Consider the following 66,286-nt stretch of genomic DNA (forward strand, 5'->3'; position numbering starts at 1 on the left):
TATATATATATATATATATATATATATATATATATATATATATATATATATATATATATATATATATATGTAGGTGTTTACTTTGACTCAGACCTATAAAATAATAAAACTAGCCTAATTTGATCTACAAATGGATGGAATGCCAATATGCCATATATATGTAATATGTTACTTTGCCTCAGAACTATAAAATAATAAGGATGAGATGCCATAAACTAAGAGAGATTTTTTCATACCTTTGTTTTTGGAAACTTTCTCACGGAGGTCAGGAGAATATATGTGCATCAAACTGGCGACGCCGCTAATCGGCCAAAACAACACAACCGGAATACCCAGCTCCTGGGAAGCCCCAACAGCGAACGCCATAACAGCATCAGAAACAACACAAGAAACTGGAGGAACATCCTTCACTCTGTTCAGCCTATCAATCAGCTCCATAAACGGAGCATAGCAATTCTTGGCAGTCGAAAAGCAAAGCTCGGCGATGTCTAGAGCGGTGTCGTGGTTTTCTCGTGAAGGAAGCCCGTCGGGGATTGTTTCAAAACGGAAAGTGGGCGATTGACTGAGAGGGATGAAGTTTCTGGCTTTCATGATGTGGGTATAGTTGAGTTGAGTGAGAACATAGGTAATGTGAAAGCCTTTGTGATGAAGAAGCTTGGCTAGCTTGAGCATGGCGTGTATGTGGCCTTGAGCTGGATAGGGAATGCAAACGGCATGTGGCCTTTGGACCTCCATTATCTATCTTTCCCTCTCTAAGCTTTCTTTAATTTCTTCTATATGCATATATATGTTCCCTTCAAGCATAGTTATATACTAGCGGGCTGGTATACCTAACATTCATACTTTGACTCATCTTACAAAACAAATTTATCACAAGTTTTGTTTATTTATTTTTCGTCCAATACAGATCAACACTTGTGAGGGGAGATTTAAGCTAAGCGTCAAGTTTTTTTTTTTTTTTTTTTCAAAACAAGCAATCAATTATCAAATTGACGCTTACATCTTTAGATCATATCAGATTTTTTTTTTCAAAACAAGCAATCAATTATCAAATTGACGCTTACATCTTTAGATCATATCAGATTTTTTTTTTCAAAATATAGTGATATTTTTGTAATTTTTATTAACTTCACTATGCATTTTAGAACACTATATTATGCAATATGCATTACTTCACTATGATGTAATTGAGTTGGTTTTGTAGAAGTTTAAAACGATAGTCCAACTACTAGAATTATAATACAGTGCTCTTTTAGTTTTATTTATTACTACGTATTTATTAACATACAGTATTTAGGGTACGGTAATGAATTTTTTTCTTTCATTTTTATCTAAACACTAGTATTTTTTATACACGATATAAAAAAACAAATGCTTAATAAAATCATTGTTATATTGAAATATTTTTTAAAAATAATAGTATATGATTTTTTTTAAAAGTAATAAAATTCATAGTTTTAAAATTCATAATATATTAAAAATTATAATTAATAATTCGGGAAATAATTATAATATTTTTTAAGTTGAGAAAAATAGTTATGAACAGATACTACAGTGTAACAGAGTCAATAGAACTCAAAAAATAGGTTTTGAAGTTGATTGGAGCACGTACCGCCTCTTTGATGCTCGACCCCAAGGGTGTATACTAGTCTTCCAGATCACTGAAGTTTTGGAGTTTTCTGAACATCAGTGGATTGCCTCTTGAACGCTCGTCTGTGTCCACCATTAGCCAAGAAAGTTGAGCTTCAAAGCTAGTGTTCTGGAACAGGTTAGACTAATCCTTGAATAGTTGTCCCTCAGGACGTCTTTGGACGTGATTTTCGCTATTAAAATTTTGGATTGGATGGGTTGTGGCTAGGAGTGGGCAATTCACCGAATCGAATCGTACCAAACCGAACTAGTAATATACTGAAAAACCAAATTGAACCGAATATCATTTGATTTTAATAATAATAATAATAATAATAATAAAGTAAATCTAAGTCTTTGATGCTTGCTTCGTGGTTCAGTTACTATTCTCACTGGTATCTTTCTTAAATTTTTTATTTGATTTATTTGTAGTTTATTTTCTACTTTACACTTTTGTTATTTGTTGCAATTGTTCTTTACCTCACAATTAATATTTAGTAGTATGTTTGAACTTTGAATTGCTATTTTGTTATATAATGTTTAGATTTTGGATATGTATTATGTGATCATGTGAATATGTATTGTTTGGTAGTACATTCGGAAAATTAGGAAATGTTGAAATTTGAATATCTTAAACTTGAACCGAATTAAATCCGAACTTAAACCGAACCATTTCAAACTGAATCGAAATCTAATGTTAAAGTGAATAATTTAATTTTTTGAAACAAACAAATCGAAACTGAAAAAAATTGAACCGAAACTTGAAATGCCCGCCCCTACCTGTTGTTTCATTTATAAGCATGTTTTGTGGGTATTTTAGAGTGTTAAACGTAGACACTGTTGGAAAAAATAAAACTTTGTAAAAATTCAGGCATACAGTTAGTATTTTAACAACAGACTGCCCATTATAAGCAATCGTTATACCCTGCACCACGGTGCACATAGCAATGTGCACCACGTACGTAAAACGACGTCGTTTCGGTGTTAGTAGACGCGGACGCGAATGACTCAGGGAATTCATTATCTATAATACACAGAACGTTTGCCTAGAATACACATAATGTTTGCCCAGAATACACAGAATATTGACGCAAAATACACAGATGTTAGTGGACGCGAATGACTCCAGGGAATTCATTATCTATAATACACATAATCATTATATAGAATACACAGAACGTTTGCCTAGAATACACAGAATGTTTGCCCATAATACACAGAATATTGACGCAAAATACACAGAACTCATCCTCCTAACATTCGAATGCACAAACGCATCACAACTTGTGTTAATAACATGAATACACATAATATTTACACAAAATACACAGAACTCATCATCCTAAACATTCAAATGCACAAACACATCACAACATGTGTTACTAACATGAAATCACAACATGTGTTACTAACATGAATACACATAACGGTTGCCTATAATACACAGAATGGTTGCCTAGAATACACAGAATGATTGCCTGGAATACACAGAATATTAACATAAATACAGAAACCGGCCGAAACGGGGAACGTGATTTCCAAAAAAAACGGACGATTAGTTTACAATGCTCAAAACGACGTCGTTTAGGTACGTGGTGCACAGTATAATTTGCCCATTATAAGTTGACAATATTCATGTGATATATTTTGGAATTGTTTAAGCTTTGAAATCTTTTTGGGTTGCATACTTAAGCCCACAGCAAATAATGGAGGCCCATCTAGGCTGAGTTTACACATTTCTACAGCCCATGCCCAACATAATTCATTTTAATTTTCAAGAGCACACTATTACAATTATAGGCAAATTATTGTGTGGACCGTGTGGACTACGGTTCAAATATTATTGTGAATATTATGAGTGAAAATAATATACATTATGTGTTAGCATAATATGCATTATGTGTTAGAAGACATAATGTACAATACGTGTTAGGATAATGTACATTATGTGTTAAAATAATGTACATTACGTGTTAGAATAACAAAATAACTGGAGAAATATAATGGCTCTGTTTGGCAAGCTTATTTTAAGCTACTAATAAGCTATAAGCTTTGTTTGGTAATGTTCTCAAAATAAGCTAGTAGCTTAAAATAAGAGCTTATTTTGAAACGCTACTTGGGGTAGCTTTTCAAAAATAAGCTAGTAGCTTTTTAACTTTTTTCCATCTTTATCCTTATTATTTTAAATAAATGACATCTTTTACCCCTCTCAATTAAAACCCTTTTGACATTTTCTTTTCATTATATTTGGTTATAATTTCAGTTTGATATTTGTGTTTGAACATTAATTTTTGTATGAACTAATCATTTGAATTATAAATTTTTTTTTTTACTTTATATATTTTCAAATATATGTTCTTACTTTATATTTTATTTAAATATATTGATTTCATTATTTTATATTTTAATATATAAACAAACCTATTTAAATTTAAAATTATTTAAATTGTATGAAGATGTCCTTTTTAGTCTTTTTACATTTATCAGCTTATCAAAAAGCTAATTTTACCAAACACTTTTAAGTATAACAGCTAGCTTAACAACTCTTCAGATTTCAGCTTCGAGCTTATAGCTTTTTAGTTTTCAGCTACTTTTCAGCTTTCAGCTACCTTTTCAGCTAGGTTTGCCAAACATAGCCAATGTACATTATGAGTTATTGTTGCAGTTGGGCACAAAAAAATAAAATTAAGCAAAACGACGTCGTTTTGACGGTCACGCAATAACCATTGACAGTTATGGGGATTGATAAATAAAAACAACTATATTTTCACATGACTAAAAAAAATCCAAAATCCAGACGGTTATGACTCTATTTGGTAATATAGTTAACTTATAAATCAATTTTGATTTATTTGACCACTATTAGCTGTTTGACTTTAATTTGTCAAACAGTCAATATAAGTGTTTGATTAATTAGCTTTTTGTAATTAACTTTTTGAGAAAATCATTTTGCATGTAATAAGCTATCAGTTAACATATTTTCATAGTATAAGTTGTATTAAATGTTTGTGCTTTACGTTATTTGTGTTGCTCATTTACATTTTCTTTTCAATTTTACCCATCACATTTTTCTCTTTATCAGTTATTTTAACATGAGTTCTTAACTGAAATTAAACATATGTTACTGGTATATATGAGTAGCATTAAATGTTTTTGTTTGTGTTGTATAGTTATAATTTCTTACTGAATTTATCCTTACTTTTTTTTTTTTTTTTTTTTTGCTAGATCTACATTAGCCATGTAAAATACAAACACATGCATACATGTGTATATATGCAATAAATTTAGTTTAATTTAATAATGATATTTAATTAATAAATAATACGGAATATGTATCTATTTTAATATGATTTCTTATTTGAAAATTTAACTTATATTTATTTTAACTTTTTAAAATTAAGAATTCACATTTAAAAAAAAAAAAAAAGAGTTCTATTTTTCATGTTTATCTTATTTGATATGAAATATATGTATTATTGACTTATTGTCAACAAATCATTTCCATTATATTAGTTATGGTGTCGATATTAAAATATAATTATAATAGAAGAAATTATAAGAAAAACTAATAGGATTTGCTAAAAGTTTTATATACTTAAAAAAAAAAAAAATACTATGTCCAATGCATTTTTAGACAAATTTATGTTACATAATATTATTTGTTATCACCAAAAACTAAAATTTCATCCTCTAATATTTATAAGATTTATGTGTTTCTTTATTTAATTTGATTATTTAATTTTACTAATTTTTTTGTTCATTGGACATTATTCAGCCGCGCATAGTGCATATTTATAACTAATAGTTTTATAAAATTGAGACAACAATTAACAAATTTAAATTCTAAACTTCTCGTTCAATAAATCATAAGATATGACTCAAAAGAAAATTATTATGTGAACTTTCAAGTTTTACTCTTATATTCCATTTCATTATCAAATTTTTGATGTAGACATTTTTAAGGATCTAAATGATGACAATGAGGTGTTCTGAGCAGATCTTAACTCATAGAGGACACCTTTAAACTCGTACTTTCTAACACAGATTCAAAGAGGGTACTTGCACACAGCAAGGACAATTGATAAGGTTGACACGATGAATATTCGTTGGTCACATAAACTTGGAGTTGAACATACGAATTTGATTCTTTCTTTGCCAATAAGGATAAAAATTCCGTGAGAAAAACGCTGCAGAGTGGGCCCACTTTCCAACCTAACTCCCCTTGCCCGCCAGCCACGCCCGCCAGGTTCTTTACAGTTCTGCTCTGTGAATCTTCTCCTCCTCATTTCCTGCAATAGTTGCTAAGGTTTTAGGATATGTTTGTTTTTTGGTTTCCAATAATACTAACTTCATTTTTACAGTCAATTCGCATAAAGAAGTGCCCTTTTTGGAATTTGTTCATCTCGTTTTTACTGGTAAGACTTTCACTTGACTTCTTCTTCTTCATATTCATACTTTGATGCTAACTGCATTCCGTCTTCTTCCCCAAAATTCGGTCTTGGGTTAATATTTTTCTGACCCGAAAGGCTGTTTTTTTTTTTTTTTTTACCCCTACTGTATCTCATGGTTCATGTATGAGTTTAGGGATGGGAATTTGTGATTGAAAGTGGTTTAAAGACTTGATTTTTACTGAGACTATGAACTAAGCTGAGTTTGCTTAAGTGTTTGCTTTTTCAATGCATTATAAGTGTGTTTTCTTGGAAGAACTGAGTAGAATTGTGAAGGCAGGAGTATGGTTATTAATGCAAACTTAATTAATATCTAATTATCTATACTAGTTCTGTATTGAAGATTTGTTCAAGACCTTTCCAGTTTGGGAAAGTAGTTAGAAGTAACAACTCTGTAGCTATTTTAAAGCTCTGTACTGTTTGGTTTCTCTTGCTTCTTGCTGCTTATCCTCTATGGAGTTTGACAAATCGAACGTGTATATGCTGCATCTATATGTTGATTATCGATTTCTGTTTTGTATATACTCTGTATGTAAAGTTGCTGGATTGGCATTGACATAGCTTTTCTTTTTATCCTTTCGCCCATGTAAGATGAATATTGACAAAATCCTGGCTTGTGCTTTTCTTGGGTGGCATCGGGCTTCCTTTGTTCATAATTGTGCATCTGACTAATAACTTTTCTTCGTAGCAAATTTTGTTGTCATTTACATATTTATGGTAATTGCTGTCTATTCATGCACTAATAACTTGGAATTTGTTATTTATTTAAAGCTTTAAAATGTGATCTTTGGAGATGGAGCTGTTCTTTGCAATACTAATATCAGTGTGCCTGTGGTCCTTTGTGTCGCCCGATCCCCAAGGTACTCTACTACTTGCATTTTTTTTTAGTTATTGAAGCAGTAAATACAGCATATGATAAATTTAAGCAGGGTTCAGCTTTTTTTTGTCTATCCTGGCATCCTGTTAGCTCAATTTGTATAGGACATTGCTGGTTCTACGGTTCTAGCAATAGAGGATATTATAATCTTTTCCCAATTTGAGCGGTTGAGCCTCTTAGACAGATATTGCTGCCTTCAATTCTCTTATACACCTTACGTGGAGCTTGTAACAGCAAAGCGAGTCAGTTGCTCAGTTTTAGATTTTGTTCCTTTTATAGTATACTTTCAATGTGATTTTTCTCTGTGCAAGTGAGTATAATATGATCAAATTCAAATTTTTTCCATGACTCGTGCATTATAATTTGGAATGAATTATGAAGTTCTTTAACTGTTGTCATATGGCATACTAATTATATTCATAAATCCATCCATTCAATTGCTCACACTAATTCTTTAATAAATTTTTTCTGTTAACTTTATGATATTAAATTTCTACTTCTAAACAATTATGCAATGAATTAGGAGAAGCACTGTATGCATTGAAGATATCGCTAAATGCATCAAATAATCAGCTTCCTAATTGGGACCGAAATCAAGTTGACCCATGCACTTGGTTCAAAATTAGATGTGATGAAAATAAAGATGTCACCATGGTGTAAGTAACATTTTTATGTAATACCTACATCTCCTCTTTTTTTTTTTTGGGTGACGAGGGAAACTTGCAACCACTACCCAAGGGTGTGCACTGGGTAAACCCATCCTTGTGACCCTAGCCGGGAAAGGACCACAAAGAGGTAAACCAGCCTAGGTTGCCCATAGCTGACCGGCTCAAACCAAAAAGGCTGAGATTCGAACTCGTCACCTTGGGGTTACACATCTATATCCTTAACCAACTTGGTTGGGGTTACCCGCACCTACATCTCCTCTTTCTTCATGAGCACATTGTGATGGTATATAAATTTCTCTATTTGTAAACTGCTGTGCTCCGTACTCATTAATGTTATGATTCACTCTCTTTTTTTGCAGATTATTGTCTAATATGGGGTTTTCGGGCACTTTAGCTCCAGAATTAGGGGTTTTAAAGAAGCTTACTACACTGTAAGTTAATCAGGTTGATTTGGATTCTGATTGCATTTGAATTGCTTTATGCTATTCGCCATTTCTTAGAAATGAGTTCGTTCCAGTCCTGGGCCTGCCAGTTTGCACTGGAAAACCATTACTGTTAGCATACAATTTTCGGTGGCTACTAATATACATGTATATCTATTTATGTATGTCACTAGCCTTGCTGCAGGATACCTGCCCTAGCTCACTAACGTAATTCCCACTCCATTGGTTGATAAATTGCACATCTTCATCTTGTAGTTCCTTGCAAGGAAATGGAATAACTGGTACGATTCCTGATGAATTAGGAAATTTGACGAGCTTGACAATGCTGAACCTGGAAAGTAACCGCTTATCTGGAGAAATACCATCTTCTCTTGGCAATCTGAAGAGTCTACAGTCCTTGTAAGCAATGCTATCGGATCCCAATAGAGCCTAGCTTTCATATGCACTATTTCTATTGTCTTAAGGAGATTGAAATATGTTTCTATACGTTAAACAGGTTCTTGAGTCAGAACAATCTTACAGGAACAATCCCTCAATCACTTTCGAGCCTTTCAGGCTTAGTTAATCTGTAAGCTATTAATCCTGTTTGAAATATTATCAATAAATGTCTTGCAAAGAGAGTGGAGAATTTCAATTCTAAGTAGAGCTACTCTTTTATTTAATGACTTTCTTGAAACGTTCTTTGCAGACAACTTGACTCGAATGGTCTTACTGGCCAAATACCTGAGAGTTTGTTTCAAGTCCCCAAATACAAGTATGTTTACCACTTACCATTTCCTGGAAGGCTGGGCAATCAATTAGAGCCTGCTTGTTAATATGATATCTACGCTGTTCTTTTGGTATCTATCAATATTTGTATCTAAGTGACTTGATTTTTTTTTTATTTTTTTTTTGTCTAGTTTTACCGGTAACCATTTAAACTGTGGCTTCAATTTGAGTCATCATTGTGAACCTGATAGTGGAGGTAATTTAAGGTGCAATATTATATCTATTTAATGGATTACTTTATTAGTCTCTAATACAGAAACAGGTCCTATGATGAATCTGAAAAAAAGTTATTTTCACGTTATTAGTCTCTAGTACTTATATTTTTCTCTGACAAGTTAATTTTGTCTTTGCAGGTGCTTCACATAAGCCAAAAACTGGAATGATTGTAGGGATTGTTGGTGGGTTTATTGCTGTTCTTCTTCTTGTTAGCTTGCCACTATTTTTCTGGAGGGATCGACATAAATACTACAAACATGATGTCTTTGTAGATGTCCCAGGTTTGTGTCAATTATGCTCTAGACTTAGCTATCATTAAAATGACCTGGTATCCTGGATATTAGTCTTATTTGGTAACATAGTTAGCTTATCAACCAATTTTGGCTTATTTGACCACCATTAGCTGTTTGACTTGGATTAAAACCCCCATTGTATAGCTATTCTTTCATCTGTTGATTTAGAGCAGGAATCTCTATTAATTCATGGACATTGTTTTCGACCGAAAAAATGCTGATAGTTTCTGGCTTCATATCTTCAGGGGAAGGCGACGATCGGTTTGAATTTGGTCAGTTAAAGAGATTTGTATGGACGGAGTTACAAATTGCTACTGACAATTTCAATGAGAAGAATGTCCTAGGTCAGGGCGGTTTTGGTAAGGTATACAAAGGGGTGCTTCCAGATAATACTAAAATTGCTGTGAAACGATTAACAGATTACCAGAGTCCTGGTGGAGATACTGCATTTAAGCGTGAAGTTGAGATGATAAGTGTGGCCTTCCATAGGAATATCTTACGTCTCATTGGCTTTTGCACCACACCAACGGAGCGCCTTCTGGTATACCCATTTATGAAGAATCTAAGTGTTGCTTACTGTCTACGAGGTACTTCTATTTATTCTTAAAGCTGCTCAGGTTTTAATTGATATTCTCAATTTTGGTTGTTGATTATTTCCAGCTTTTTAAAGTTTCCTGTTTCTCATGTTTATTACTCCGTATTATTTTTTTACTAAGTAACTCAATAGTATTTACAGTAACCAATGTATTGCTCACTTCTGGGATATTTATACTCACCTTATCTCTTTTTGGGTGACGAGGGAAACCCGCAGCCACTACCCGAGGGTGTGCACTGGGTAAACCCCGTTTTGTGACCCTAGCCGGCAAAGGATCACAAGGAGGCAAACCAACCTAAGTTACCCATAGCTGACTAGCTCAAACCAAGAAGGCTAATAGGCCACTCCCGTTGTGGTTACAAGTCAACAGCTTGACCAACTTGGCTGGGGTCGCCCCCTACTGACCTTATCTTTAATAGTATTAATAGCGCCATCAGAATATAGAGTATGCAAAAGATGAATTAAGAAAATGATGGGTAGCTCTTAAAGTAGGCATGCAAAATGTACAAATTCATTGCTTGTCTTCTTCTATTAATGAAAATTTTGTTTTATGTGTAGTCTAAACATATCTGATAAGATTCAATACGGTTTCAGAATTTTGCTTGTTCTTTTATTAATGAAATTTTGCTTCCTGTATCATAAGATTTGGTATGATTTCAGAATTTAAATCTGGGGAGTCTGTCCTAGATTGGCCTACCAGAAAGAACGTGGCATTGGGCACTGCACGTGGACTTGAATACCTACACGTACATTGTAACCCAAAAATTATTCACCGTGATGTTAAGGCTGCTAATGTGTTACTGGATGAAGATTTTGAAGCCATTGTTGGTGATTTTGGCTTGGCAAAGTTAGTAGATGTTAGACAGACCAATGTGAAGACTCAAGTACGTGGTACGATGGGTCACATAGCTCCTGAATACTTATCTACTGGAAAATCGTCGGAGAAGACTGATGTTTTTGGCTATGGAATCATGCTACTAGAACTTGTAACTGGTCAACGTGCAATCGATTTCGCTCGCCCTGAAGAAGAAGATGATGTCTTATTGCTTGATTATGTAAGTTCACAACTTCATTTTATATTTTGTCATACAAGCAAAGATAGAAAGTGATAGTCTTGTTACTCGAGGATACATTGTGTTAAGAGTCCCACATTGAAAATATAAGAGAGGACATGAGTTTTTAAGGCCATCGGTTAGACTAGCTAACTGATTGGATTCAATCTTTTAGTGTGGTTTGGTCCATGTGCATTATAACTCAGTTGAGTGGCCTTGCCTAATCTTAGTTTATAACATGGTATCAAAGCCTAGTTGAGTGACCTTGATAATTGTCCTATATGCCGTGATCCATGAGTTGCAGGAGTGGTTTTCTTGTTGTTAGATCTCTTCTAGTATCAGCTGCTGAAATTACCACATCTATGTCGTCATGAAGGTCAAGAAGCTGCAGAGAGAGAAAAAGCTCGGTGCTATTGTAGACCGTAACTTGAATGAGAACTACGACATCCAAGAAGTGGAGATGATGATTCAGGTTGCATTACTATGCAGCCTAGCATCACCCGAAGACCGTCCAACAATGTCAATGGTAGTACGGATGCTGGAAGGAGAGGGGCTCGCTGAAAGGTGGGAAGAGTGGCAAAACGTTGAAGTAACCCGTAGGCAAGAGTTCGAGAGACTGCAGAAACATCATTATGACTGGGGAGAACATTCATTCTATAATCAAGAAGCTATTGAGTTATCTGGTGGAAGATGACATTGTAAATTTTGACCTAATTTACAAAGCTTAGCTCCGATCAATATCTATCGATTTATCTGGTGCAAGATGACAGTGTAGGCAATAGCATATATACTAGCATTACACGAAGGTCGTCCAGGAATGCCACTTCTACTATGGGTGCAGGAGATCACCTTGCTGAAAGGTGGGAATGTGAAGAAAGATTATGTGATTTGTAGAGATTCTTTTGAATTGTCTGAATAAGCTATTGAGTTATCTGGTAGAAGATGACATTCTGGGCAACTACAAACTAGTGTACAATTCATGTAATATTTGATGTTGTTGTGATATACATATTTGGTATGAGGGACATGATCTTTGTGTTATACTATGCACAGTTGCAACAATGTGATTATCATGTAAAATAAGACACAGTATAATGCATTCATTTGCAGGCTTATCTAGTCAAAAGTACTGCTGCATCAATTTGTGGACTTTAAGGTTTTCCAGAGACCATAGAAAGCATCAAGTTTTGATGCTGACAGAGTTTGATCTTGTATCCTTGCCAACAATCTACTGAACCACAATGTACCGAACCTGACAGGATTCGATCTTGTATATCCTTGCCAACAATCTACTCAACCACAATGTACTGAACCTGATAGGATTTGATCTTGTATCCTTGCCAACAATCTACCAGATCGCGAAATGCAAACCTATCGTACTAGGATGTTTGCTAACCAAGAACTTCTATCGTCGAGGAAGCATTATTGAATCTTCATGAGACATATACAGAAGTAGAGTTTTATCATCATTTGGATGTTGAACATATAATATATAAACATAAATGTGTAGTCCAACTATCAGCTTAGATTCAAATATATAATATATAAACATAAATGTGTAGTCCAACTATCAGCTTAGGAATAATCACTTTTTCCATTCACTATGAAGACAAGATTATTTTGTTGCAGAAAGAAAAGAAGTTAAAATTTCTCAAGCTGAACTAATTAATAAGATCACCTCATATACAATGAATAACCCCACACCAAATAAAAATGAAAAAAGAAGAAGAAAAACCTATCATGTTATGGAAAACCTTTTGGCTTTTGCCTATGCAATCTACAAGCACTCCATGCCTTAGGAAAATCAGCATGTAACATATCTTACTTACACTGCATGCCCCAAAAGCTCGAATCAAAACTTTCCTTCACGACAGTGGTTGCATATCTTTTATAATTTCTTGAATCAAATCTCCAGTTATCTGGGATTCGATATCTTTGCCTAGAACATTCACATCTTCATCAATCAATCCAGTCCACGGGGTGGACTTTAAGTCGCGTGCCACTATACTGTCGAGGGAATAATAAGATTCGTCCGCTGCTGGGTAAATTTGAGCTCGGGTCATTTCCCAGACACGATCCAGTAACTTCCTTCCTTGTGGAGGTCGAGGCAGAGGACCAGTCGCCTTTTTCATGAATCTAGACGTTGTCAAAGGTGCCCCAATCAAGCTCGAAAGTGCTTCGTTCAATAAATCACATAGCAGCTTATGATTTAACTTCTCCCCTTGATCGTTTACAGACCCTTCATTTCCCTTTGTCTTCTGCCTGTAAGATTCTTCTACTTCTTCAAAAACATGGTTGCTAATAGGCTTTCCAAGAGGATCCCATCTTGATAGGTATTTATCACATGAACCGTCATACAGACCAGAAGCAATAAGCAGATCCCTGATATAAGCTTCAGCATTGTCCTTTATCTCCATCATTTCATCCTCGAGAGGCTGGTCATCAATCACGGCCTCTCCAGGGATGCCAGTTTCTAACTGATTCAATTGCCTCCGCAGTTCTGTAAATGAAAAATTCTTTTAACTCTCTTAACCATATCATGCAAAATCAGATCTTAGTATTGAGACATGAACAAGGATGCTACAATAGTACAATCCAATATTCCTATCATATTCTAGAAATTACACGATCATAATTGAAGGTACCTCTTCTTGGTCATAACTATGATCAGTTGAGAGGTAAAATTATTGACAATTAAGTCACTGAAGGGGATTATGTGGTTATTTCTTGTTATAAAAGATCATGTATCATATATCAGTTGGATGAAATATAACAAAGTTTAACACTGAATTCATGGACGTTGATAAGAAAGATTTAAATATGTAAAGAAAAAGATGAAGTACAGGACTTCAGACAGAGCTCCAATGGTTACATGTAAGTAAGACTAGTCATGCAGGAATCAACCTTAAATGGAACGTCAAGAATTTCATGTAATAGGCAATTGCAAAACTCTTACCACTTAGATTGGAGCTGATCTCTCGGAAAACACGAGGCATGTCACTCTCATCCAGTGGATGGACATCTGGAGTCGAAGCTGGGCTGAAATTATCTCCAGGCCTCCAGAATTCTTCATTAACACTGCTGCAAACAGACGCAGGACTTGGTGGCACTTCAGTGGAATTTTCCTATAATTGAACAGGTTATGAACATATATATTAATAATGGGTGGGATGAACTGATCCTGTTGTCAACTTTTACTCTATGATAGAAAAAGGTTGAGGAAAATTTCAACTCTTACATGTCTTTCATAAAGATTCATAGTAACAGTTGGTGGTGCATTGAAATTATGTTTATTTCCATGCGATTCCTCCAGTGATGGAAGTTTTTTACCAAAAAGTTTTCCTCTGAGCATGAAACTGTATTTGAAGCTGGATACTTTTTCTTTGAGGTTGAACTTCTCTTTCCTCCGTTTCTTAGCATTCAAAGTTACCTTTTCAATAGCTTCATGTTTCCTCCTTATATGGGCACCTGTCAAAATATGGCGATCCTCCAAGAGAAGCTTTCCAAATGATGTTCCAGATACAGGAGCGGACAAAGACCGAATGAGGTTCCGAGGAGAGAGTTCTGCCTCAAGTTTTACATCATCATCATCATCGTCGTCATTATCCTTTCTGAAAGAACTGCTTTGCATATCTGATTTATTTTTCATCTCGTCCCAGTGGCTGAATTTGCTTCCTGCATTCCTAGTGCCACTAGATTCTTCTGTTCTCATCTTTTCCTTACTTAATAGTCCCAATCTAGAGCATCCATGAACAGCCCTGGGGATATCACGGCAAGTTTCTTCCTTTAGGACATTCCTCAACCTTTCTGTCAAGAATCTCCTCGTGTCTCTGTTAATAAACTCAGGAGAACCAGTCCCGTCAAATTGAATTTCACTTCTGTATGATCTTGTCGATTCAGAGCGAGGCAAACTCACACCAAGGTCCCGAGTAACACTTTCCCTTACCTGCTTTGCAATGCGTTGAGCTAATTGCCTTGCGTCTGGTGATTTTTCACTATATGGAGTTTCAATTCCTCCTCCTCTGGCAATAGTGCTCCTCTTGGAACTCTTGCCTTGCATTTCACGCCTCAACCTTTCCTTAACCTCCTCAAGAAAATCTTCCATACTACCTCTGTCCTCTGAAATGCCTGGAGAACTTGCCCAGGATGCACCTTTGGTGTCAAAATCATCAAAACCAGGCCTCAAAATCACAATTTTCGTGGGAGCTGAGACTTTCTCAAATTTCTGATTCTCCTTAAACTCTGTTTTCGAATTTATGCTTTTGAGAAAAAATGAGTTATTTTGCTCGTCTGCATAATTTTCCTTTCTGTTTTTCTGGTGCTGTAAACTACTCCTTTCTTGGGGATCAGTATCCATCTTATACGCTTTCAGTTCTGTAGGCTTCTCTTTTACTATCCCTCTCGTAGATTTCGCATAAAGAGCCATCTTTTCCCTGGTAAGGTTCTGTTGTGCGAGCCACTGGCTTTGAGGAATGTCAAGCTCAACGACTTTCGAACACTCCCTGAACCTCGCAGTTTGCCATGCTTCAAATTCTTTCTTAAACTTTTGCAATTCCTCCTCCTGAGGGTGTTCTCGGGGTTTAGGTTTCTCCAACTTCAAGCTGCTATCACTCCATCTGTCGTGATCGCAGTATTCATAGCCATCGAAAGAACTCAACTTTTTATGCCTCAAGGAATTTGTTGTGAGAGTGACGCGATCAATTGGGACCTCTCTCACGTCCTCTTCCTCTTTGAAAGTGTTGCTTATTTTCGTTTCGTTATTCTTCTTGTTCTGCCTTGCAGCGGGCTTTGAATCTAAAGGTAACGTATCCACTCCCATCAGACGGGCTACTACACTAGGTGCATTCCGTCCTTTGTTTGGTCTTTTACCTATTTCCTCATTAATAAGCTTTTTAATCGGAAGCTCAGCCGTATACGAGTTCTTGTCAGACCATCCATTTGTCATATGATAAGTACACTGGACATATAAAGCAATCAAGAAGATAAACAAAAAGCAGCACAAATCACGCAACTATTAGGGCAACTAAGAAATCCAAATAACCTATTATGATAACAAGGAAGAATGGATATAGGTTTAAACAATTAACATCAAATACTAAATTGTAAAACTTTTACCAGTATGTTATTATTGCCTCCAGTGCAAAGTCTCTGGGAAACCTCGACTGGCAGGTCCAAACTGTTTCGAGGAGCCTCCAAACCTGCAGAGAAGTCGAAGATATCCTTAAATTAGCACTCGGCACAAAGACATAAACAGTGTCAGATGCGTGAAACGGAAACACTTGCCACCCTGCTTCTTGTGAGAAACGAACTTCCTAGCCATCCCCTTCTCGCCAAAATCAACTAGTTCAAACAAGCTTCCCATGCACACAACGGGACGAACCGATAGGTTATCCCATTAAACCGAAAAGGTTAGACATTATAACATTTCATCCACTAAAAGTGCAAGCATCAAACACGAAGCTCAACCTGCAGATGCAAAACATGAACAAGTAAGAAAATTTCCTCCAAGAAAATGAAACGGAAACTAAAACGATAAGTGGGGAATAATGGAATATCATGCTTTAGACAATCCCATTCTCACAAAAAGTAAAGCAGTTAATCAGGGTAAAGTACACTTTTAACAACATGAAAACGATGTTTGAGGGGGAACAAATTATCAGAATTTATACATTATTATAGCTTTAATTCTTGGATAATGTTTCCTGTTTTCACTGAAAGTAACTGCTAACAACATATTCCAATTTTTTTTTCTAAAGATAATTTAAATATTGTCACTTAACTCTCTCCACCATGAAGAATTCATGTTAGTCCCACATGCCAGCGATGAATGGAGAGCAAAAAGTCATCCATCCACCTCATCTGAGGGGTAGCTTTTGCAGACCAACATATCACATGATTATAAGTAATAGCTTTTTCAAAAAAAAAAAAGTAATATGAGAATCTTGATCTCATCTAGCATTCGTGAGAACCACTTGATTACTTAGGTGAAGGCAGATTATAAGACTGATCAAGAAAAAATGTGAAACTAAACCAAATTTGACAATTATAATTTCACCAAACACTACTGTGCAAACAAGTCTACTCTTTCCCAGTTCCCACATCAAGGGCTGCAAAATGATCAGAGAGAAAAATCTACTTTGAATCTAAATGCCTTTATCATTGAGCCTGATAACCAGGATTAAAATTTCATTAAATTTCCATTTCAAAGAATTTGGTGATTCTGACTTTGACCACAAAATCTGGCACAGTTACCAGAAAATCACAAATCAAACCATATACCCAATAGAACCCACCAAAAATCCCACCTCGAAATGAAGAACCCATAAACCAAACAAACAGCAAAATCCCAAAAAAATCTGGGTTTCAAGATTCAATTTTGCCACACCAAATGCACCCAGAAGAACCGATCAAAACACATGCATACGAACCCAGATTCGGCAATTTGTAGTAAAAAAAGAAAAAAAAATAGTAAATGTGCAGACTTACAGTTGAAAGAAGGAAGCAATAGAAACCGAAATTGTTTGGTGGGCAGAAGTGAAAACTCAACTCAAGAATCCACAGAAGAAGAGAGATGAAGGAAGAAACAGAGGAGGAGAAATGGGGGTGGAAAGTATAAACAGTAATTAGTATAATACTAAGAACAGAAAGAAGAAGAATGAGAGGAAGAAGAAAAGGTGAGAGCTTTTAGCCATGAAAGTAAACATCGCTGGAAAATGGAATCTGTGTACAAAAAAGGTAGCTTGGAGGTCTCTGTTTCCAAGAAGCAGGAAAATTGGTAAGGCTTTTGTTGTAGGTAGGAATCAAGTGGTGCCTGGACCACCCTGATGAGAGAATGTTTATAAACTTAATTTAATCACTCCCTATTAGGTGATAGGTCACATGATTATTTCATTTAAAATTACTATCTAAGATCTTCCCTTGAGCTACCCTGCATCATAGTTCATAGCCATGGGGACCAATTACCTAAAACAGGGTTATTCTCTATCTAATTAAATAAATAATAATAATAATTTATTCAAAGTGAGAGAAGTGTCTAAATGTAAGAAATATCAATTAACCCATCAAATAAGTTAAAACTGTGTAATTAAATCAAAATAACAGGCCAAACACATTATGTTCAGATGACACTCCTGTGATTTTTTTAGGGAAAGTCACAGGATTGAATCCTTGTGGTGGTGGCTTGTCTCTAGTTAAATAGAAGAGGCATCTGTATTCATCTTTGTCGGAGACGAAGGAGGGGGTGAATGCAGTCACATCGGCTCCTTTCAATTTAATTATTTTTTTTAATTAAGGTCATCGGTGTTAGCACAAATAAATTTTAAATTTTAAATGCACATCAGCATTTTTACAAAGAGTAATTAGAATATTTGGTTTAACGGTATGGATTTAGTTTGCTCAAAGAATTAATTGTATTTTTTGAGTTGGATAGTTTACTTGCATTTTCGCGTTCAATTCCATAGCTTATTCAACTTTTTTTTTCCAATATATTTTAAAGTGAACTAAAATTAATATACTCGTGGAACTTTAGTCAACTTTATAAAGTTGATGAACATAATGTGATTAAATTAATAGTGGATAAACTAGATAGCAAAATGTTGGATGAAATATGAAATTAGTTCTGTTTCAAAAAGAGTACTTCTCCTTCCCTTCTATGGATACATGCTTACATGGCTTCTCCCTCTTTTTGATAATTTCATATGTAATAGTTTTACTTTATTTAGGAATAAAGCATGTGGCATCTTTATAGTTCTCTATTTCACTTAAGAAAATATTATTTATGCTGCAAAATTATTTTTAAAAAAATATGATTAATTAATAATATACTACGTGTTATTTTTTACTTTGTTTGTTCTGTTTTACATTGTGTTTGAAAGATAATGTCATATTATTTTTTGGGTAAAATCGAAATTATAATTTGTGCGCAGAGTGTATAGATAAGGTTGAGAACTTAAGATTGACACGACGACTCACAATTTACTTTTTACAGCAATTTCTAGACAAAAATTTTAAAGACTTCGGCCAACTATTGTCGAAATTTTTTGATCAAATTTTCGGCCAACTATTGTCGAAATTTCAACGAAAAAAATAATACGGAGTATGTTTTAATTAAAAGGGTATTTTCTAACTATTGTCAAAAAAATGTTTTCAAAAAAAAAAAAAACTCTTGTCAAAAAAATATTTTTCTAGTTAAAATTCCTACAATAATTGACTGAAATTTTGACCAGAAAATTAGACAACAACATTAAATGTAATACAAATTACATAACCATGTAAAAATTAATAGTTAATGATCGAATTTGATACATATACAATAATCAAGTGCTCATAAATTAAATTTTTGAGAAGAAAGTGATCACAAAGTAAAACTTTTTCTATTAAAAAAACATCATAAATTTTTGCATTTCTGTACGGACATATAGTCAAAACTCAACAGTTTAGCATTGAAGTTTCTATTGGGACTTGGTGATGGTAATTGTTTGTCAGAGGTTAATTATAGTCTGTACTCTGTAATTGTTAAAACTTTTTGGACTAAACATAAAGAACTTGAAACGTTTTGGAGTAAAAATTTTCGAAGATGTAGGTTTTTTTTTCTTTGAACTTTTTGTAGATACTCACCACTCACCTGGCAGGAGATTTTTTTGGCTGCGATGAACGGTTCATTGTGTTGCATGAATGATCCTCACCTGACAGAAGCTCTTGCTATTAAAGAGGTTTTAAAGTTTTATCATGGGATTATTGAGAGAGGATGGGAAAATTTAATTCTTTTTTTTTTCTTATTTTTAGATAGTTTGCAGACAGATAAATGATGATTTGCCGGACTTTTCTTATGCGGTCGAGTCATAGGGAATGCCGTGTTCTACAACGACACATTAATTTTGTGTCTATTTGGTTCGTCCGTAGATCAGTGAACAAGCTTGCTCACGCTTTAGCTAGAGCTACTAGTTATCAGTATGGTCTTTTTATTTGATTTTATGTTATTTCTATTTGTGTTGAACATTTGATTATCTAATGTGATTGTTATTCTTTTTTTTTATTTTTTTTCTGCAATGTGTGGCTGGAGTATATTTTAAGTATGGAATTAGTTTAAAGAAGAAAAAAAGCAGGAAAATATGGATGCAATTAATTAATTTTCTCGAATTTTCCTTGCCCTGGCTGGAATGGCACATCAAATGTAATGATTTATGGAAGATATCATATCATAATTATGTATTAATAGAATCATAAATGAGCATGTTCAGCTTTAGAATCACTCCAAGCTTGAGTTTGACTATTGAACATGCTTTTGCCTTCTTAATTACTTCTTCAATTTTGTCTGCATGAGCAGTTCAATCGATCACAGGGATAAAATTTAAAAATAAATATTAGAGATCAAGTCTTACAAGTGACAGTGTGGGAACGACCTTAAATAATGAGAGGACTCTCTGTGCTTGTAGTAAGCAAAAGTCTAACATTGACAATTGATCAACCCCAAATCCCTATATTTTCCAAAAACAAAACAAAAAACCCAAATCCCTATTATCCCTTCTGAAATATTCCTTTCTTTGATGGAACCATTCTGATACATACATAATATTCTTGAATAAGAAGATTACCCACTTTAAAATATTATATTTTTAACTTCATCGATAAAATAGAGATCATAAATACTCTATATGTAATGTGTCTAAATTAAGAATTTAAATTTTTTTATACAGGGGCACACTTGTGTGAAACCGTCTCACGGATCCTTATTCATGATACGGGTCGGATCGGGTCAAAGCACCATGCAAATGTTATACTTATAGGTGCAAATGTCATACTTATATGCTCAAATATAACACTAATCAAGAATACAATTTTTGTTACTTATATGAGAAAAAGTAATACATTTTTCATAATAAGTAATGTTGACAAGTGCCTCTCACTTATAAGGACAAATATAATACTTTTGAGGAAAAATGTAATACTTTTAAGGGGAAAATGTAATACTTTTAAATCGAAATGTAAAAATATTTGTATTTTCCCTTAAAAGTATTACATTTACCCTAATAAGTAACAAAAATTTTATTCCTGATTAGTATTACATTTAAGCATATAAGTATGGCATTTGTGCATATAAGTGTTACATTTGCATCTTGACCCGACCCGTCTCATGGTGAGACGGTCTCACACAAGTTTTTGCCTTTTATACATACTATATCAAGTACTTCATAATTGTGAGTCAAAACTAAATCTGACCGGATCACATTTACAAAATCTAACTCTTATCTGGATAAGATTCAACAAAGAAAGTTTTAATATGGCACAATCACATAAGAATCAATCCTCTTATCTTATAATTTTATTAAGTGCTCCAAGACATTTTGTTATTTATATCTTATGAAATGAAACTAATTCAGTTGAGTTTTAGTCGAACATATATCTTAAAGTAACAGATTATAAAATTCTCTATAAGAATGCTAAAGTCTAGTCTAAATGATTAAATCACTTCATCAACTGTTTTCTAGGTTGATAGATGAGGAATCAAGCCTGCTATTCACACATCTTCTATTGAGCTAGCTATTGAATAATATTGATATTGACTCTAATGGAACAGAGTCCATGAATTTGGATCAACGGTAGGTTGTACCATAACATACTAAATACTTTCCTTCCATTTTCTATTCCTCGAATATTGATCAGTGAAAAAAAAATAAAAAATTTATGTGCAGAATTATATGTAGGAGTAAAAACCAAAACTGTTTGAATACCTCTTGATTTACCTTCTTTAGTATCTTTAGACATGAATTGTTCGACTTAAAATTAATCTAATGTAAGCTATAAATTTAATGTATAAAAAAAAAATTTCACTCCATGAATTAGTAAAATAAATAATAATAATAATAATAATAATAATAATAATAATAATAATAAAAGAAATTAGCCACGCTTGAATCGACGTGTAACAGGACAGCATCAGAGACGGAGCCACACACGGAAGCTTGTCTGTTTTTCGTCGTTGACGTGCTCTAAGTGACGAATTTACCCTTTCCCTGTAACTCTGTTTACCAACTCTGCAAGACTGCAACTATCCGCCTATAATAACGGAAAAACGGAATACTTTTTAAGATTTTTTTTTTCTTTTTAAATTTATTATCTTGTCAATTTGCAATAATTTAACGGCAAGAGCGCAAAATCGTACAGCTCATAAGCTGTTGCTTTTACGCACGACGTACGGCCTGCATTTGGCGGCAACTCGTAACGGCCACACAGATTTTTTCATGATCTCTTACTGTATTCATTTTTCATTTAAAAAAAAAAAACCATTTCAAGAGACTTCACAAGCATTAGAAATTGAGACATTAAATTAAATACTATTTTCCCAATTCTAGCACGGATTACAAATATGAATTACACAAATATTTGTGTGAAAATGTATGATTTTAAAATATGTAATATCTTTTAATAAGTTAATAAATATTAATTTTTTATTAAAAAATATTTTCTTTATCTCATTTTACCTGTTAAGTTTACTATACTAACTACTTTTTGGTTATTTTTTAAAAATATTTAAAAAAATTTTTTTTTTTTTTGTATTTAATAGCACTTTTGATGTAATTCGTAAATATATAAATATGTTATATTAATACTAAATTAAATATTACTAAGTATTATAAAAATTGATTTGTAAATAATTTCAATTAAGTCTTGTTAAATGAACCAGACACAAAATAGATCGAGCATATTGGATATTTACTTATTCATTGAAAAGAAAATGTAAATGAGACTTTCTCATACTCCCTCCGTCTCATTTTTATGTGTCGGGTTTAATTAATGATGTTTGATTGGAGTTATTTACAATTTAATTTTTTCAAAATATTAAGTTTAGAATGAGTATGCGAAATTTATATATTTAGAAACTATATTAAAAATACTATTAAATAAAAAATCAAATATAAAAATTATAGGTAAATACTAATGAAAATATATAAGTTAAGAAGAAAGGGTCACACTTGTGTGAGACCGTCTCACGGATCCTTATTCGTTAGACGGGTCGGGTCGGGTCGAAGTAACATGCAAATGTCATACTTATATGGTAAAATATAATACTAATTAGGAATACAATTTTTGTTACTTATAAGAGAAAAAGTAATACATTTTTCATAATAAGTAATGTTGACAAGTGCCCATTATTTATAATGGAAAATATAATACTTTTGAAGAAAAATATAATACTTTTAAATCGAAATGTAAAAGTATTGTATTTTCCCTTAAAAGTATTACATTTACCCTTATAAGCAATAAAAATTTTATTCCTAATTAGTATTACATTTGAGCATATAAGTATGACATTTGTGCGTATAAGTATTACATTTACATATTGACCTGACCCGTCTCACGGTGAGACGGTCTCACACAAATTTTTGCCAAGAAGAAATAGTTAGTTTTACCAATAAATAGTAAGTAGGACAAATAAAATAAGATAGAGGGAATACAATACTAAGTATAAGAATCATATGCACTTGTCGCCCCTGCAACAACGTAACTACATGAGGGTATCGGTAAGAAAACTCTGTGCAACCGGCTCGACCAAGAATGTGTTGGTAAGAATTGAACTTGTAGTCTTCTAGCTAGTACTAAAATCATGCTCCATTCACTTGTTAAATGAATTCGGAGAAATCTCAATATTCTTGCAAATTGTAACAATAACATATTTAATACACTAGCACATAGACAAGATCTGAATTCATCTTGGCTTCTGGCTAATGGAATTTGGCATGAAAAAGATGAGAGGAAATAAACAACGAATAATATCAGTATCATGAGGATTGCCTTTTTCCCTGAAAAGTTTATAGTCTTATTTTTGTTTAGTAATTAAGATGAGGATTAAAATAATAGATATAGAATAAAAGAACACCTGTTTATTAGCTGCCTTAACTTAGCTTGTTGGGTCATTTTATATACATTCCAAGGATATGATGCCAATGCATATGCACTCCAATAATGCAAATGATTAATTAATTAATTAAACGAGTGTTGAAGTACCCCAAAAAAAAAAGGCGATGAAATGATAGAGAAATGCAGCAAAGCTGGCAATCCCCTAATTGGTTCAACTTTGACTAAACCTAACACCGGTCAAACTGACCCGATCCAACGTGAAATTATCATGAGAATTGAAACCACACCATCATGGTCTTATGCCGGCAAATTATACCATGCACCACGGTGCTCATAGCAATGTGCACCACGTACCTAAACGACGTCGTTTTGAGCATTGTAAACTAATCGTCCGTTTTTTTAGAAATCATGTTTCCCGTTTCACCCGGTCTCTGTATTTATGTTAATATTCTGTGTATTCCAGGCAATCATTATGTGTATTCTAGGCAACCATTCTGTGTATTCTATGCAACCGTTATGAGTATTCATGTTAGTAACACATGTTGTGATGTGTTTGCGCATTCGAATGTTTAGGAGGATGAGTTCTGTGTATTTTGTGTCAATATTCTGTGTATTCATATTATTAACACAGGTTGTGATGTGTTTGTGCATTCGAATGTTAGGAAGATGAGTTCTGTGTATTTTGTGTCAATATTCTGTGTATTATGGGCAAACATTCTGTGTATTCTAGGCAAACGTTCTGTGTATTCTATATAATGTTTATGTGTATTATAGATAATGAATTCCATTGAGTCATTCGTGTCCACTAACATCTGTGTATTTTGTGTCAATATTCTGTGTATTCTGGGCAAACATTCTGTGTATTCTAGGCAAACGTTCTATGTATTATAGATAATGAATTCTCTGGAGTCATTCGCGCCCGCGTCCACTAACACCAAAACGACGTCGTTGGAATCATTCGCGCCCGCGTCCACTAACACCAAAACAACGTCGTTTTACGTACGTGGTGCACATCGCTATATAACGATTGGTCTTATGCCTGCTTTAACTTCCTTAATCCCCACACCCTTAGTTTCAATCTTCTAGGAAAACTATAAATGGATTATAGCAGAGAGTTTTATCAATTATTATATCGAGCCAACACCCCCACTTGGGATCAAACCTGTGACATCTCACTTAGAAGGGCTACAGCTATGCCGCTTGACTACAAAGCCTTTGACAAATTCTACTGTTTGATTATTGAGAATATAATAACTATAAATTTATATTCTAATGTTAGATTTTAATAATAATTAAACAAGAATCAGTAATATAAAGACCAAAATGTCAATGGAATTGCAATTCTTAGGTGAGGATGTATGATTATTAACTGTGCATGAGTAATTTGGTCTTCATCACAACCCAACACTATTAAAGAATATAAAAGAATCTCTTGATGTATGTCATAATTTTATTAAAAATAACAATTGAGACTCACTTTAATTATTCTCTCTTTTTTTGTGTGCGAAAACTCATTTTTATTCTAGATGAATTAGAATAAGCCATGTAAGTGGAAAATAAAAAGTATGGGTATGTATAATAGTATTTTTTTCTTCTATATATATGTTGATATTTTTATTATTTGATATGATAAAAATACAATACAATTATAATTTATGTTAGATTCTTAAAACTTTCAATTCTAGATAGGACTCTTTGGTCCTATAAAAACCCCTAAACCCTATGAGAATCTAATATACACAAGCTATATATATAGAGTCATAGAGAGAGAGACACACACAGGGAAAAACATAATTTTGCAAGGATTAAAAAAGGGAGACACAGTAGCTAGGCAACTAAAGTAGGGCTATTTTGGCCTACCAAATTCACTCACAGGACAACCAGTTGCGAGTATGATGTAAAATTGGAAATTATGGTGTTGGCTCAATTATATATAAAACAAAACGTATGGCAATTGATTGATAGAGATAATGGCAATATTCAATGTGACATATCTCTTCCACACAGATTGCTATAGTGAATTGGTTGGGCATCCAAGTAAATTTACTCCAAACTCCAAACTTAAAAACTCAGTTTTACATACATAACTGCAGAATTGGTTGTCCCTCAATGTAAATTGCCTCAACTCAAATGAGTGTGTTTTTAAAACCAATTTCTCATCCATTCATTATCTGTTCTGAGCATACAATATATCGATTTCTTCATCTCCATACAAAGAACTATAATTCATTTTGGCCCGACCCAAATTGGAAGGGTCCCCACATATATTTGTATCACAAAATAGTCACTTAAAAAATATCATTTTTGCTATAAAAAAAAATTCCAACAAAACATTTAGGAAAATCTTTTTTTTTTTTATTTCACAATTATTTTTGAATTATAAATATGGTCTATTTGTTTTAATTTTTATATTTAATCATTCAATTGTTAAATATGCTTGTAAATTCCATCGCTCTACCAATTGAAACATCAAACTCTATTTGTAATTAAAGTTTATGATGACATGTTTGTAACTTTATATCTATCATCTTCTTTTTTTCCATATACCGAATTTATAGCTTTTAAAAATTAAATGATCAAATTTGTAAAATTGAAAGAAATGCCTAAACTTATAACGTTAGAATAATTGAGGGATAATAAGTATAATTTTAAAAAATATTATAAGGTAAATTTAGAAGAAAAAAAAAACATAAGATAATTTCATAAGAGAAAAACAACATTTGTCTTAAGCATAAATTTCCTTGGGATCACATCAGACGTGGACAAATGAATGTCATTGCACAGCATGTACATAAAATTCTATTGGCTAATCATTGTATTTTTCGTCATTGATCAAAATAACACAATCAGATTAAATACTATGAATCTATGATCTTCATCAATCACTACATATATGCAGTAGGTACAAGTATCTCAATATGATGATTGTTACATTTCAATTATAATTATCACTGTTATAGATGTTTGTTGGACAAAATAATTTAATTTTTTAAAGAAATTTAAATGGTGAAATTAAAACACTATTCTATGATAAGGTCAAATGAACCAAATGCTTCAATAACTTTCCAAGTAATTTAGTCATTATGTTATCAAGGTAATACTTAATGTTTTTTCACAACAAAATTATTCCTAACAAATACATTTTGTAAAATAACACTGTTTTACAAGCACAAGTAATATATTTAATTAAGTTAGTATACAACTACTCTGTACCGACTATACGTAAGATATAGAACTGAAGTACTTGAAGGTAATTTTAGAGACAATCCTTGTAATATTTAGGGTGTAATGTCTTTGAGTGAACGATTGAAACGGTACGGGATAATTCACCATTCCAGTCGTTCTCTAGATGATTGTTTGAATGAATTACGGTTAAAATAGCGAACCACTCTAACCGTAAAAATTTCAATTAAAAAGGTAAGAATGAATTGTTTCAATCTCATTATCATCATCACTCCAACTATTCTAATATTATTGTTCTCTTGAATTAAGCATTAGACAACCAACAAAGAATTGAAGCATGGGTATATGATATGGAAGTTTTGATTGTTTGAAGCTACAAATAATTGAAGTGTATAATTTATATAAAAGGGCAATGAAAAGGCTAATTAGGACAGCGCAAAAAGCAAGGACAGGATGCAAAGCCTAACCCTTACAACTCATGAAGATGATGATGATGCTTGCATGCATGCATGCATGGCTTTTAGTTTGTGGGGCTTAGTTTTGTTTTTGCCAAAGCTAAAAGCTGTGGTAATGATGTGGAACGCGTGTGCCACGTGAATAGGAGGAACCAATGCTTTAGATATTCAACCCACCCATTATTATCATATAATTATTAAATAATACAACCATCATATCATTCCATGATTCAATATAAGTGGGTGTTCACGGGAGTGAAGTTTGAGATCAGAATAATGATACGATATTAAATCTCACCAGCAACTGTGTAGAAGAAATCTCTCTAAATGAGGGGTTCCTTGTGCGCAGTTGAGTCACCATAATTTTCACAAATTCATCAGTCTCACCTCACTAAAAATTTATGGATTAAATTTTCACCACGAATAATTAAGAGACAAATCTACACCACAATCAGTTAGTCACAATTAAAGCATTAAATAATATCATTCCCCCTAAAAGATATCTTTCAAGTCAAGGGTCATTTCACCATTTTAAGGTGTTTGGTGATTGTGTGAAGATGACTACTTTTTTTTTATATAATTTTGAACATTGAATTTGTAATCTCATGTTTTAAATTAAAATTGATAAACTACAATACAAGGTAGAGATGATTACGGTTCAGTTCAAATCAAACTAGATACTGTTGAATTGGAATTATCGATTTTAGTTCCAAATAAAAAAAAGTTTAAATTAAGTGTAATTCCAAAATTATTATTATTGTTATTATTTGTATCATTATTTAACTTAAATTCTAAATACTTAATCTTAAAGTTGTTTTAATTTTATTTTATTTAAAAAAAAAAAAAACTCTTGTAAAGTTAAATTTAGATAATCTCAAAAAATAAAAATTGAAAAGCTATGAATAGGTTCGAACTAACAAATGAAGGATGAAACTAAAAGCCGATAATACAGTACTAGAATCGAACTGTGGCTAACTGGCTATCAGACTATTAACTATACTACGAGGTAGTACGTTTTTTGTACATCTTTGGACTGAGTTTGGGTGGGTTTAAATTGCAATATAATTGAGGATAAAATTGTGATGCATTGTAGTATTTATTTTATTGGGCCTATTATACGGCCTGATTCAAAGACATGGGCCATTAACATCCATGCTAATGTCCCAGCTCTCAAATATTTTTCTCTGAAGCCCACTTCAATTACTGGATTAGCCCATTAAAGAATCACGGGAGGAAAACTGGCATGGAAAAAAAAATGTTCGTTTTATGGCAAATTATTGCGTGGACCATGGTCCACGCAGCTGTGTGGATCAAAAATAAAAAGTACATTATTTTTGTACTGAAGGTACATTATTTGATATAAATTTTTGTACTGTAGGTACATTATTTGATAGTATATATCAAATAATGTACCTTCAGTACAAAAATAATGTACCCTAAAATAATGTACCTACAATACAAAAATAATGTACTTTCAATATAAAAATAATGTACTTTTTATTTTTGGTCCACGCAGCTGTGGTCCATGCAATAATGATTGTCATTTTATCGAGAAGAAAATTATGATTTGGCATTACAAATTAGTATGAAAAACTTTGGTCCGGACATAAATATCATCGTCAATTGCGGGCCCCATAATAACACCTCAGCTCTTATATTTTTTCTTCTTCTCAAAGAAGAAGAAAAAAAAGATTTAAAAAATGCTACTTATTTATCTTCTCAAATCATAATAAAATTATTTACATTTATTAATTATTTATAAATGGGTCGAATCAATCAGGGGTTAAAAAAAAATTTATTAATAAAAATAGAGTCACACTTGTGTAAAATCGTCTCATAGATGAATCAGGTCAGGTCAATATGTAAATGTAATTCTGACTCAGGGTGTTTATATTACTTACAAGGGAAAACATATATTTTTAGGACAAATGTAATATTTTTATAGGCAAATTATACTATGCACCACGGTGCACATAGCAATGTGCACCACGTACCTAAACGACGTCGTTTTGAGCATTGTAAACTAATCGTCCGTTTTTTTAGAAATCATCACCCGGTCTCTGTATTTATGTTAATATTCTGTGTATTCCAGGCAATCATTCTGTGTATTCTAGGCAACCGTTCTGTGTATTATAGGCAACCGTTATGTGTATTCATGTTAGTAACACATGTTGTGATTTCATGTTAGTAACACATATTGTGATGTGTTTGTGCATTCGAATGTTTAGGAGGATGAGTTCTGTGTATTTTGTGTAAATATTATGTGTATTCATGTTATTAACACAAGTTGTGATGTGTTTGTGCATTCGAATGTTAGGAGGATGAGTTCTGTGTATTTTGCGTCAATATTCTGTGTATTATGGGCAAACATTATGTATATTCTAGGCAAACGTTCTGTGTATTCTATATAATGATTATGTGTATTATAGATAATGAATTCCCTAGAGTCATTCGCGTCCACTAACATCTGTGTATTTTGTGTCAATATTCTGTGTATTTTGGGCAAACATTCTGTGTATTCTAGGCAAGCGTTCTGTGCATTATAGATAATGATTATGTGTATTATAGATAATGAATTCCCTGAGTCATTCGCGTCCGCGTCTACTAACACCGAAACGACGTCGTTTTACGTACGTGGTGCGCATTGCTATGTGCACCGTGGTGCAGGGTATAACGATTGATTTTTATATTTTGATATAAATATATAATTTTTTCATCAAATATATTATAATTTTCCTTATAAGTAATGTTGCACTAAGAAAGAAAAATACAAAAATATTATATTTTTCTTTAGAAATATTAAAATTTTCCATATAACATTTTATCTTGACTTGAATCTCACACAAATTTTACCATAAAAATAAAACTCATCAAATAACACTATATTTGGAACTTGGAAGTGGATATTAAGAAATAATTTAAGAGGGATGTAGTATATATATACTATATAGCATACATTTATACGCCTTTTTGCTGTTGGCAATTGTTATAATATAAGTGGTTCCAAAATTGACCCTACAGAGACGGTTAGACCGTCCAAGCCCTTTCTTTCTCGCAATCTTCGGATTATCCTAATCGCTCGCCACGTGTCCACGTTGAATATAAAAACACCCGGCCGACCAGCATCTCCTCTGTCCAAATCCAAAATCATCAAACCAAACCTGCAACCTGCCCTCTCTCTCACTCCTCTTCTCACTTTTCTCTCCCAAAGTCTAACTAAGCAAACACTTCTCCTTTTGCTCTCCCAATTTCTCTCTCATTTCTCCAATCTCAAATTCAGTCATACGATCTTCTACATACACTCGCACAGATGTTCGTGAAGAAACTCGAGAGACTCGTGGAGAAGGCTTCTTTCAACAAGAAGGTCAGTGCTCTGCTCTCTCTCTCTCTCTAAATATACGTATGAATTTGAACTTTTGTGTTTGGATCTGTATTATGTAAACTGAAACCAGAAGGTTTAAGAGAAGATTTCTTCCGAGAGTTCTGAGAATGCTGCCTTTCCGTGGGATCGGAATCATCGAGTTTTGAACATTCCGTTCTCTTGCTCTTATTTTGTTTAACAGTTAATTTGTTCGGTATGAACATAGCATCCGCGTGATTAGTATTTGAATTGGAAGAATGATTAGGATTCATCAGTTATGAGTTCGATTTGAAATGATGCAACAATTCTCAAGTATTTGTTGCGTAGAGTGATAAGATTAGACGTATTTTAACGAGGCAAATTTTATTATTATTTTTTTTTTAATACTATTGACTCTATTACAATTAGTATCTGTTCATACATATTTTCTCAACCACAACGAGCCTGTAATCTCTCACTTAGGAGGGCCACAACTATGCCGCTTGACCACGAGGCCTTTGGCGAGACAAATTTTATTTAGTATGATATATTGTGTGATTGATGATGAGTCTTTTGAGTCGTGAGATTCAAAACTTTTTAATTTATCTTGTTAGAAGTATTTTAAGTAATTTTTTAATTTTTAATTAAAAAGGAAAAAAAGTGCGTGCTGAGTTCGTCTATGTTTATGGACGTAGAACCCGATACAATTAGCAGCGTTAATGATTACATTATAGGTCAATAATCAGAATTTAAGATATCACGTGATAGTCAATGCAAAATTCGAAAATTTTATTGTGTCGAATAAAAATCATAAATGAGGGCAATAGGGAGTAGTTGGTCTTTTCAAAGGCAAGCACGGTAAAGGATAAGCTGGTTGACTGTCCTAATCTTTAATGAATTTTCTTCTTAGGAAATATTTTTCACCATTTTGTCCACCTCCTGATATAGACAAGATATAATTATTATAAAAATATAAAATAAAAGTTATTCTTTAAGTCTATTTCTCTATGTGATTGCTATGGGTAATGGGTTTCCTCTTTCTCGAAAGTAAAGGTAATTAAAATGAACTAATTGGTAGGTGTTAAAGTAATCTATCCGTTTTAACTTTAGTTTTTATCTCTTTTTAAACTTTATCAAACTAACGAATTATATGTCGTCAAATTATTATTTTTTTCTTTAAATTGTATCAAACTTTATTAACGATTGATTGCCGCTCACTCAATAATGTTTCATAAATTCGCAATTCAACTTTTTCAAGTTAAGCTAAAATAGCTGGATGCTCGAATTTTTTGAATAGGTTTTTGAATTTTAAAAAAAAATAATTGAACCAAATTTTGAGCTTTCAATATTTATGTTTGGTTTGAGAGGGTATTTCTGGCATCATGCCACGTGTGCCCGATGGTTCATTGACTTCATTCCATGTGCCTAAAGATTCAAAGTTCAGACACTAGAAATTCGTTAGGTATGTGCATATTAGGCTCCACCAGTATCTCAAAAGCTTTCGGATAGAGTGGGTAATCTATCACAGGCCCATACCATTATATAAAACCAAGCTGCAGGCACCTGGAAGTCCGCCTGCACCGGCAAGTCATAGCATCCATAAATAATTAAATTCAAATTTCTTTTTTTTTTAATACTATTGACCCTGTTACATGTAGCATCTGTCCATATACTTTCTTAAAGTACTGAAACCCAACAAAGTCAACATTGACCACACTGAAACTGGAACCCATGACCTCCCACTTGGGAGAATCACTTCATGCCGCTTGACCACAAGGCCTTTGACTTAAATTCAAATATTCTATATTCTATGATTCTAATTTCTATCGTTCCATAATTTTTACTGTAGTATTTTATAGCCCAGTATTGTAGGTTTCATGAGCCGAAACTAAAAATTTAGTTACCGTGGTAAAGTTATATGAATTCCTTCATTTCATTCAAAAATTACGTTAGGTCGTTAAGGCATTTATTTTTTTAACTATTTGGTTTGCAGCCTGTAGGGAACGTGGATGGTTTAAAGCCTGATGACGTCAATCCCCGTTTAGTATATCACTATGGAGTTCCACCAGGAGCTCTTCTGTTGTCTTACGACTCCATTCAGAAAATTCTTGCCATTTCAACCAAGTGAGTATATATTCTGCTGTTTCGCCTACTTGAATCCAGCTTAGAGTTAGTGCAAAGACCAATGCAGTAAATGTTTGGTCATGTTGCAGAGATGGCAGGATCAAAGTGTTTGGGAAAGATGGTGCCCAAGCTCTACTGGAATCTCCTCACATAGTACCAAGCAAATTCATGCAGGTAGTCATTTAATGTGAAGTATGATATATTTATCCTATCAATGTCAGATACATGATCACGGTTACAATGACTTCTTTTTTTTTTCTTTTTTTTTTTTTAATACTAGTTGACATCTTAGTATCATTGGTACTTGGTACATAGTATATTGCTGAGAACTCAGTTACTTGATTCTTCTTGTCTTGCAGTTTATGGAAAATCAAGGCTTTCTCATTAATATAAATGTTGATAACCATATTGAGGCAAGTCATTCAATGGAATCCCATTCTTCTAGTTTCTCACTTTCTCATTTTCATCCGTGTCAAAATGAATAAGTTTAATCTAATCTCTAAATATAATCATGTTCAGGTTTGGGATGTAGACCAGAAGTCTTTGTCAAATGTTCATGAGTTTAAGAGGGATATCACCTCTTTTAAAATTATTCAACATACTCCATATATGTAAGTGTTTCTGCCCTAGACATAGCCCCATAGGCTTTATGTTAGTAATGTAGCTTTTAATTTCATGTGCTTTGACAGGTATATTGGAGATTCTCTAGGTTATGTTTGGGTTTTGAAGCTAGAAAAAGAACCATGCAATGTAGTGAAAATGAAATATCATATACCATTTTCAGCATCTCATGGTGAGAACAATACCTAATTTCATTATTCATTGCTTATCTTTTACTATTTATTAGTTGTCTTAGATATTCTCCACCAATTACTGCTCAGTTTTTAGTCAACAAAGACATTGAATTGCAAGAATATTTCTGAAATCTTTTGTAGTTAGATGCCTCAATAATTTTTTTTTTTTTTTTTGAAAGGAATAATTTTTTTGTTATTCAGCATTTCAGTGTGTGCATGTCTTCATGTGCACAGCTATCAGTAACTAAAATAAAGTGATTATACATGTGTAGTATCAATTACTCATCTGATTGAATATAAGTTATGAAATATACTATATGTGATTATATGAAACTCATACATTAAAAAATTGAGTTACTTGTATGGACAAAATTAGTAATGTCTAGTAGTTCCTTTCACTAATGGGAAAAAAGCTGTGTGTAATATCCTTATTTATTCCCCCTGGTTGACTACCCCCAAACTTCCAACCAATGATGCAATAATTGGTATTTGACTGTTATATAATCCTCATATAGGGAATTCAAATGAAGATGGGGACAATGCTGTAGTTGAAATCCTGCCTCAACCTACAGCAGAAAGTAAGAGGTAGTTGCTTTTCCATATCAGCAGTTTTCTCCATTCTTACTGCAAATATTTGAACTCTTTTGTCTACCAAAATATACCACTTAACTGAGAACTTGACAGACAGATTTGCCATTCACTTTTATGAGTGGCTGTTGAAGGCAAAGTTTCCTGTTTCTTGAATTATTCTTGTTTTGAATTAAATGTTACATTATTTCCTTTTTTAACATATAATACTTTGGTAACCAAATCATGTGTTTTTTTTACCAACATACTTTTTCACCATATGAGAGGTGAAAAATAGAGATATTTTAAAAGTGAAATTGCTTGAATTAACCTTTTCTCCTTTGCGTCTTGAGTACTGATTACTGATTTCTGGGTAGGTTCAGATGAACCTCAAACATCATTTTGATAGTCAAACCCTTTTATATGTGTGAAACTTTATGTTGATGCAGGGTTCTCATTATTTATCGAGATGGATTCATTATATTGTGGGCAGTTCAAGAAAGCAAAACCATCTTTACAACTGGAGGAAATGCACTGCAATCTGTAAATCATGAGGCAAAAAAAACAACAGCAGCTTGTTGGGCTTGTCCTAATGGAACTAAATTAGTTGTTGGATACAGCAATGGAGAAATATTTATCTGGAGCATCCCAAATGCTTCAAATTTGAAAAGTGAACAAGAATCTATCAAAGAGTCTTCTTTTGCCTCTCCAAATGCTCCTATTTGTAAACTGAATATTGGATATAAATTAGACAAGATCCCTATAGCCAAGTTAAGGTGGGCTTATGCAGATGGTAAAGCAAGTCGATTGTATGTTATGGGCTTCTCTGATAATCTGATGAACTTGTCACAGGTGAGGTTTCCTTTTCTTCTAATTCTCAATTTTGTTCTATTTTAGTAGGGATGGTAGGTTAGTTTTCAGTCAAGAGTGGCATTTTCCTCAAATGCCTGATTTCTACAGGAAACTTCATGTAACACTGCTAGGTACCTTGAGAAACATGCTACTGCACAGTGTGAGTTGTGTGGAGACCATTTTTATGTGTATCCATTATGTGTTTATGTCATAAATAAGCATATTTATGTATTCACAGTGGCCAGATCCTGAGTTGATCTAGTACTTGTAGAACATTCATACAGGCACCTCTAGTCTTCACATTCTCTTTATGGAATTATTGACTAATAGTAGCATATCTCTATTCTATTATTTTGAAAATATAATAGTCAGCTGTCTCTGAGATACTTATTTTGTAGGTCGTTTTACTGAATGAGCATACTGAATCACGCACAATTAAGTTGGGACTTCATCCACCTGAGTCTTGTCTTGATATGGAGATTATTTCAAGCTCTAAAGCACCAAGCAAGCAGAAATATGATGCATTCCTTTTGCTTGGGAAGTCAGGTGTTGTTTATGCATATGATGATAGTTTAGTAGAAAGGTACCTGTTGCAATGCCAGACCAAGTCCCCACCTTCACTCCCAAAGGAAATATCGGTGAAGTTGCCATTTGTTGATTCTAGCATCACCATTGCAAAACTCATAACAGATAACCCATATATGTTATGGTCAGGGAATCAGGTATGTAGTTTTTCTCTGACCTGTCATATATTATGTTTGCAAGGGCAACAGAAAACTTTAGTTCTCTGTTTCTTTGTTATGCAGGATTATAATTCCCTGACTAAAGATATATTTCCTCTTTTTCCATTTGAGAGGAAGCAAAAAGATGGAACTATTTCTAACTCAGGCAGTTCTGCCGAGTTTTCAAAGGCTAAGAACTTGTACATAACAGGGCATAGTAATGGAGCCATAAATTTTTGGGATGTCTCATGCCCACTCTTGCTTCCAATTGTATCACTCACTCAACAGGTAATACATTATCATATGAATTTTTGGTACAACCCTTTACTATAGGTGAGTAAATTCACATTTTGAATGCCATATTCTATGGTGCATTGTGAATGCATGCTCTCTAAGACTCTAGAAGTGGTTTGGGTCTAAACTCTAAAATATATCCATTCATCTGGTGTATTTACAAATAATATAATATGTGGAGGTAGTGCATCTGAAGACATTAGAAAGAGGCAAAAGAACTGTAGAACATTAGTGTTAAGAGTCCCACATTGATAAAATAAGAGAGAATATATGGATTTATAAGGCCATGGGTTAGACTAGTTAATTGGTTGGATTCAATCTTTTAGTTTGGTTTGGCCCATGTGCATTATAGCCCAATTGAATAACCCTAGCCCCCAATATAAGACAATTACAATTAGGATGATAATGAAGCCTGTTTGATTTGCTTCAATTTTTTTTTTAAATTTTTTTTTCAAGCAAGGCCTAATGCAATATGATATCACCATGCAGAGTGAAGACAACTTTTCATTAAGTGGTGTGCCAGTGACAGCATTGTGCCTTGTCTTTGACTTACATATCCTTATTTCCGGTGATCAAAATGGAATGGTGAAGTTTGAATTTGATGGAAAAATATGGTAGTAGATTTTAGTGCACTGTGCACGAGAGCTTACTTCTAACACAAATGTGTTTTGCAGATTCGTATTTATAAATTTAAAACCGAGGCATTTGCCCCAGACAACAGTTTTTTGTCATTCCAAGGTATGGAGCATGAGTATGAGTGAAACTGAATGTGTTCTTAGGCCACTAAGTAGCTATGACTCATCCTCCCATTGGTAATTTAAGAGGATCTGCGTGGTGCCTTTATACTCCATAGAATTCCTTTTTGTGTGCATTGATAGCTCAGCCAGACAATAGATTCTTACCATATATTTGAATCATCCTTTTTGTGTACAAGTACACCCTTTCTGCTTATCTTTTCTTTGTTAAATTATCCAACTATAAAAAGAAATAAAAAAATCATGTGCTATTACTCCATTTAGGAATCTGTTGAACAAACATTTCCTGTATGCAAATGCTTCATTGATCAAATGCTTCTATAAGATGCTGCCCCTAACCTTGTATATAAATGCCTTATTTGACTCTATTCCATAGGTTCAAAGAAAGGAAGCAATCAAATTATCCGAAGTCTTAAGCTTCTGAAGGTTAATGGAGCTGTACTTTCTATTACTATGAACCCAAATTCAAAGAGTTTTTCTGTTGGGTCTGATCAAGGATACGTAAGCCTTCTTTCTTACAATTCTTCTTTTTTTTACTATTTAAGTATTTATGCATTCACTCTTTTTTCTCTGCTATTCTCCTCTATCCTATTGGTTCAGGAGTTCAGGTTATTTTGGTCTGGCTGTCATTACAAGTCTGTTAGTTTCAATATGCTAAAGAATATTAGAAGTAGAATGATTTATATGTGTTGGTAAAGTACTGTTATTGGAGGAATAGTACATTGTCTAATCTGATGGTACCAATCATAGCAAAAAGTGTTAGTGACAAAGTTAATTAGTTCTTGACATCCTCGCTTCCAGGCATGCTCAACTTTTTGTTGTTATGTTAATGCCTAAATTTGATATTTGAATTGACTTTATATATAGGTCTCACTAATTGATATTGAGAGCCTCAGCGTATTGTATGAAAGGCACATAGCAACTGAACTCTGCACAGGTATCATCTCTTCACAGTTTGAGACATGCAGCCTCCATGGTTTTGAGAAGAATGTTCTAGTGCTGGCTACAAGAGATTCATCAGTGTTGGCACTTGAGGGTGAGACAGGGAACATATTAAGCCCTAGTATGGTTCATCCTAAGAAGCCCTCCAGAGCTCTATTTATGCAGATTATTGGTAATTTTTTAGTATTAGAAGTGTCGAATTTTTTGACATTTGGAGGATAGTGATATTCATGGAATTACATAATCAGTAATTATACAGTTTTCTCCTTTTCTTGGCTTTTACAGGTGTACAGGAAAATTCCAATAGAGGATCTAGCATTTCAGATTGCATGAACACAGATAAGGGGAATTCTGATGCCTCAAGGCTACCACTTGTATTACTCTGTTCTGAAAAAGCTGTTTATGTGTATTCCTTGGTGCATGTAGTTCAGGTAAGCAGGCATGCTATATCGAACATAAATTAGGCTTGTGCAAATTCTTACCCTTTTTTTCCCCATCTATTTATACATAGGGAGTTAAAAAAGTACACTACAAAAAGAAGTTTCATTCCTCTTCTTGCTGCTGGGCTTCCACTTTTGATGGTCCTCAGGCTGGTGTCACTCTTCTCTTTTCAAATGGAAAAGTTGAAATAAGGTATCGCATTTCCTTTTCGATGACCTTCAACAGAGATAATTAATGTGCAAAAAACCATTGACACATAATTAATTAATAGACCAAGAGCTGCTCTTTCTTGAATGCATGTCATTCAAGAATACATTTCCTGCACAGATGCATGTTCATTTAGTGGTTCTGTTTGGGACCAAAGGAACTCATCACAATTTAAAATCTTGAAGTATGAATCCTTGTTAGACCTCTGAGACATCAATGTTGGACCTGTAACCTTGGAACATAAATACCATCCTTTCATATGGGAAGGGTCAGTCTTTCTTACCATAGAAAAGGAGATTAATTTTGGTGTCAAGAAATTGAATTATTAGTCCACTGTGAATTCCGCTTTACAATGTTATTAAATTTATACGTCACTTGGGAAGGATGAAATTGCTTCTAGTTGATTGAATCTTAAGCCATAACCTGTTATTTCAAATTCTCTCCTTTGTTCTCCAACTTTTCCTTCTTGCCATATTTATCAGTTGTGTAGGGAGCATGTTTTTTGAATCTAGCTGACTATGTTGTAAAAACTTCAGATCCCTTCCAGAGCTATCCCTTCTAAAAGAAACATCAGTAAGAGGGCTTACGGTTTCAACTCCAAAAGCAAACTCAATTTCTGACACCTCCATATGCTCTTCGCATAGTGGTGAACTCATAGTGGTACATCAGGCTAAGTTTGATGCTTTTTTTTTTCAATAACATTATAATGCTTGAAAGCTCACAAGAACTCTGGAAATTTCTTCTTGATAAGGTGGACAGGGATCAAGAAATGTTTTTCATCTCAGTTTCAGTCCTAAAGGATTCCTACAGGTACTGAACTAAGAACTGGACATGTGATTTATTCTACATGCCTGTAATTTTGTATTTCTTTCCTCAATTTCCATTAATTAATGAGGCAGAATGGAAAATATACCTTACCCCCTTCCCTAGTTTCTTTTTCTTTTAAATGAAATAGCAATAGGCTCCATATTTGCAGTATTGCTGAATGGGCTGTTTCTTGTTCCGCTATAGGTTTCTGGACCTTGCATCCCAAGTTTACGATAGAGAGATATTGGTTGAACAAGGACCTATTTCAGCACCCATCATCCATAAAGAAAAGAAAAAGGTCGGTGTTCCTAACTTTTTGAAGTATGCATGGCTCTATGGTACACAAATAAGAAAACCTTCAAATTGCTTTTGGGCAATAGGGTATATTTGGGTCTGTCATCAAAGGAAACAAAGCAAAGAATCCACCTGAACAAGCAGCTGAAGATCCGCAAGAAAGTATTGAAGAATTGTCAGCAATCTTTTCAGTTCCCAATTTTCCTTTAGATGCAGAGAATGATGAGAAGTTAAGCATGGATGAAGATGACATCTTGGATATAGGTATTTCACATATGCCATACACCTTCAGTATGTTTTGCACTTTCCCATCTTGGTGCTCCCCACACCAAGCTCCTCCGCTATGTTATTAGATTTCTGGAGAGTGGAATCATTTTATATTGAAAAACACTTTTTTTTCTGGAGTGCTAATTACATCAAGATTGTAATGTGTACTTAGCAATCTGAAATTGAAGTGCCTTTATCCAGTTGAAATTTCATTTCTCAGTGCACTTTCTGTAGCTTATAGTCATAGATGTGCTGATTGGCCTTACATTTTCCTTTTGAAGATGACATTGACATTGAAGATCCTGTAGTGAAACCTAAAGGAAATCCAATGGTTGCAGCACTAAACAAACAGAACCTTACAAATTCATTTGAAGCAATCAGAGGTTAGTTTTGGACAGGATGGCTGTTGAAATTTGTTTTACTTGAGATTCACATTCATCTTGAACTCTTCATCTTCATTTTTCAGGGAAACTTAAGAGCTTGAAGGTCAAAAATGACAAAGTTCAAGTTACTGAATCACCACAGGATGAGAAGGCTGGTGCTGTTGACCAAATAAAGAAAAAATATGGATACACTTCAAGTGTAAGCATTCATCCTTTACATTTAGTACCAATCAAGTGCCTTGATAGTATACTACTGTCATAAGCCAGTAATTGACTACAACTGAATACTCCAACCTGTAATGCAGGAAACAAGTGCTGCAGAAGCAGCAAAATCAAAGCTCAGTGAAAATTTGAGAAAATTGCAGGTACTAATAATACCAAATACACCATCTTCTTGATATAGACCTTTTCATACTTCATCTCTCAGTTTTTGTCTTAAAATAGCATGGATCAAGATACTATGACTACTTTTCTGGGTTGTTGGGCATGCAGGGCATCAACCTTAGAACAGCTGAGATGCAGGATACTGCCAGATCATTTTCTGCCATGGCTAAAGAGGTGCTAAAATTTGCTGGGAATGAGAAAGGAAATGATAAAGCAAGTTCCTGATCCTCCACACACTGTCCCTTATAGTCCAATTAGTACTTGGTTGTGTTTCTTTTCTGCCTCTTAATTTATTCAATATTTGCAGAATGCAAAGCAGTATGTTATGAATGTGTTCTGTTCTGCAAAATGGTCATTATTAGTGTGCAGAGTGAGCTTCTTGTTTTTTCTTTGGTAAAAGCAGTGTACAGAACCACATATGTACATGCATATGTATTATGTAAATTGAATCTTCCTAAAATTACATATCCTGATCTTTGCTTTACAGAAAAGCATTTCCAAACTTTTTTTTCTAAATAGAAAATGTTACACCAAATTTTTGTATCAGTCTGTGACATTTGTAATAACCTTCCGTTTTCATTAGTAATTCATGCAACATTAGTTACTCGAGTTCACCTTGCAATGTGGATCTGGGTCCAAAGATACACAATTTAAATACTAAATATTTACAATTTGTGATGATCTTGCATTGTATACACAATTCTCCAAACTTAGAAATACATTAGAAGTTCACTCACAATTTCAATACTAAAATACACAATTTAGAACTAAGGTTCATCTTGCCAGGTGGACCAGTCCATGGTATAACAATTTAGGCTATACGCAAGATTGGGTTCTACGACTCATTACAATATTTCACATATGATTAAGGTGATGGTATTCAAGAGAACGTGGACAAATTCGGAGAAAACCAGATTAAATGTACAAGAGAACAATGAAGAAATTCTGTCCAAAAAGTGTAACAACCAAAATAAAAAAAAAACCTGTGTAGTAAAGAAGGACGGATTGGTTAATGGCCAAATAAGCATTATGCTTCAATAAAAGAACAAAATCACTTGCATTGATCTATTCCCTACCTACGTGTACGTATAGGATTGGGCCTAGCTCTACACACTACTCTAAAAAAATTGGTCAAAAGATAAAAGTAATGAAATGGAGGAAAGTTTTTATTGTCCTGTATGGCTGCTTAATGTCACAGCATATGATTGGGAGATAACAGGGAAAACTTGTTATGATTACTTATGTTTTTAAGTCTAATTACAAATTTTATTGATTAGTCGGTTATAATCGCACCTATAAAAACCAATAATTATATTAGAGCATCTCCATCAGTAAATTTTAGTGTGGTTTTTGAGAAAGTATAGCTGATGTGGAGGACAGAGGCAGTGGAGAGAGAAGGTGGAGGGTCTTTGCAGGAGGAGAGGTTTTGGACAGAGCAAGTGGAGCCCTCGTGGAGGATAGAGAGAGTGAACACAAGAGCGTGTTTCTTGCACCTTACGTGCCCAGCGAGCACGTAAAGATTCTGCTTTATTTTATTATTATTTTCTCTTTCCTCGCATCTTCCATTCCTACTCACACCTGCAATCTCTGCAAAAACCCCTCAAACACTACAACTATATCACTTAAAATTTGTGCCTTTTTGTTCATTTATTTTGATTAAATTTTTTTATCACTTAAAATTTGTGCCTTTTTTCATTTATTTTGATTAAATTTTTTGTATTAATAAATAAAGAAATAGTCTTTCATCATTAACAAATTATGGCTACATATTCCTTGCACTAGATAGATTGTTTTGCAATGAAATACTACAAATGATTGATCATTCAAGTCTGAATATATAATTTTTTTTCCTCTAGGTCTTTTTAAATCAACCAACTCAACACCCATGGATTATCAAGAGTGCATGCATCTCCCACTTTAATTTCAATGATTTTTGCTTAATGCAGTGTACACTTATCCTTATTCCCAAAATAATTTGAGTTTGAAACAATTCAATTGAGATTTGATTAAATTAGTCGTATTTTATAAGATGCAAATATTAGTATTAGTGTTGGCCCTGGAATAATATAATAATATGGTTATACTTAAATTGGCCTTTTTTAAGATACATTCAACAACATTCATAATCTGTAGTATAGAATTTTGGTTTCTAAAATTCTAAATACATGTTTTTTTAATTAAAATTTTAAAAACGTGTTTTTTTTATAACCTGCAATTTTGCATAGATGTTATTAGAATACTTAATATTGATTAGTTTTTTGTATGAAAATGTTAAAATAATTTTGACCAATGATTCCTTGAATATTGATTGATTTACTACATGAATTTAACTTGAGCATGAAATTTGATACAAAATCAACAGTCGTTATACCGTGCTTTGCAGTCTCAAAAGATAGTACTTTACATTTGTTTTTATATTATCGCATGAAAATGTAGTTATATCGAAATGTAATTGTAGTTGTGTTGAAATGTAACTGCAGTGTATATGAATTAATACTGAATAACAGTTTCACATTTGTGTTTTATATTATCGAATGAAATTGTAGTTATATCGAAATGTAACTGTAGTTGTGTTGAAATGTAACTGCAGTGTATATGAACTGATACTGAATAACAGTTTCACATTTGTGTTTTTATATTATCGAATGAAACTGTAGTTATATCGAAATGTAAGTATTTACTGCAGTTGTGTTGAAATGTAACTGCAGTGTATATGAATTGAAAGTGAATGGCGCGAAACGGATGTGGTTTCATCTGTCTGTTTTCATTAATCAAAACGACGTTGTTTTGATGCACGGTCCACGATATAATTTGCGCCAAATAGTTAATAGTTAATGAATTAGTCATATGGGTAGCATTTGAATCCAATAAATCCTTTTGTACCAGACATAGCTGTCAGTAAACGGAAGTTAACGTTGTAACCGAAGAAGAAAGAATATATTATTAAAGGATGCACCTCCATACTCCACATGACATATTGTGCAAAAAATTAAAAAAAAAAATAAAAAAAAAATAAAGGAAATAAGATTCCTCAAATCATAATTAGGTATGCCACCAAAAGTAAATATAATATGCCAGCTATTCTAGTCATAGTAAGCCCTTTAATACAATAATTCATTCCTTACTTGCTAGCGTCAATCAATTCATTAATTTCAATTCCAACTTCCCAGTTCCCACTTTCTATATAGCCATTCTTCCATTCCTATACAGGCAAAAACTCTCCATTTGAGAGACGGGTCAAATCTTTTATTAATGAGGTCAAAGATTCGACCCGTTAATCAAATATTCGACATATCTCACGGATTGAGACCCGTGAGACAATCTCACACCAGTGTTACCCACTTACCCATATTTACATGATATTTTGCACTACTAAAATTTCTCTAATATTTACTTCTTCCCATAGCATTAGATTTAAAACCAAAAAGAAAAAGAAAAAAATTTCTTATTTTCATTGGAGGTCCATCATCGATCCTACACAAGTTAATAAAAAGTTTGAAAATAAAATAACAACGAAGTAAAGGTTATAATGTACTTTTTCAATAAGAAATTGTAGTGTACATAATTCATTTAAATATTTACGATGATTAAAACCTTAATTTTCATCTATTGTGGTTAATATTTTCACATGTGGTAATTGAATATCCATATATTATTAAACAACGAAGTGTTTATTTTCTTAAGTCGTACACATATTGAATTTTTTAACATCCACCAATAAGGGCGATTACTTTCAGTTTAACATCATAAAATTAGGATTTCATTGGGTACTCGAGACTTTGAAATTATTACTATTAGGGTCACTATAATTGAAAACTTGCACCACTCAAAATTTGTCATCATATAGCACAAAATTCATTGTCAACCTTTTCCCTTTTAGTTTACCGTATAAAAACAAATTGCAACTGCAAATAATATTGGCATTGAGGATCTGTTATGTCTCAACGTTTTGTTTAACTCGTCAATTTATAAATTCAAAAAATGAAAAACGCACAGAGACAAATAGACAATCCGTAGCTAAACGTAACCACCAATGCAAAGGCAATAATAATGTATTATTATAAAATTATTATTATAAACTTTTCGACAGACATTTATGAATTGATCTTTGGGCCAGTTTGGGGTTTACTATTTTTACTTTCAGAAAGATCCAATCTCACGTGGAGGGACTCCTTAAACGCACGACACCCAGTTTGAGAATCAACCATTATCTCATGTGTTCTAAAAAGAAATACCCAATTGCTTTCACCAAAAAAAACCCCAATTGTTAAGACTGAGTAAGACTAGAAGTGTAAACACCCACTTGCATGATTACGATAGGAAACACACCCTATCCAATCATACATAATACATATGCCTATTCATCATAATCATAAAATCCAATCATATACAGAAACGCCTCCCCCATGTTTCTCATCTCCTCTCAGAACAAACAAACCCATATGCAGTTGACTAAACGGGCGAATCCGAGGAATAAAAATACACCGACGGACGGGAAAATTGTCAGATCAGGGATTTTAAAAAGGACAAAAAGTCCTAGCTAAGATATTATCATTAACCATAATGGATTGAAGAAACGTAATCATCATCATAATAAAGTACACAGAGCAGTGGATTTCCCCAACGGCTCTCACTTGACTAAGGAGTAAATCTTTCCCGTTCCCATCTAACCCTCCTTCCCAAAAAAAAACATAAAACAAAAGAAAGCAAAACAGGAAAGAGAAACTGCTATAAACTAATCCCAAAAGGAAAGGTCATCATCACATATTTCTTCAGATCCCCCTACACAAAGTTGTGCCACCGATTTCATTTACTCATCATCGTCGTCATCATCATCCTGTTCATATACAAATTACAGGGGCTTGTGATTAATCACTAGTGCATTAATTAAAATTTTTAATTGGAAATAAATTAAGCAGAGATCAAAGCAGCAAACCTCTGCACTCCCATCCTCATCCTCATCATCATCGTTCACCTCTGACCTTGACTTGTCAGATTCCTCCTCTTCGGCAGCTTCCCCAGCCTATGCTCCCAAAAAATGAATATTTATATTAATTAATTATTCAAACATTCAAAAACTTTTAAACAGAAGAAAGCGTGAATGAAAACAAAAAGTACCTGTTTTCTATTGTAGGCTTGCATGCTCTTCTCGTATTCCTGCTTCCTCTTCTCAGCCTTGGCTTGGTAAGGAGCTTTCTCCTGAATTCAATCAGAATAATATAATATTAGAATCGAATAAAAAATTTGTTTTAAAAATCTGGTTGAATAAACAATATACTTACAGCATCAGAGAGCTGTTTCCATTTGTCTCCGCCAGCTTTACCGACCTAGAGAATTTCAATATATTCGAACAAATACGAAAGTCAAAACAACGAATAATCTCGAAGCATTCAACACAGGTTTAACGGAAATTTTGGATCTGACAAAACTCACTTGTGCAACGGACTTGTTGTTCGGATGCTTTTCCTTGTACGTCTTGCGGAACTCCTCCCTAAATCGAATAAAAAATTGATACAAATTATACGAGGAATTGAAAATATGATTTTATCGATCTGTAACAGGCGAGAATCTAATGTGTCGTACATGAACACGAAGAAAGCACTCGGAGGCCTCTTCGGCTTGTTCGGATCCTTGGCAGCTTTCTTCGCTTTCTTTGTCTCACCGCCTCTCTTTTTCACGGAGAGCCTATATAAAATAACAAAAAATTGAAAACAAATTCCCCCGAGATGATCATCGCAAACGCAGAAATCACACGAAAATTATAGATCCGAACGGTAGGGGGAGTAGAAACACATATAAAACGAATTCAGATAAAAACTCACTTGTTATCAGCTTTGGCCTTGGATTTACCTCCCTTCATGGCGAAACCTGCGAAAAAACGACGAAAACCGGTGAGAATCGGTGGGGGAGTGATGGAAATCGGTAAGACTCGGGCGAGTCAGCGCCGCAGGGGTAGCGAGTTTACCTCTCTAGGGTTGAGAGAGAGAAAGACAATAACACGAAGAGATATGCTTTGGCTTGTGTGTTGTGAGTGGGCAAAGAGAAGGGGGGCGAGAGATAAGAAGGGGCGCTCCAGAGGACTGGAAAAGAAAAATTTTATTGTTCAGTCACAGAATGGAATTTCAAGTCCGGGCTTTGGGCGGGATTTCAAAAATCTTTTGCCACGTCATCCATCCGTGTGCTCTCTCCCCATTGGCTGGGAGATGGATAAGATTTTTCATTTCGGCCCTCTTTGGCTTTGTGTTTTCTCTGTGTTTCTTCGCGGAGGGATACGGGCCCTTGGATGGGATGCTGCCTCGGCAGAGGGGACGCGTGGCGAGATCTCCGCAACTGGGACTTGTATGTAAATTTACTCGCACGTGTTCCGCTTTAGGACTGTAATGACAATGCTAACCTTGGTGTTATGACGGTTCAGTAAGGGGCCGTGTAATCTAATAAAGAAATATCGAGGAAAATGGCGTGATTGGTACGCGGATCGCGAGATGTAGGGCCAATTTTGTAAATTCCCTCATACTATAAAAATCTCTATTGTACGCATGTTCCTTTTTTGTGGTATAATATATGGGCAAAGTTTGATGCTCAACCTATGTTTGTTAGTACTTTCAAAAAAAAAAAAAAAAACCTATGTTTGTTAGTTGTGCCCAACTTGGGCCAATGTTGGAAGTTCATTTTCAAGCCTTGGATTGAGTTACAATGTATATGCACACAAGTAATAATAAGATTAAGTTAATATAATTTGAGCTTAATATTTTATATATATACATATAATATTTCCTAAATACAATATTATATATAATTTCATTTATAATCATTATTATTATTATTACAATAATACACCACTGCAAATTTTAATACCATAAATTTACATTCACCTACCTAGTCCGTTACGGCGTTACCGATGTGACTATATACTTATAGCCACTTACCAATCTTCATTACCACTGTTACCTACCAATTTAAGTATTACTACTATAACCATCTATAATTATGAGCATTTTTTTTGGTTATATATATATATATATATATATATATATATATATATATATATATATATATNTTTTTTTTTTTTATATATATATATATATATATATATATATATATATATATATATATATATATATATATATATATATATATATATGTCACTAATAAACCTACTTACTCTATTACGTCTTCTCACGCTTTGATTCACGATTTCTCGGATGATATGCAGGAAAGCGTTTGGAAGCAAATTTGGAAACTAAAGGTGCCTAGCAAATTCAAGACCTTTTTATGGACCGCCACCCATGATCGGATTATGGGCAATGTGGAACATAAAAAGACGCGATTTTGCTATGGGTGATAGCTGCGACTGCTGTCCGGGGTCACGGGAATCCACTGATCACATCCTCCGGCACTGCACCGCAGCCAAGGAGGTTTGGAAGGCTTTCACCTCTACTGAACAGCGAAGGAGATGGAGGCAGCTTGACGTTCGTCAATGGATCACCGACAACATCATCCATGGGAAAGACGAGGTGGAGGGAGAAGACTGGCCTATAAGATTTACCATCATTCTCTGGTGGCTATGGAGATGGAGGTGCGATAGAGTGTTCAACGATCGCAAGTTGGACACTCAACGTAGGGTCAGCTGGATCAGAGAAGCAGAAGAAGAAATCAACCGGGCTTTCGCGCGCCACAGCAACAATACTAACAGAGCGAGAAGACTCAGGACTGCTCGATTAAGGTGGGATGCTTCTGTTGATCACCAAGTCACGCTCAACATTGACGGGAGCGTGAAATCAAGCAGCAATAGAGAGCAGGCATAGGCGGCGTAATGCGAAACAGCAAAGGCGAGTGGATTGCGGGCTTTCTACGTGGTACCGCCTATAAAGATCCCGCATGGGCGGAAGCGGAAGCCATTGAGGAAGGCCTTAGGTGGTCGTGGCAGAGAGGAGTTCGCGACATGGAGATTCAGTCGGATGCAAGAAACGTGATTCAATGGATTCGAGAGGGTTCGACGGGCCATGGACCGGTCAGCGACTATATCAACAGGATCAAAGATTTGGTCGCTAAGGAGTGGAGAATCTCTTTCAAAGCGATTTACCGTGAGCAAAATAAGGTGGCTGATCGTCTTGCGCTATAAGGTGCTATGTACCGTGATGAGCTAGTGACGTTTGCGGATTACCCGGCGATGAGCGATGAAGCTTTTTTTGATGATTTGGCGCATGTTATGAGCGTGAGAATAGTGGTGGAGTTTGACTAACTGTCACTCCCAGGGGTCCCCCTTCCTTTACGATTTTAAAAAAATAAACCTACTTACTCCACTAGAACAAAACATGGACTTTATTATGATTTTTTAAGTTATCATCTATGTAATTTTTTTTTTTAAATGTATAAACAATGATTTTACGTGAAAATTACAATTTATACAAATATATATATTATTTTCGACAACATTTTATAGATTGAACCATCATCGAAGCTCAATTATTATTTTTAAATAATAACTTTAGATGGTGATTTCTCTATAAAATCGTTGACAAAATTTAAGTTAATCAGAAAACAATTAAAAAAAACTTACAATGATAGTTGTTTCAAATAACAACCATTGTTCCTTCAAAAAAACAACAACATATTATTAGTATTGCTAACTCTAGACCACAATGTGGTTGGCTATTATTATTATTATTCGTTTTTGCATAACACATCTACCATTGTTGTGAAACACAATTGCTGATCTTGACTCTGTTACGATTTAGTATCAGGCTCGAACCCACTCCTTTCCATATAGGAGTGTAAACCGGGTGCTACTAGACCACAAGGTCTTTGGCCGCTTTCATCATCATTATTACTTATTTACTCACTTTTCATGTGCATATATATTATTGCTAGTATTATTTTTTAATTTACCTACCTTTATACCAAAATGTAATTATCTAGTTGTACAATTACCACCACTAGTAAAAAAAAAATGGTCACGATTTCTTATTAATTTATTTACAATTTTGCTACTGTACATTATTTTTTAACCAAACGTGGCCCTTCTTTAAAACTAGTCGCAAAAGTCTAATTTATACTTTCTTTTTTTTTTTTACTAATGCACTATCATTACTTAATATCTTATTCACTTATTTATGATGATGAAAATAAATAATTTTTAAATAAATTCATATTTATTTTATAAAATGGAAAACAATTAAACTTGGATAATTTTTTAAACATTTTATTACAAATAAAAAACTTTAAAAGTAAAAGATGGAAACTCAAAAATATTAAATATATACATATTGTACATCTAATTCGACCTCAGTGAATTGTTAAAATATCCTCATATAGTTATGGCACATTCACATTGGTCACAAGTCACAACTATGCAATTGGTTTCACCATGTATGAGCCTAAAATTACATCTTCTAAATATATATAATCATAGCATCTCTATCCGTTGTAATTTTTTAAAGAACTTTTTAGATGTCAAGCAAGCTAGAAGTTTTGGAAAAAAGAGAGAGAAAAAAAAAAAACAAAGAAAATAAGAAAAAAAAATCCGAGCATTTACGCGCCCAAGTGCCCAACGGACACTTACTACATCTATTTATAATTTCGTTTATACCCGTGAGTCCCCACCAAATCAATATTTGCAGTAATTAATTTTTTTTTTTAATTCTCCCCTGGCCTCTCTCTTCCAAGTCAGCCTAAAAATATGATATATAAAAAAATCGTTGATGGAGATACTCTTAGTACCAAATGACGTATATTGTGGGATACATGGAACCTACCATATGTAAAGGTATGGATGGGTGGGAGGAGACCTAGGGGCACCTTTTACAAATTTTTGGAATTAGTGTATACAACGTATAATTGTGGGGTTATATATATGCATAGTTTATCGGTGAATACAAAATTAAATAAAATTACGCTATGAGTAATTACAGGGCCGTTCCAATAAAAAAAATGGGGTCCTGTGCAATATTTTAAATTGGGCCCTTTCACAAGACCCTTGCACAAAAATATCTATTAATCTAGAATCAAGGACATCCCAATTTCTTGGATATGATACCTATCATCGTTGTGCACACTATCACAATCTCACAATCATCTTGACCTTCTATATGATGATTAGTATCTAACAATTTTTCTTTAGCATCATCTTTTTGCACATCTATTTGAGTTTCTTTTGTAATGGATTTTTCAAGAGCTCCCTTTTGATATTGAATTAGTTGCTCAATTCTTATTTTCTTTTTACGCTTTTTAAACCCAGCCGAATATTTTCTAGAAAAGATAATTATAAAACCCTAAAGAAAAAATAAAAATTTATTTAGAAACTCTATGAACAAATAATTAATCAAGAAACAAATTCTTGAATATATTATTCTGAAATAAGAATTATTAAGTCAGGTAAATAAAACAATAAACAAAAATTGTGAAATATTTAGTAATTTTAATTACCTGTTAATAGAATTGAAAAACATGAAAATTTGTGACTTTGTACGATCAAGAAGAATTCTTCAATCCTATCGAACTGAGGGCGTCTCACTCGTATGTGATCTGTCGGTAGTTTATTTGTGAGATTTTTGTAAATAAGCATTAAGCAACAATTTCGGTAATGACTAATGCTTAATGTTATTGGAATCAAGCTAATAATCTAATATTTATATACTATATATATATATAATATAAATGCATAGGTTGAAGGAAAAGAGTTATCTAATGGGAGTAATGGACTAATGATGCAGAACTGCAGAACGAAACTGAGGAAAAGATATGTCTAATACTATTTATATAATGTATATATAAGTACATAGAATTCCGTAAACATAAAGGAAAAAGATTCCTAATATGATATGTTAATATTTGTAGGATTTGATTTGTTGCAGACTTCTTGTGCAATTCCAGTTATATACGAACTACTATATATCAATTAATTTTTTTTTCGAAATAGGGGCCCCCAAAAAATTGGGGGCCCTGTGCGCCGGCCCTGGGCAGACTTGCCGAGGGCCAGCCCTGAGTAATTATATTATTTTTTAAAAACTTTACGATTTAATATAAAGTGTGATATATGTTAATTATATGTAAGTGTACCATTTAATTTAAAAAAGACAATTATTCGACTTAGCCCAACTTAGTTGAGTTGGCTATTACTCTATTAGTTAGCATCTAAATTACTTTTTTAGTACACTAGAAAATTTAAATATTTAATAATGTGATGGCTTATAATTTACTATTGATGTAATATATATATATATTTATATATAGATTTTTGTTCAAATGTGGTCGTGCTCTCCCGTGCGGCCGTGCGGTCACACACCACTCAATGTTACGAAATACACCACTCAATGTTAAGAAACACACCACAATGTTAAGAAACACACCACAGTGCATATTTGTGTGGTGTGTTTCTTAACATTGAGTGGTGTGAACCGCACGGCCGCACGGGAGAGCACGACCACACCTGAACATGACCCTATATATATATATATATATATATATATATCAGTATATGACTTTCAATTATATGATTGCATTGAATATATATACATACATCGTACCCAACTAAATACTTCTATTCATACATCAAATCATTTCATAATGGATTAATATTTGATGCACCGCCGGTGTATAAATGCTATACACCGGCGGTGAAGGAGAAGATGCCACATCATTAAAAAACAAAGTCAATATTAATCAGGTCCTTTTTTGCAAAATATCTAAAATTTATATTTTATTAGGAAACTCATTTATTTCTAAGCATCAAAATATATTACTTTCCTAAACATATTTATTACTTAATTATTATATATTTAATTTCCTACACATTTTAAATTATTAGATACATTCTTAATTGTTCTCAATTACATACAATATTACCCCCCCCCCCCCCCCCCCCCCCCCCCCCCCCCCCCCCCCCCCCCCCCCCCCCCCCCCCCCCCCCCCCCCCCCCCCCCCCCCCCCCCCCCCCCCCCCCCCCCCCCCCCCCCCCCCCCCCCCCCCCCCCCCCCCCCCCCCCCCCCCCCCCCCCCCCCCCCCCCCCCCCCCCCCCCCCCCCCCCCCCCCCCCCCCCCCCCCCCCCCCCCCCCCCCCCCCCCCCCCCCCCCCCCCCCCCCCCCCCCCCCCCCCCCCCCCCCCCCCCCCCCCCCCCCCCCCCCCCCCCCCCCCCCCCCCCCCCCCCCCCCCCCCCCCCCCCCCCCCCCCCCCCCCCCCCCCCCCCCCCCCCCCCCCCCCCCCCCCCCCCCCCCCNGACTCTATTTAGTAAAATTTTTAATTATACTAGTATTTTAAGAATATTTGGATCGATATACAATTATATAAATTATAGCGTCGAACATTATATAGCGCAATTGATGAAATTGGTTGGATTGATTATGTTTTTTGATGTTTTCTTTGCTTGAATTAGAGCAAATAATTGTCCAATTACCCGTGCGATTCACGGATAAATTTTTATTATTTATTATATTATTAATAAATCAACAATCACAATTAAAATTAATTGATAAATGTTACTGACGACTTTGTTTAGTAAAATATTTAATTATATTATGAATTTTATATGTATTTTTTTATACAATATTTATATTTTGATATAACTTTTGAACAACTATTGTTTATATATAGAAATTACTCGAAAAAAAAAGGTCAAATTTAAGATATGGCATAGGGTCCCAATTTTTATTGGAACGGCCCTTCAAGGCTAATATTTTTTAAAATTTTTTGACTAATATTGTGACATAATGATGGAATAAAACATCCCTCGTGAGTTTTGTTTAATTTTGAATAAACTTCCTCATCATCGTGTGATTAATATATATTTAATTTAATATTCACCATTTATCAATTTAATTAATAATGTATGTAATAGAAATATTTAGGAAATTAGGTAGATAATAATTAAGTAATAAATATGTTTAGGAAAGTAGATATATTTTGTTACTTAGAAATAAAGAGTTTCCTAATAAAATATAAGTATTAAATATTTTGCAAAAAAGGACTCGATCAATATTTATCTTTATTTTTAATGATGTGGCATCTTCTCCTTCACCGCCGGTGTATAGCATCTATACACCGGCGGTGCATCAAATATTAATCCTTTCATAATTAGGGCCCAAAGTTGTCTTGCCAAAATCACAATAATAAAGCTCAACCTAAAAAAATATTTTAAGATATTATGCGGATATTAAAAATCTTAAAGATAAAATTTATCACTAACTTTAAATTTTACTATAAACAAGTAAATAACAACAACAACAGAGAAAGATGTTCAAATTAACTAGAACTACACACAAAAGTTGCACTACAATAAGTTAATTTTTAGCCCTTATGTTATTATTAAGGAAGGGTATTAAGGATTCATTATGGTTATGTGTTTGGGCATACATTCTTAATACGTTCACTGCAACACTCATGAAACTGAGGGAATTAGATATGAATGCTTATGACTAGCTTGTAGATAAATATCTTTTTCAATGGTTAAGGTCACATTACTTGTACATTCCACACATTGATATGTTGGTTAATAATATATGCGAGTGATTTAATGTTGCGATTTTGTATGTTAGAGACAAATGTATCATTAATTGTCTTGAAATTATAAGGAAAATGCTAATGAACATACTATATGATAGTAAGGAACGGGCAACACAATGCACACATGTAATTTGTCCTAATACTTTACAGAAGATAGAATGTATAAAAAAGCAAGCATATATCAAGTTATATATGGTCTTCCCCAATAGAGTGTTTTTGTGAATTTTTGGAATAATAAAAATTTAGTGTTGGGTTTTTAACAAATGTGGGATTGAGCCAGTGTCCCAATTAACACTCTCACATGAATGATGGGAATGGGTTCGAGTCTCAGTGGAGATAACTATTGACTCTTTGTGCTTCATTATGTTGAGAAAGTACTTATGAACAAATACTACAAAAAAAAAAGTGACGTTTTTATCTTACAAAAATGGGTTTTTGACAGATTTGGTGGGCCCGGCCGCTGTGAGGAAGAAGATGCGCCCTTCTCGAGCCGAGCGCGTGCGCCGCGCAGTTCACGCGCCTGCCTGGGCACGTAAATAGATAGTTTTTTTTTTCCTATTTTGTATTTTGTTTTACTTTTTTTTTTGAGCATCCGTGGCATATCCACAGGGTAACGATCATGTCGATAATGTTAATCAAACCATCCTGGAAGGAATGAAGAAAAAATTACATTCAGCTGGACGTAGTTGGACATTCAAAAACCGTACCGATGAACTTCCGATTGCCGCTGAAAAAGCAAAGATTGTCGTAGTACTTCGATCTCAAGAGTAGTTAATCGAGGTGCTCCGGTCTAAAAAAGCTGAAAGCGCCGCGGCGCACGCTATTTATAAGAGGCCCAAGGAGGGAAAAATGTTTCGAATTCCGGACCCTAACACGAATCCCGAAGGTGCCTCATAGTACGCCACATGTCCTTGAGCGATGAGTCAGGATTACGTCACTCCAGTGCGACTGCGTCACTTGGAGTTCTAGCCCGGTCCCAGATGTCAGAGCTCTTTAGCCCGGACCCTTCCTCCCTAGCTGTTGTCAGAGCCCCGCCTAGGGGGGACTACTTGATGGAGATTATTGCCCGGGTATCGCAACCACTCGATGATCGGTCCCCGATCTGTAGAGCATGGCAAGACCAGGCCTTGCACTAACCTGTCTATCCGACCATTGTCCTCCCGACCGCCCGTCCTAAGGAGCCTGCAAGGCATGACTCATGGGAACCACTCGGGTCTAGTCGTCTCAATCTTCTTGCCTTAGAGCGCCTCTTCCACTATGGCCCACAGTCACCAAATACTTGAACAAAAGGTAATGGGCCTGCATCTAGTCCCGTTCATGGCCTCTATGCGGCGTCCATGCCGTAAGACCGGCACCTGTCCCCTAACACTCTCTAATTACCGCATTTAATGCTGGGATGGGTACTTTTGATTGTTTTCTCTCTTAAATAGCTAAGTAGCTCGGGAACATTTGACCCACTGTCATATTCACTGGGTAAAAAATGTTATTATTATTATTATTATATTATTATTATTATTACTATTATTATTCTTTGAAAATATTATTATTACTGTATTAATAATATAGGAAAGTAAAAGTAAACATGAAATTAGTTAATTAGGGGCAGAAGTATAAAATTTAAAAGAACCGCTGGCAAAATCGACACCGATTGAGAGTCGGGCGAACGAAAAGTAGGCGAGCTAGCTAGAACGGTAGACCCAAAATTAAGCCATTGAAGACAGAATATGGAAGAAGCTCTGGAAAAACACGCGAAATCTATTGCGGCTCCGCTGGTATTCTTCATCGTCGGCGTTTTTCAATTTCTCTCCCGATATCTCGAACTTCGCAAGGCGGTAATTTTTCTCCAATTTTTTAATTTTTTAATTTTTTTTTTTTGGGATTTTTGCAAAATTTTTATCATTTAATGTTTGAAATTTGTTTCGTTTATAGTTAAATGTATTAAACAAATTCACACACTATTTCATCAACTGAGATGATAGTGCGGTTAGAATGAAGTTATTGATATCCAAACAATACTTATTTTATATTTTGCTGGTAATATGGTTTTCCAGAAAGGATCGATATCCCAAAAGGATGCGCAGCTAAAAGCAGAGATTAAGCAGCTCTTGAAGGAGGCCAATGCCTTATCACAGTCAGTGACTCTAATTGTTGTTTGACTACATCAGTTTATGCTGTTTTTGATATCTGACATGGCATGATTCTGTTGTTAATAAGCTTGTATGCTTTGTTATATGATTGAATTCATGTGGTATTCACATTTACTGATAGCAGGTTAGACACAAAATTGCTAAATGTATCTTCACTTGGGAGAATTTTTTTCTCCTTTTAAATTAATTTTTGCATTGAGGTTGAAGCTGAACTGTTACTTTTATGATATAGAATGCAGTCTTTAAGGTGAAAGAATTGGTGGTCTTATTTGTGTGTTTCAATGTTGTAATATAGATCTTGTCTAAACCTTGACTATAATGAAGTTGAGGGAGTGTATCATTCTTTGATTTATGGGAAAGCCTGCAGCTACTATCTAAAGGTGTACTTTGGGTGAAGCCCGCCTTGTGACCCTCGCCGGTACAGGATCACAAGAAGGTAAACTAGTTGCCTATAACTGACCGGCTCAAACCAAGAAGTCTAATAGATAACTCCTACGGGGAGTCGAACTTATAACCTTATTGTTACCAAGCCAACTATCCAACCAACTTGGCTGGGAGATGTCCTATTTATGCTTGTGTTGGTCATTGCTTTACTTGATTCATGACACTTTACATTAATCCCCACCAAAGAAATAAGAGAAAATATTCATTCTAAGAAAATATATAATAACTGTCAGTGTGCAAATGTTATACACCAACAGTGAACTACAACCTGCCATTTCATGAAAAAGAAAAGTTAATATTTGACTAAGCCAATTATTTATTTATTTATTTATTTTTTTCCAAATAGTAATAATCTCTAAATTATTACTCCGTATAATTATTTTAATAATAAATCTTGTTCATGCAGAAGAACACTAATAAGCCTAATATAATAAAATACATATAATTCTCTTAAGTAGATGGTATCAACAGTCTAAAGTGAATGGACTTTCAAGCACCTTACGCTTCAAGAAATGGACCGAAAGGAATTTATTGTTGGCAGCATTTATGTTATTATTAATGACTTTTGGATAGTTATGGGTTTGAGATTTTTTTTTTTAGGTTCATTAATCACTACAGTAAAACTACAACAGCCTTCTTTTTTGGATGTTGGATAGCTCTGCGTCCATTTTTGTTTGAAAAGATTAATGAGACTAAAGTTGTTTCATCCGGAGATTGCATTCCTGATGGGAGTGAGTTTTGTTATTTAATTTCTGATCTCCCTTAATCTCTGAAGGAGTTCTCTGAAAACCTCGTCTTTCCGCTCTGAGTTGCCAGAAGAATGTTTATGAGTTGTACTTGTACATAAATTTTGTCTTTAGAAGAACAACTAGATATCTCAACATTTGGGAGGGAGGCATGGTAATGCGTTTCAATAAGATTAGGGTTAGCAGTGTTTTTTAGAATGAATAAGATTTATTTTTGGTATAATTAAAAAAATAGTTGACAATAATTTTGAGATCAATACTACTTGCAAAAATGGAGCCAAAAAAGCCAAATATTGACTTACTTTTAATGATGTGGCAGGTTGTGGTTCACTATTGGTGTATAGCATTTTAGCATCTATAACTGACGGTGTATAAAATATTTTCTTATTAAGAAAATAAAGTAGAAGCACTAAATGACACAAATCAAGAAAATACTATATAAGGAAGCATCTAAGTGCATGATTAGTGACAGCATTAATATCTGCTGCTGAAAGTGTGTCAATAAAGTAATCAGACTTTATATGGTTGGCAGTATACACTTGTTGTTCCTAGTTTTTCTGTGAGAACTTCAGTGTATTTCTTTTGGTGGGCGTGGAAACTCTAAAAAAATTATGAAATGAAATATCCTTGAAATTTGCTTGAGTTTTATCAACATTCATTTACAGCTAGTTTGAGTGACTTGTTGGTATCAGAGTTCATTAGCACTTATTTTGTGTTACATTCTAACTTTTTATTCTCATAATTCTTTTGCTGACTTAACTGCTGAAGATAGTCTATCCTGTCACCATTAATTTACATCCAGTTTATAGAGGTTGCATAATATAGGAAATGTCATCTGTTTTCTTCTTGACCAGGCCTTCAACTTTTGCACAAGCTGCAAAGCTGAGAAGGATGGCTGCAGCTAAGGAGAAGGAACTCGCAAAAAGTATGTTTTATTTGTAAAGAACTTTGTTTTTCCCTTCTGTGAATCTGTGATAAAGATTTCAGGAGATACATGTTTTAACACTATGGCTTTCCTTTGGCACCATATACAACTGTGGCAGTGGTACATACTAATTGTGTTCTATTAGTGCTTTCACTTCTGTGGGGTATACACATTTACTGAGTGAAAAAAATCCCAACATGTAACTGCGTTTGTAATAACATGAGACTCAATTACTTTTGCTTCTGTCAAGTTTTTCTTGAAAAAAAAGCCACTTGTAAGTGAATTTGTTAGCCACTCAGTTTGCACTTTTCTGAGTTAGCAATTGGTTTGTATCCAGTTGATCGCTTTTCTGAGTTGGATGTGTTCCAGTTCATTAATTGGTGTTCTTATTTTAGAGATCGCAAATCACAATGGGTGGTAAAGCAGTAAAGATGTATACTTGCTTTATATTTGGTCAGGACATTTGAGCTTGTAATGCCCAGCTGGACAGTATTGAGAAAAAGAGGTTTCTTTGAAAAGCCTAGACTTTCAAGCTTCTTGAAAAAGAAGCTTTTTGCAGAATCTAGCCTTAAGGGCTTCCTACTTATGTTTTTTTTTAGAGTAGATAAACTCCAAAATAAGCCAGGTCAACAAGCACTCCAAAGTTAGGACCATACTCAATTCTCTTTGGTGAAATTGTCTAGTGTACGCTACTTTAGAACTTGTTTTGTATCACTCTTTGCCTAGTCTTTGGCGAATTTTTCCTACTAACTTTTAAGTGATGCTGCTATCTAGCACTTGTCTAGTGTATAATACTTTGGAAATTGGTGTGTATCACTCTTTGGTGAATTTTTCCTCATAACTTTTAAGTGATGCTGCTATCTATCACCTTTCTAGTGTACACTACTTTGGAAATTGTTGTCTATCACTCTTTGGCGAGTTTTCCTCATAACTTTTTAGTGATGCTACTATCTAGCACCTGTCCAGTGTACAGTACGGAATTTTTTTGTTTATCACTTGTTGATTGCAACTACTTCCTACCACATGCAGGTCAAGGAATCCACAAGGAGGAGATAAAGATGTCGTATGATATGTATTCAAAATGCCTATTGGTTTTAAAGGTAATAAATGCATTGAGAACTTGATGCTTAAGGGGTTTACTTGCTTGTTATAAGTTGTAGAATGTCTTCTAATCTATCCTTTTGCAGATCTTCACATATTTTATGCTCATTCTTTGGTTTTGGCGTATGCCTGTGGCTTCTGTATCTAAGCAGCTGGTACATCCTTTTGGTAAGGACTCCAACTGCAACATATTTGCAATATATGCTGGATGATGCATTTGTTTTATTATATATGTCAGTATGATCCCTTACCTTATTCTGGGAAACAGTTTAATATTAATGTCCCGACAATGGATTATAAAATTTATCAAGTCACAAGTACATAGTCAGCCACCTCATGTTACTCTCTTCTGTATTTGTTTTCTTTTGACAGGTAAGATGTTATCTTGGCGAGCTGGAGGTTTTGTAAACGACAATGTCATGGTAAATATTGGTTTAGTTATCAAAAACTAATTTAATTTTGCTCTTATTCACTTATTGTATAGTTCATTTGCCAACCAAGATTATTTGGGTAGATTTGGGCCTGTAGCTCTGCAGCTTGATTAACTACTTGGTCAGAGAACCATCTCAGTCTTGGCATGAGCTATGAAATGATTCATTTTATAGCGCACTCTTCTATACTCTTTAACATATTCTACTATTCTAGTGACACTGCCCTAAACAGCTTTTGACAAATTTGGAAGACCTAACAGTATTATCCTTTTAGGGAGCAATCGCTTTCCCTTAGGTACCATTTCTAGCAACGTTACAATAGACAGCTTCTGGGATTTTGTTTTTCCTAAATTGGCTATATTATCCTGAAGTATTTTCGGGTTTTGTCTTGTGACATGAGTCATGACTTCTGAAATCCAGTGTATTCATTTTCTTTAACATTTGCAAATGATTTCTTTCAAGTTTCAAGAGACTGCTTCCTTGCCCATTTGTCATCTGCTTCTGCTCTTTTGTTCCGTTACAAAGCTTATTAATAAATATGTGTTGTAATTGCAGGTTGGGATCATTCCATGGTTAATCCTGTGTACTAGGGTCAGCAAAACTATATGCTGGAAAGTACTGAAATAGGAGAATAGAACATTACTGAGATTGTGACCTAACCAATTTTTGTTTAATGTAAATTTCTTATCAATTCACTTCTCTGTATTCTATTGAATTATGCCCAGTGCTTGATTGATCTTCTCCTTGTAGGAGGTTTACCATTACACCATTACAGCCTTACCGGATTACATTTGAACAGAGGAATTTTCATTTTAATTTTTTTCTCATTATGATAGAGTATTGTGTTCCAACAAATTCTCAATTGGTGAATATATCAATAAAACATGAAAATGGATTCTTCAAAAAAAAAAAAAATGAAAATGGAAATTTGAATGCTGAAAGTGACACGGCCATGCAAAATGCCACAAAATGCAAACAAGAATTTAGGGTGCTTGGTTCACAGATGTTTTAAATTGATTATATTTTTGGGAATTTTATTTAACCTAAGAAATAAGAATGTTGCGAAATGTAATTTTCTTAGGAAAAAAAAATAAAACGAAGTTTGAGAATATTATGTATTTTTTAATTATAAATAAACATTCTTTTAAATTGAACAAGAGAAACTGATATTTTATTGTTATTATAAGATCTAATATATGAATGTATTATATATATATATATATATATATATATATATATATATATATATATATATATATATATATTTGTTAAATTATACTATCATATTTATAATGAGAGGATGTTTTTCTATACATTTTTCTTCTATGAAATTTTTATAACATCTTTCGTTCTTTGGATATTAATTATGCAAAAATTTGGTAGAGAAGTATAGTAATCAATGCAAAGATTCAAAAATCAAAATATAAAAATTACTATTTAGCTTAATTTAAAATATCTTTCTTTTACTTAAAGTATTATTATATCCGGAAAAATTAAGAAGTATGAGGGGAAAAGCAAAGCATATTTTTCCATGGATTAATAAAATTCGGATATTTGTAGCAGTTGAGGAAAAATATTTGAGGCACGTACAACGGCCCTGTACCGAGTCCAATGGCGATGGATGACCCCACATCGTATCCGCCCATCGAACCCTCTAACTTCGATCTAATCGTAATCGGCACCGGTCTACCGGAATCCATCGTCGCGGCGGCCGCCTCTGCCGCCGGAAAATCCGTCCTCCACCTCGACTCCAACTCCTTCTACGGCAGTCATTACGCTTCTCTCCCCCTCGACGACTTCACTTCCTTTCTGCAATCCCATTCTAACTCCGCCTCCATTCCCGCTCCTTCCCAGCCCCACGATGAATCCGATTATGATCTCGTGCCTCTTTGTACTCGCCAGGTCTACTCCTCCATCGATGTCTCCGCGCACTCTACCGAACCTCTGGAGCACTCGCGAAAATTCTGCATCGATTTGGCTGGACCTAGGGTTCTGTTATGCGCCGATGATATGATCAATCTCATTTTGAAGACGGACATCAATCAGTACATGGAGTTCAAGTCTGTGGACGCGAGCTTTATTTGTGATGGAGACGGCAATTTGGCCAATGTGCCGGATTCGCGCAGTGCGATTTTCAAGGACCGTAGCTTGAGCTTTCCTGAGAAGAATCAGTTGATGAGGTTCTTCAAGCTGGTGCAGGGGCATTTGGGGGGCGATGACACTGAAAGTAACAAGATATCCGAGGAGGATCTGGAATGTCCGTTTTATGAATTCCTCAACAGAATGGGGCTTTCGTCCAAGCTAAAATCGTACACATCGAATTGCCTTTCCTCTAGCTGTTAGTGAGAACTCTAGATTCCATTGTTTTAATTGAAATTACCTTTCTGGTTTCCACATGATCACATTCACTTCATTTTTTTTCTTCCTGTTTTTCAAATTCTTTTGCTAATATACGGATTTCGGAAGTATACTAACTGCTTGTTGGCCCTCAGCTCATGGAGTTTATTTACATCTATAAAAAAACCATAAGCTGGCAAAACACTAAATATACGAAATGTTTTTATAAATTAAAACTAGATAAGAGAAAAAAGCCTCTTTTTTGAGGAGCTCCTAGCCAGGCTAAATAAGCACTACTAATTGCTGAGCCTTCCACCTTCGCACAAGGTGGTGACTTTATATCCACTGATTTAATTTTTGAACACGATTTAATGAGAATTACTTGCAGAGATTCTAGTATTCTGTATTTTTAATGTGTTGTTTTTATGGTGAACTGATTGGTTAGAGAAGAACATGATGTTTCAGTTTATAAATAAATGCACCTGAAAACATGTTTATATCTATTCTGATTACATGTGGTGGTAAGAGTACTTGTCCTCTGGACTCTGCCCACTGCCCTTTTTAGAATTCTGGAGGTTATCATGTAGCACAAACTGATTCTTTTCACCAACTAGATGCAGTACCCTAAATTGATGTGTATATTAGTCAGAAAACTTGCACTACCTAGATGTGCTTCTTCTTTTGAGAAGTTAAAGTTTTGCTCTTTACTTAATCGTGAGAAACTAAAAAGGGAAGGGAAGAACTTTCAGAAAATGGAAATCCAGTTCTAATTTCTTTTTCCTCATTTGTTTTTCTGGCAAAGTAATGAGTAAGCAAATTTGCTAGGTTAGTTTTGGTAAAGAATTTTTTGCCTGCTTTTCTGAATGCAATTTCTTTTGGCACTCATTCCATGCTGATATTGTGCTTGCCCTAGGATTTTTGTGCTCCTTTTTTTTTTTTTGGGGATTTCTTATCATAAATAAACTAACTCATATTATGCTTGCCTTATAGGATTATACTCTATGCAATAACCATGGCAACGTATGATCAGGAAAATGTGGATGCCTGTAAAGATGTTCTCAAGACAAGGGACGGGATAAACCATTTAGCTCTTTATCACTCTTCAGTTGGCAGGTTATTTCTCATCCTTTCTAGGCAGTCATTGACTACTTATGGTTGTTTCTTAAACTGTTTGACCAAACATAGAACGATAGACATTCATAAGTAATATCTACACTTAAACATGAGAGAGTTTTGTTAACAGCCTATAGTATGCAGAAAGCTTCTTCTTCTTCTTCTTTATCTTTTAAATAACCTTTATACTGGTGTGATTTTCAGTGATCTGTACTTGATGAACAAAGATTTGTGCAGACACGGATTTCAAATACCATGCTTTGTCTGTTATGCTAAGATTGGTGAAAATTGCAAAATATAAGCAAATGCATGTTAAGTTACTTCTATTAGATTGGAGGTCCTTAGCATAATCTAGGTTATTTTTTTCTCATGTATTTGGTTGTCAAAATCATTTAGTGGGCCCTTTCATCATGATATGATCGTTTATCTTCCAGAAAGATTTATATTAACAGAGTTTGCATGAGACTATGCAATTTACCTAGTGAGAAATTTTGTGCCCTTGCTCTTCAATCTCTCAGGTTTTCTAATGCCCCTGGCGCTATGATTTACCCAATCTATGGTCAAGGGGAACTTTCACAAGCCTTTTGCCGTCGTGCTGCTGTGAAAGGCTGTATATATGTAAGTTGAGCATAATTCTCTGATTTCTCTCTCTCTCTCTCTCTCTCTTTTTCATAGATAGTGCAATTATAATTCTAGCTTTGCACTATGGTTGTTCTTCATTGACTATGATGTTTTTTGTGCAAATGTGCAATATGTACTATTAATCCATAAGGTATGTATAGTTGGAAGCTCCTCACCAACCTTTTTATCCATGTGTTGTGCTGAGCTGTAATGTGCTTTGTCTTGGCATTTTGTTTCCAGGTTCTTCGGATGCCTGTCCATTTTCTTCTCAAGGACAAGGTTGGAATGATATTGCTTTTTTTTTTTACTGGATTTATAGACTATTATTAACATATATGGATTTCTCTTGTTTTGGGTTCATCTTTTTATATTTGTCACTTCGACATTTTTGCAGGGCAGTGGAAATTATAAGGGTGTCAAATTGTCTTCTGGACAAGAATTGTTTAGCCATAATCTGATATTAGCTCCATCATTTGTAATTCCCTCTGCTATGGTTGATTCTTCTGCTCATTGTCTGCAAGATGGTTCTTTTGATTTTGGTAGAGAAGATGTAAAAGAGAAGCTGGTTAAGGGAATATGCATTACAAAATGCTCATTAAAACCAGATGTGGCAAACTGCTTGGTGTTCTTTCCTCCCGGATGTATGTTTAATCTAAATGTTGGGAAACTTCAACATTTCAATTATTTCATGTATTGATTTTTTCCTCTTCCTCCAGCTTTGTTCCCTGACCAGGTGACTTCAATCCGTGTCTTCCAGTTAAGCAGCAATGTTGCAGTTTGCCCCTCTGGAATGTGAGTTACTTCATTTGTCCCAATTTTTCTTTCTTAGCCTACTACTGGATTCAGAATGTACATAGTATGCCGTCTTTTACCTATTGAGTGTTCTTCTTGTTCACCCCATGCTCTGTCACCAACTTGAGAAATGTATTTTAGCTAAGCTTGCAACATAGCCCATCTGTCTTGGTGAGGAACTGAGGATAATTTGTGTGTGTATATATATATAGTGTAGCGTCTTAACTCTTAATAAGATGCATTTGTTGCATAATGGTTTTGGTGCATAGTAGTTGTAAGAAAGTAATTATATCCATCACTTTTTCTTCAGGTTTGTGACTTACCTTTCAGTTATATGTGATGATGCTGTGCAAGGGAAGAAATTACTGGAGGCAGCCATTAATGCATTGTTCTCTATTCCTGTTTCTGGAGTTCCTGAAAGTAACTCTGCAGATAATCCAAATTCAAATACGAAGCCTGATTTACTTTGGAGTGCGTTGTATGTACAGGAGCTGATAAAGGTTAGTGTTGTTCTTCTATTCTGTGAATCATATTTATGTTAAAATATCACTAGCATGTTCCCATATTTAATATTTCAAATAGTCGTGCCATCAGTTTGCTCATGCAGTTTAGTGTTCTGTGCACATTGGTCTTGTAGGAATGCCTCTATATATTTGACATTGATTTGTTGCATGTGCAGCAGTGACACTATGATTCTAGCAAAACTACTTGGGTGTATACTGACATATGTTACTCATCAATGGTTTATATTCCCTGACACATTTCAAATCAATTTCAGGATTCATTTGATTCCTTCATATCTGTCTCTATGCCTGACTGGAAGCTGCATTACAGTGATCTTTTGTCTGCATCAGTGAAGGTAATTTGTTACTTATATACACATTTTTTAATGGTGTATGTCAGAAACAAATTCTTCCTTGCCCGTCTTAGCTGCTTAAACATTCTTTGCATTCTTTCTATCCTCTGTCTCATGTATGAACTTACTTAAGATGATATAGTATATTCACCGTTTCTTTAAATGCTACTCCGTAATACTAATTCTTGTCTTTGTGCTACTCTGACAGATATTTCAAAAAATATACCCTAATGAAGAATTCTTTCCAAAAGCTGCACCCACCAAGGAGCACAAGGATGATGGTGTGTCTGAGCTCGAGCCTTCAGCTGAAGATGTGCCCGAGCTCGAGCCTTCAGCTGAAGATGTGCCCGAGCTCGAGCCTTCGGCTGAAGATGTGCCCGAGCTCAAGCCCAAGCCTTCGGTTGAAGATGTGCCCGAGCTCAAGCCTTCGGCTGATGGTGTGCCCGAGCTTGAGCCTTCGGCTGAAGGTGTGCCTGTGGATGGTGGTGTGGCCGAGCCCAAGCCTTCGGCAGATGGTGTGCCCGAGCTCGAGCCTTCGGCTGTAGGTGTGCCTGAGCTCAAGTCTTCGGCTGAAGGTGATCCTGTTGGGACGTAGTCCCAGCAGGCGGGGGGGGGGGG

General features: G+C 34.4%; 7 protein-coding genes across 12 annotated transcripts in view; 4 read left to right on the top strand and 3 right to left on the bottom strand.

The window, feature by feature from the left end:
- Nucleotides 1–758, bottom strand: part of LOC116014265 (7-deoxyloganetin glucosyltransferase-like) — a 7,034-nt gene extending 6,276 nt beyond the window's left edge. The window contains exon 1 of the mRNA XM_031254287.1: nucleotides 237–758. Coding sequence (XP_031110147.1) covers nucleotides 237–735 — 499 coding nt within the window. The 5' untranslated portion in view covers nucleotides 736–758. The remainder of the gene's footprint in view (nucleotides 1–236) is intronic.
- Nucleotides 759–5,758: 5,000 nt separating this feature from the next.
- On the top strand, nucleotides 5,759–12,130 carry LOC116013449 (probable LRR receptor-like serine/threonine-protein kinase At5g10290). 4 transcript variants are annotated; one of them, XM_031253214.1, is made up of 13 exons: nucleotides 5,759–5,875; nucleotides 5,991–6,044; nucleotides 6,849–6,937; nucleotides 7,478–7,610; nucleotides 7,982–8,053; nucleotides 8,321–8,464; nucleotides 8,562–8,633; nucleotides 8,754–8,819; nucleotides 8,965–9,029; nucleotides 9,187–9,330; nucleotides 9,588–9,929; nucleotides 10,598–10,992; nucleotides 11,366–12,130. In XM_031253214.1, exons 3-13 carry the CDS (start codon nucleotides 6,871–6,873, stop codon nucleotides 11,681–11,683), a joined length of 1,818 nt encoding a protein of 605 aa, XP_031109074.1. In that variant the 5' UTR covers nucleotides 5,759–5,875; nucleotides 5,991–6,044; nucleotides 6,849–6,870; the 3' UTR covers nucleotides 11,684–12,130. The 4 variants fall into 4 exon arrangements, with proteins under 4 accessions (XP_031109074.1, XP_031109073.1, XP_031109075.1 ...); XM_031253213.1 differs by lacking the exon at nucleotides 5,759–5,875 and having other exon boundaries at nucleotides 5,892–6,044; XM_031253215.1 differs by lacking the exon at nucleotides 5,759–5,875 and having other exon boundaries at nucleotides 5,892–6,044; nucleotides 11,294–11,428.
- A 364-nt stretch (nucleotides 12,131–12,494) lies between these two features.
- Nucleotides 12,495–17,803, bottom strand: LOC116013448. Of its 2 annotated transcripts, XM_031253212.1 has the most exons (7): nucleotides 17,476–17,803; nucleotides 16,770–16,898; nucleotides 16,273–16,455; nucleotides 16,105–16,187; nucleotides 14,228–15,946; nucleotides 13,946–14,114; nucleotides 12,495–13,489 (listed from the first exon to the last, which is right to left on the bottom strand). In XM_031253212.1, the coding sequence occupies exons 3-7, from the start codon at nucleotides 16,349–16,351 to the stop codon at nucleotides 12,855–12,857; spliced, it is 2,685 nt and encodes an 894-aa protein (XP_031109072.1). In that variant the 5' UTR covers nucleotides 16,352–16,455; nucleotides 16,770–16,898; nucleotides 17,476–17,803; the 3' UTR covers nucleotides 12,495–12,854. The 2 variants fall into 2 exon arrangements, with proteins under 2 accessions (XP_031109072.1, XP_031109071.1); XM_031253211.1 differs by lacking the exon at nucleotides 16,770–16,898.
- A 12,831-nt stretch (nucleotides 17,804–30,634) lies between these two features.
- Nucleotides 30,635–41,160, top strand: LOC116013981. 2 transcript variants are annotated; one of them, XM_031253958.1, is made up of 24 exons: nucleotides 30,635–30,849; nucleotides 32,819–32,949; nucleotides 33,039–33,123; nucleotides 33,309–33,362; nucleotides 33,469–33,560; nucleotides 33,639–33,742; nucleotides 34,259–34,328; nucleotides 34,760–35,162; nucleotides 35,561–35,884; nucleotides 35,969–36,172; nucleotides 36,635–36,763; nucleotides 36,853–36,916; nucleotides 37,310–37,434; nucleotides 37,801–38,047; nucleotides 38,161–38,306; nucleotides 38,387–38,508; nucleotides 39,060–39,183; nucleotides 39,275–39,333; nucleotides 39,535–39,628; nucleotides 39,711–39,888; nucleotides 40,173–40,274; nucleotides 40,358–40,473; nucleotides 40,580–40,639; nucleotides 40,767–41,160. In XM_031253958.1, exons 1-24 carry the CDS (start codon nucleotides 30,796–30,798, stop codon nucleotides 40,881–40,883), a joined length of 3,204 nt encoding a protein of 1,067 aa, XP_031109818.1. In that variant the 5' UTR covers nucleotides 30,635–30,795; the 3' UTR covers nucleotides 40,884–41,160. The 2 variants fall into 2 exon arrangements, with proteins under 2 accessions (XP_031109818.1, XP_031109819.1); XM_031253959.1 differs by having other exon boundaries at nucleotides 36,668–36,763.
- Nucleotides 41,161–45,173: 4,013 nt separating this feature from the next.
- On the bottom strand, nucleotides 45,174–46,772 carry LOC116011850 (HMG1/2-like protein). The gene is made up of 8 exons (XM_031251267.1): nucleotides 46,624–46,772; nucleotides 46,481–46,526; nucleotides 46,242–46,343; nucleotides 46,092–46,149; nucleotides 45,941–45,985; nucleotides 45,777–45,857; nucleotides 45,595–45,681; nucleotides 45,174–45,495 (listed from the first exon to the last, which is right to left on the bottom strand). Exons 2-8 carry the CDS (start codon nucleotides 46,516–46,518, stop codon nucleotides 45,469–45,471), a joined length of 438 nt encoding a protein of 145 aa, XP_031107127.1. The 5' UTR covers nucleotides 46,519–46,526; nucleotides 46,624–46,772; the 3' UTR covers nucleotides 45,174–45,468.
- Nucleotides 46,773–55,793: 9,021 nt separating this feature from the next.
- On the top strand, nucleotides 55,794–60,765 carry LOC116012347. Its single transcript, XM_031251864.1, has 7 exons — nucleotides 55,794–55,987; nucleotides 56,207–56,286; nucleotides 58,347–58,417; nucleotides 59,447–59,517; nucleotides 59,605–59,686; nucleotides 59,891–59,940; nucleotides 60,505–60,765. The coding sequence occupies exons 1-7, from the start codon at nucleotides 55,880–55,882 to the stop codon at nucleotides 60,574–60,576; spliced, it is 534 nt and encodes a 177-aa protein (XP_031107724.1). The 5' UTR covers nucleotides 55,794–55,879; the 3' UTR covers nucleotides 60,577–60,765.
- Nucleotides 60,766–61,498: 733 nt separating this feature from the next.
- Nucleotides 61,499–66,279, top strand: LOC116014049 (rab escort protein 1). The gene is made up of 9 exons (XM_031254035.1): nucleotides 61,499–62,258; nucleotides 63,277–63,399; nucleotides 63,918–64,017; nucleotides 64,261–64,299; nucleotides 64,415–64,661; nucleotides 64,737–64,812; nucleotides 65,123–65,312; nucleotides 65,591–65,671; nucleotides 65,877–66,279. The coding sequence occupies exons 1-9, from the start codon at nucleotides 61,561–61,563 to the stop codon at nucleotides 66,261–66,263; spliced, it is 1,941 nt and encodes a 646-aa protein (XP_031109895.1). The 5' UTR covers nucleotides 61,499–61,560; the 3' UTR covers nucleotides 66,264–66,279.
- The last annotated feature ends 7 nt before the right edge of the window (nucleotides 66,280–66,286 follow it).

Source organism: Ipomoea triloba, chromosome 3, assembly GCF_003576645.1.
Source record: "Ipomoea triloba cultivar NCNSP0323 chromosome 3, ASM357664v1".
In the NCBI taxonomy this organism is placed as follows: domain Eukaryota; kingdom Viridiplantae; phylum Streptophyta; class Magnoliopsida; order Solanales; family Convolvulaceae; genus Ipomoea; species Ipomoea triloba.

Bases quoted from the DNA above. Each gene is read 5' to 3' on its own strand.
- LOC116013449 (XM_031253214.1), top strand. From the start codon at position 6,871: ATGGAGCTGTTCTTTGCAATACTAATATCAGTGTGCCTGTGGTCCTTT. The intron at 8,465-8,561 runs GTAAGCAATGCT...TACGTTAAACAG, and splicing joins CTGAAGAGTCTACAGTCCTT to GTTCTTGAGTCAGAACAATC. The intron at 9,331-9,587 runs GTTTGTGTCAAT...TCATATCTTCAG, and splicing joins TGTCTTTGTAGATGTCCCAG to GGGAAGGCGACGATCGGTTT.
- LOC116013448 (XM_031253211.1), bottom strand. From the start codon at position 16,351: ATGGGAAGCTTGTTTGAACTAGTTGATTTTGGCGAGAAGGGGATGGCT. The intron at 14,115-14,227 runs GTAAGAGTTGAA...GTTCAATTATAG, and splicing joins TGAATCTTTATGAAAGACAT to GAAAATTCCACTGAAGTGCC. The intron at 13,490-13,945 runs GTAAGAGTTTTG...TTTCATTTACAG, and splicing joins GATCAGCTCCAATCTAAGTG to AACTGCGGAGGCAATTGAAT.
- LOC116013981 (XM_031253958.1), top strand. From the start codon at position 30,796: ATGTTCGTGAAGAAACTCGAGAGACTCGTGGAGAAGGCTTCTTTCAAC. The intron at 33,363-33,468 runs GCAAGTCATTCA...AATCATGTTCAG, and splicing joins ATGTTGATAACCATATTGAG to GTTTGGGATGTAGACCAGAA. The intron at 36,764-36,852 runs GTGAAGTTTGAA...TGTGTTTTGCAG, and splicing joins CCGGTGATCAAAATGGAATG to ATTCGTATTTATAAATTTAA.
- LOC116011850 (XM_031251267.1), bottom strand. From the start codon at position 46,518: ATGAAGGGAGGTAAATCCAAGGCCAAAGCTGATAACAA. The intron at 45,858-45,940 runs GTAAGTATATTG...GATTGAATTCAG, and splicing joins GGAAACAGCTCTCTGATGCT to GAGAAAGCTCCTTACCAAGC. The intron at 45,496-45,594 runs GTTTGCTGCTTT...GTATATGAACAG, and splicing joins ATGAGGATGGGAGTGCAGAG to GATGATGATGACGACGATGA.
- LOC116012347 (XM_031251864.1), top strand. From the start codon at position 55,880: ATGGAAGAAGCTCTGGAAAAACACGCGAAATCTATTGCGGCTCCGCTG. The intron at 59,687-59,890 runs GTAAGGACTCCA...TTCTTTTGACAG, and splicing joins GCAGCTGGTACATCCTTTTG to GTAAGATGTTATCTTGGCGA. The intron at 59,941-60,504 runs GTAAATATTGGT...TTGTAATTGCAG, and splicing joins TTGTAAACGACAATGTCATG to GTTGGGATCATTCCATGGTT.
- LOC116014049 (XM_031254035.1), top strand. From the start codon at position 61,561: ATGGCGATGGATGACCCCACATCGTATCCGCCCATCGAACCCTCTAAC. The intron at 63,400-63,917 runs GTTATTTCTCAT...TCAATCTCTCAG, and splicing joins TATCACTCTTCAGTTGGCAG to GTTTTCTAATGCCCCTGGCG. The intron at 64,813-65,122 runs GTGAGTTACTTC...CTTTTTCTTCAG, and splicing joins GCAGTTTGCCCCTCTGGAAT to GTTTGTGACTTACCTTTCAG.